General features: G+C 37.6%; 2 protein-coding genes across 2 annotated transcripts; one reads left to right on the top strand and one right to left on the bottom strand.

Annotated features, from left to right (window-relative positions):
* Nucleotides 1-19214: 19214 nt before the first annotated feature.
* LOC132050277 (uncharacterized) lies at nucleotides 19215-52678 on the top strand. The gene is made up of 18 exons (XM_059441456.1): nucleotides 19215-19673; nucleotides 21887-22108; nucleotides 23219-23314; nucleotides 30130-30182; nucleotides 30701-30797; nucleotides 37025-37098; nucleotides 40050-40164; nucleotides 41410-41520; nucleotides 42526-42602; nucleotides 45831-45897; nucleotides 46039-46104; nucleotides 50760-50867; nucleotides 51008-51138; nucleotides 51269-51335; nucleotides 51420-51487; nucleotides 51568-51649; nucleotides 51862-51932; nucleotides 52026-52678. The coding sequence occupies exons 1-18, from the start codon at nucleotides 19533-19535 to the stop codon at nucleotides 52390-52392; spliced, it is 2013 nt and encodes a 670-aa protein (XP_059297439.1). The 5' UTR covers nucleotides 19215-19532; the 3' UTR covers nucleotides 52393-52678.
* Nucleotides 52679-56425: 3747 nt separating this feature from the next.
* Nucleotides 56426-57067, bottom strand: LOC132048916 (uncharacterized). Its single transcript, XM_059439596.1, has 2 exons — nucleotides 56714-57067; nucleotides 56426-56650 (listed from the first exon to the last, which is right to left on the bottom strand). The coding sequence occupies exons 1-2, from the start codon at nucleotides 57065-57067 to the stop codon at nucleotides 56426-56428; spliced, it is 579 nt and encodes a 192-aa protein (XP_059295579.1).
* Nucleotides 57068-72089: the final 15022 nt, after the last annotated feature.

Raw genomic sequence — 72089 nt, 5'->3', positions numbered from 1 at the left:
ATAATACTCCTTTAACATCATTTGTATTATTCACCACAAGATTGTACCCATAACATGTCAAGAACTATAATTCAAGTCAAGTTAATGTTCAAGAATACCACTATTTTCAAATTTGAACTTCATACTCTACTTTCTTCCATAATCCAAGTCTTTCAACTACTCAATATTCTTAGTAATATGAATTAAATGTGAAACTCACCTTTGATCACATAGGAATGGTCTTTAGATGAACATACTCCACTTGGAGAAAAGCTCAACTTCATTTCCAAAGGAATTTCTAGCTTCCATTAACCCTAATGAGCACCCATATACTTAATTTCCCTTGATTATTGCTGAGTAATCCTTGACTTCTCTTGGATATGTACTAACATGATATGGAGAATATTCTAGAGTCTTCAAGACCTGTAGAGAAGGTGAAATCTGAAAATTATGAACAAGGGCCATCTATTTAGAGCTAGGACTAGAATATTCCAGAGAGGAGGTTCGACAAGCGGGTCGACGATCCGTCAACGTGTCGACAGTCCGTCGACTTGGGCCTGCAGATCACCAACTGCAGAAACATATTGACGGTGCACAGTGACGGTCCGTCGACATGTCATCGGCCCGTCGACAGTGACTGATGTCTGCAGAATTTCCTGAATCCGTTCTGATTGCATCGATTTGATTCGTTCAGCTTCTAACCCCATAAATTGCCGGGAACACCTGCTGGTACGTTTGTACACGGGATAAGGCACTTTCAACCTTAACTTTATCTAACGAGCTTTCTTCTCTCGCCTCAAATGCCTTTGAAATCTTAATTAGAATCACTAAGTATCCCTTCTTACTTGTAGGGGCATCATATACACGTTAACTTGCATTAGTCTATTCACCGCACAACAACCTAAAATTCCGAGGTGTAACAATCAATATGTCTTACCTCTACTGAATCAATGATCACAAGTTCAAATCAAGAAGCATCAAAGGTAAGTAGTAACATTATTGAGAATCCGAAGAACATAAGCTTTCTAACATTTTAAGAGTGGAATCATTATGGATAACGTTCGTTCATTCGTTTCGTTCTTTTCATAAGATTCATGCCAAAGAGATAGAAGGGATAGCCTTAAGATACCTTCTCCTTTCACAGTTAGTATCCAATTCTTCGTCGTTCAATGCTCGTCAATCTAAACAAGACAATTGAGAGTAAAGATCAATTCACCATGGTATTCATTGGTCAAGTTCAAGCTAGTAAGTGTCGTATGTAAATTTGGGCAGCATGTCCTTTATAATATCGACTTCCATCAAAACCAAATTCAGCCAACAACAATCTCATAACATCAGCAACAATATACATGTAACCAATCCATTAAGATAGTTCTCAAATGATTCTACAATCTTAACCCAAATGTACCCCCGCAAGTATCGTTCTTAGTTCTACTTTCTCAATTCAAGTTTATGTCTTTCCTTTCAATAATTTATCCATGAATACATGTATATACCTACAACAACATCAAGAATGTCTAAATTATGTCATTAACCATGATTTTCATTCAAAACAATACCCATAATTACTTCAAAACAGGCCATGAATACAACATCAACCATAAATGTAGTCTTTCACTCTAATCTCCAAGATTCATCATCTAAACAATCTATCCAACACTTTTGTTTCATCAAATATGTTAAGAAAGGGTAGAATCTTACCTTTAAAAAGTTAATTCATTCAGAAGTATACTCCAAGATCAGCAACAACAACCACAACTCAAGGTTTCTTCTTCCATCAATATCTCTCTTATACTTCCTATACTTTGGAGGGGTTTAATTTAGTGTTTAATCATGTAGAACTTGTTTCAGGGACTTGGGAGAGGTTTAGGGGTCACTTAGGGAGGGTTATTAGGTCTGGAGATGAGTTAGAAATGAACTGAGCTTCGAAATAAATATACAAAGGTTGGCCACCGCCATAGAAATACGGTCCGTACATCAAATCGTATAATTTTGTAGGGACCGTAACTTTCACCGTACTTCTCCAATTTGTGATCTGTCAGTTGCATTGGAAAGAAAGCTCTCTGAACTTGAATTTACATAGGTTATGCATTCCATAACTCCTCATATTCTAGGAGGTATACCTCCCTCAAGTTGGACTAAAAATCTTGTCCAGAATTCTGCCAAGTTCTCCCAAAGTTTTGACAAACTTAATTTCTTTGATTCGCTTGATCCCGGAACCTTTAGATACTTTCTTAAAACTTGTTAAAAGTCTTTCTTAACCTTATAAGGGTTCCATGGATTATTCCAAGGGTTGTGAATCATTTATGTTGTATTGGGAACATCTCTGCAGGCTGGGCCACTTCCTTCTCTGTGCTTGTCTGCTTGTTTGTATCTGATGGAACATGTTTATGAGCCTAATTTATGTGCATTACTTGTAACTGTCTCTATGATCAGGTCTTTGGACTTGTTCAATATGCACTGCATTCTTGCTCGTTCAGACAAATAATATTTTATGTTTAGAACTTCTGCTTCATTCATCCAGATGTCTAGATTTATTCAAATATCACATACATTTAGACCACTTTGCCTTGTTTATTTTGTCAATCATCAAAACTTCACATATGACTTTAGGCCAACACTTTGGAGCTTAACCATAATCACAATCACAACATTCCAACGAGAGGCAAAGTGAGCGCAATCAATGCTTAGTCTCAAGAAGAGCCAACTATATATCGATGAAGAATCAGAGCGTATCAAGATTTATCACTAAGTTCTTTAGTTGTTATAGTTAGGTTCTGTTGTGGTTCCATTTGCAAGTATTGTGTAATAGGTGCTTCGTTGGTTATTGAGTTATAAATCATCTCTTGACTGGGTAGAGTCTTGAGATAGATTATTGTATAAGTGGTTAGAGGCGGGACTGTTAGTGAACAGTTCCTTAGGTGTTACAAGGAAGTTTGTAAGTCTTAAATTGCTATTGTTTAGTGAAAATTAAGAAAATTCATATAGAGATAGGTCGTGGTTTTTTTCTCTATTGGAAGTTTTCCACGTGAAAATACTTGTGTTAATTTATATTTTTGTTGTATTATCTTCTTGCATAGTTACTCTAAGAACCTGATTCTTAGAGTGCATAGAAATAGCCCGATCCTAATAGTTTGATCAAATCAAAATGCAAGATTTTGAAGAAGATGAAACAACCAATTTTGCTAGGTGGGCGTCTTTCAAGTTTCCTTAACTCTCTTTTGACAAATGGAAATGGAAAAATTAAAGGTTTCGTGTCTGGACGAGACAAGATTTGAAGACATAAATTTTATTGAGAGGAATTCAAAATCAACTTGTTCTTTAGTTTCTTGGGATCTCGACGAGAAGGGATTTGAGTCTGTTCGAATGAGCTAACTGAGGCGAAGGGATTAGGGGTTTGCATAAAAATGTTATAATGTGGTACGGTTAAAATATAAAGGGAACTTGTTAAAATAGATGGAATGGGTTACGTGATGTGGGTGGTGTAATTGGATGTGACATGGCATATCTGGTATTTAAAATCAAGAATTTGACTTATAAAATCGGATGTGTGAGCCGTTAGTGGTTAGTGGCACAAAAGGGTCAAATGTGTCATGGCGGTGACTTTTGTATGCCCAACTATTAATTAATGGCATGAATAAGCCATTTCTGATTGTTTGATACTCCCTCCGTCCCACAATAAGTGTCACCTTAGCCAAAAATACGCATATTTAGAAACCAATAATGCAATATGAAGTTTACCAAATTAGCCATATATAATAAAAATAAATTACTTTTACCTTTTGATTAGAGTTGATGTTAGGCGTATTTATACGTTTATCCACCGTATATTACCCATATTCTACCTTGTTTAGAGGACGAATTAAGCTAAATACACCTAACTAATCATTATTCTTGCATGACGTGCTAATACGTATGTGTTTGATGCAATCAGGAAATTTTGGAGAAAATGCGCGGTGATTCGGACGAAAATGGAAATTGCATGCAAAACTCGTCTAAGTGTCAAAATGAAGAGACTTAGGGTACAAAGCCCTCAAGTTGCCCAAAATCTATGAGGAGCTTTCTGCTATCACTGTGATGAATGACGACACTAGGAGACCCCTCATCACTTTTCATGACCCTTTAGAGAGAGCGCTAGTAAGTGAAGATATTTTTGGAGATACAGAAGCTGTTGAGATGATGCAGATTCTTGACCTGGCAGGCATTTACATTCGAGAGGGGGATTTCGAGCCGCTTGACAGAAAAATTAGGCCACCGCCCAAGTTATCAATAGAGGAGCCCTCGAAATTAGAGTTGAAGCCTATACCCATGCATCTCAAATATGCGTTTTTGGGCGAGGGTGAAACTTCTACCGCTATATTGGCGAACTCCTCAATGAAGAAGTAACGATTTCTCTGGAGGTTCTGAAGAATAGAAAGAAAGCACTGGGTTGGCAGATCTCAGATATTCAGGGAATCAGTGCAGCATTCTGCATGCATAAGATATTTATGGAGGAAGATTACAAGCCGAGTATACAGCACCAGAAACGTTTGAATCCACCGTCGAAGGAAGTAGTTAAGAAAGAGGTGATCAAGTGGTTAGATTCAGGCATCATCTACCCCATTTCTGACAGCAAGTGGGTGAGCCCCGTACAGTGTGTCCCAAATAAAGGTGGGATGACAGTGATAGAGAATGACAAGAACGAGCTCATCCCAACTAGAACTGTAACAGGGTGAAGGATTTGCGTGGATTACAGGAAACTGAATGAAGCTATAAGAAAGGATCACTATCCTATTCCATTTATCGATCAGACGCTTGACAGATTAGTAGGCCAGGAGTACTATTGCTTCCTTGACGGATACTCTGGCTATAAATAAATAGCAATTGCACCAGAAGATCAGGAGAAGACGACGTTTATCTGTCCCTACGGTACATATGCTTTCAAGCGAATGTCGTTTGGACTCTGTAATGCACCAGCAACATTTCAACGGTATATGATGGCTATATTCTTTGAGATAGTGGAGGATTTTGTAGAAGTGTTCATGGATTGGGAATTCATTCGCAACATGTTTACGGAATCTAGATCATGTGCTGGCAAGATGTGAAGAAAGCAACTTGGTACTGAACTGGGAGAAGTGCCACTTTATGGTTCGAGAGGGTATTGTTCTCGGACATAAGGTGTCAAAAAAGGGCTTGGAGGTTGATCGTGCTAAAGTGGATGTTATTGAGAAACTACCACCCCCAGTCTCTGTTAAGGGGGTGCGCAGTTTTCTCAGTCATGCAGGATTTTACAGACGGTTCATTAAGGACTTCTCAAAAATATCGAGCCCTATGTGCAAGTTGCTTGAGAAGGAAGTTAAGTTTTTATTCAGTGATGCATGCGTGCAGGCTTTTGAAGAGTTAAAGCAGAGGTTGGTGACCGCACCAATAATGATTGCTCCTGACTGGAACTTGCCATTTGAATTAATGTGTGATGCTAGCAATACTGCTGTAGGAGCTGTTTTGGGCCAGAGGAAGAACAAGATATTCCACTCTATCTATTATGCCAGCAAGACATTAGATCCTGCTCAGATAAATTATACAGTTACAAAAAAAGAATTGCTAGATGTGGTGTATGCGTTTGATAAATTTCGGTCTTATCTTGTGGGAACTCATGTTATAGTGTTCACGGATCATGATGCACTCCGATACTTATTTAGCAAGAAAAATGCGAAACCCAGGCTTATTCGGTGGATTCTCCTATTACAGGAGTTTGATGTGGAAATCAAAGACCGTAAGGGGACAGAGAATCAAGTGGCTGACCATTTATCGAGACTAGAGAATCATGATCATGTGGCAGAAGACGGTCAAATTCGAGAAGCTTTTCCCGATGAGCAACTTTTTGCTATTCCTGTGGCAGAAGTACCATGGTATGCAGATATTGTGAACTTGATAGTGAGTGGAATCTACCCACCTGAAACTACTACCCAGCAGAGAAGGAAGCTCTATCATGATTCGCGGTTCTACATATGGGATGAGCCGTATTTGTTCAAGCAAGGCCCTGATCAATTGGTAAGAAGATGCATTCCACAAACAGAGGTGAGTCAAGTGTTGGAGAGTTGTCATTCCTCCCCATATGGGGGACATCACAGTGGAGATCGTACTGCTGTAAAAGTGTTGCAATCTGGTTTTTATTGGCCCATATTATTCAAAGATGCGCATGCATTTGTTAGGGGATGTGATAGATGTCAGCGAACTAGAACAATCTCTAAGAGGCATGAGATGCCTTTGACCAATATTATGGAGACCAATATTATGGAGGTAGAGATATTTGACGTATGGGGTACTGATTTTATGGGACCGTTTCCTCCATCTTATGGGAATAAATACATTCTCGTGGCCGTCAATTATGTATCTAAATGGGTGGAGGCAATCGCCTTACCTACGAATGATGCAAAGATGGTGGTGAGCTTTGTGAAAAAGAACATATTCACAAGGTTTGGGACCCCACGGGCGATGATTAGCGATGGACGAGCACACTTTTGCAATCATTTACTGAGGAATCTCTTAAACAATTATGGGGTGAGGCACAAGGTGGCAACTTCCTACCACCCGTAGACCAGTGGACAGGTGGAAGTATCGAATCGAGAAATAAAGCAGATTCTTGAGAAGACTGTTAATGCATAACGGAAAAATTGGGCTGTGAAACTCGATGATGCACTGTGGGCCTATCAAACAACATATAAGACGCCTATTGGGACTTCTTCCTACAGGATGATTTATGGGAAGGCCTGTCACTTGCCCGTTGAATTGGAGCATAAAGCATATTGGGTAATAAAAAAGCTTAACCTTGACATGGACCTTGCGGGAAAGAAGCGGATGTTGCAGTTGCATGAACTTGATGAATTTCGACTGCAAGCCTACGAGAATGTCAAATTGTATAAGGAGAAGATCAAGAGATGGCATGATAGGCATATTCAGTAGCGATCTTTTGAGCCTGGCCAGTTGGTCGTTGTTTAACTCAAGCCTCAAGCTGTTCCCTGGCAAGCTAAGATCGAAATGGTCAGGTCCTTTTGAAGTGATAAGTGTGACAAAGCATGGAGCTGTGGAGTTGCGTAAGCCAAAGACCGAGGAAACTTTCTTGGTTAATGGGCAGAGGGTGAAGCATTATTGGGCTGAGGATATGGATAGACACAAGACTTCAGTGGATCTTTTGAATGAGTAAGCAAAGGACCTGCGTCGGGCCACAACGTTAACTAAGGCGCTCCTCGGAGGCAACCCGAGTTTGTAATGTAATACGTATAAGAAAAACACATAAAAAAGGGGAGTCGTGCCACGACCTAAACTATGGCGCTGGTTGGGAGGCAACCCAACGTTTTATTGCTTTCATAGTTAGGATTTTAATTCATGCTAATGGGCAGTGTTGAAGTGGTGTTTTGCAGGCAAAAAGGTGGAAATGGGCGAAACAGCGAAACGTGAACAAATGGGGCGAAAAAATTTTCTATGGCAAAAGGTAATCAGGTACCTAGCTGAGCGTGGCTCAAAGTGAGGCTCATTCTTGCTTTAGGGATCGCTCGGCGAGCAGGTGAGTCAAAACACAAAAAAAATGTAAAAAAAAAATCCAGGGCAAAAAATGAGAAGAGGCCTCGCCGAGCGCGGGCTAAGGCGTGATCACTTCTCGCCTTCAGCCTCGCTCAGCGAGGTGTACATACCAAAAAAAAAAAAACTAATTTTTTGTGTTGGGTCGACCCGACTCGACCCATCCGAATTTCAAAAAAAAAATAAAAAAATCCTTCGCCCCTTTTATTTCACTCTTTCAACCATACCCCATTCCCCTAAAACCCTTCACCACAACAAACCTTCATCTCCATTCTAGGGTGTTTGCCCTCCAAATTCTAGTAAGTTTCTTTTGCTTTCTTTCTTTCTATTTTCGTTTTATCTTTCTGACTCATGGTATGTGTTCATCCCATTCCCATTCCCCATTACATTAAATGATTACATTGCTTCTAAATTAATGCTTGTGTTCTAAAAGTATGAAAAATAGAAGCTTTTCAGTTTATGTTAATGGTGGAAGTTGATAATGTGAAATTTTGATAATGGAGAATGTGGATTTCGAAAGTGTGATAATGATTGGAGCTTGGGTGTTGCTTATTGCTTGAATTCCATGTCAAAATTTTGGTTGTTCACCACCCTTTGACCATTAAATAGGTTGTTGCACAAACAATGCGTCCCAAGTGTTCGATGAAATGCCCCAAAGTATAGTCATGGGCAGAATGGTCCCAACAACGGATGGATGACGACCGTCTTGAGGGAACATTAGTCGTAGGATGTTAGGTTGTGTGATTTGCCTCACGAATGTGCAAATATTTAAGTGTGGGGTGATTTGTTGGAATTTCAAGCTATGAAAGCTTTGAAATTGGGTATTGCTAGTCGCGTCAATAAAAATGTTGCCAACAAATTTCATGGGAAGTCTAAGTACCATTTCACGTGACTAGTTGACACCCCCGCTAGCGAACTAAGTGTGGGGTTGTTCCGACACCCAATTGGCTTAGTTAGTTAGCCACTTCTGACACCATACTAATGTTTTTGTTTGGTTGACACAGGCGCTTAAAGTATGGGAAAACCAAACCAAAAAGGAGAAGGCCACTGATAATCCAACTAGGAAAAGAGCTCGTACTGGCCAATCTTCTAAGGGCCTTCACATGGCCCTAGCTCTATACCGGTTGCGGATGAAAGTGGCCAACCGCACCAAGCTGACCAACCTCAAGGGAAACAACAAAAGAGAGTGAAAAGAAAATATGGGTTGTACTGGGTGCAGGATTACAAGAGTGAGTGGTACAAAAAGTTCAAATCTATGAAATGCCTACTTGAGACACCTGTTCAGGAAGCCAGCCTCAAAGCACAACATCTCGACATCTAGGCACGAATTTATGAGTTGGGCTTGCAGTTTGTCTTTAAAGACCCAGGTATATGTAACATGCATTTAGTGCGCGAGGTGTATGCTAATTGGGTTATTGATGATGAGGATGAAATTTGTGTTCGAGGTGTGGTAGTGCCTTTTACTGATGACTACATATGTGATTTTTTGGGGACCCCGAAGGGTGTTGACAAGGAGGCTTTTGAGCAGTTGGTTCTTCGGCCTCCTTATTGACAAATGAGGCATACTCTATGTGGACCCCAGTCAAATGCTAGGTGGCTTCGCAGGTCTGATAATAATGCACATAAATCTTTTCCCCTTGCCCACATGACACAAAAGGCAATAGTGTGGCTCCGAATTGTATGTGCGAGGATTATGCCGGTGGGCCACTATTCTGATGTGAGTAGAGAGAGGATCTGCATGGTATATGCTTTGATGACGGGTCAGGGAATTAATATGGGGGCGATACTGAAGAGAAACATGAAAAAAGTTCGCTAACGATATGAAGCCCACAGGTTTTTATTTGGCAGTACCCTCACTCATATCTGTCATAAGGAAGATGTGGATGAGGAGGCTCTAGATGGTAAGGTGCCAGTGATAGGACCAGCTATTGATGTGACGCGGGTGAAAAACTCGGATGATATTCATAGGCAGACTTTGACAGCTCCTCAGTGTCATGCTAGAGATGATTCCATCATGGCCAACATGTATGCACTCCAGCGCCTTCAGTTGACACTTGGCCCACACGCTGCTACAGCTGAGCAGCTAGCCTATGTTGATGAGCGATTTCCGCTCAATGCACACGCCAGGGTGTTATACAAGTTTGGGGAGGAGTATGAGGAGCCCTTAGATGATGATATACCTACTCCCCATCCAGAGCAAGAGGAGCCAGTAGATGCAGTTGTGGATGAGGAGGAGCAGGTGGATAGTGATGTGGGTGATACGGATACGCGCCCCCACGAGCAGTGATGAGGAGTCTGGAGATGATGCTGATGCTGATTATCAGGATGAGAGTGATAACTAGACAGGGAGTTATTTCTTACCCCTATTTTGGCTCTACATTTGTGCACTGAGGACAGTGCTTGATTTTAAGTGTGGGGTGGGAGTAAACTCTTTTATTTTGGGTCTGTAATATTCAGTACTATGTTGACTTGTTTTTCCTTTATGCTTAGGATGTTATAGGTTGTGATACTTCAAAACTATTCATGGCCTGTAATCAGTAGTAATTAATATAGTAGTAGTTATTATTATTTTGTTGTGTCGTGCTAGTAGTTAGCGCACCTCTTGGTTTTTGTTTTCGGTTCTTTTCCGGAGGGGGGGGGGTTATTTTGAACCGTAATTTTTTTTTTTTTTTTTTTTAACGCGTCGAGTGCGAGCCCTAGTGAACCAATTGAATGCTAGGTGCTAAAATTAGGTACACCATTGACAACGCACGAGCAAGCCTCAAAATTTTGTGGACGTGAAATCATGCTTAAAAATTAATAACTGGTGTTGAATAGCCTAAGTCCTTTCAGTTGACTCGTAGATAAATTTTGGCTTAAATTGAATTCGTGTTCTGGTTTGCTAGATAGAGGGTCAATGTGAATCCATCTTAAACCATGAGTGTGCCATGTGTGGTGAGTGTTGCTATATATATTCCATGTCTTGTATTGATGTCTAGAACTTGCCCGGTATGTCTACGAAATGAAACAAAGTGTGTTGCATTAGGAGATGATATAGGCAATTCTTTGTTAGCCATAATTTTAACCGTCTATTTTGCCTACCCATATATAATGATCCTTGTCAGCCCCTTTGAGCCATTAGCCTATTTTCTTTGATAGCCACATCCTAGCCATCCCTTTTGTTGGTTTATCCTATAATATTTGATACCGAACTCCTAAAGTACTTTAGAAATTTAGCGCTTGAAAGTAAATGGGAAGATATAAGGGGAAGTTAAGGCGAAAATTAAAGGAAAATTAGATTGGGGTGCACTTGTTGAATATGTTGAGTGTATGTTGATAGTAGGGAGTCGTAAAAAAAGAAATGAACAATAGAAAAATTGCTCCTTGCTAGTGGCGTATGCGGAAAATAAAGAGAGTGCTTGATTTGCAAAGGAAGCATAAGGTGAAGTGAGAAAGAATGGTTGAAATACTGATGAAACAAGAGGAAGCGCGTAAAAGAGTGATATCGTATATGTCTTAAAGTGCTTAGGGAGGTTAGTCACTATTTACCCAAATAATTCCTACCCGTCCCTTAGCCGACATTACAACCATAAAAGTCCTATTTGATCCTATGCTTGATATGCTTTTGTTAAAAGAGTATGACATTAAAGGCAAGCCTATGGTACGTTGTATGAGCATGTGAATCTTCTTGTGAGAGTGAGCGAAATTCTTTCTAGTCATCGCCCGTATGATGTGTTGATTGAAAATGTACGACAACTTTCTTTGAAGTGAGGGCACATGATTGGTAAGAGATTGGTGTCATTTTTGATTCCTTTGTTAGGCGGCAGGACCGTTTTTGCCAATATTCATACGAACGAGTCAGTTTAGAGGCTAGGACGTTTGACAAAGTTGTTGGCATGTGTGAAATTCGTGTCGTGTTTGAGATGTCCTTGTAAATGTTTAAAATGTCATGGTGGCCTTATTGTGATGCAGACCTGTTCAATATGGTAGTGTTTTGTGAATTGAAAGTGAAATTAGGTGTGTCTAGTGTTTTGTTCGAGGACGAACAAAGGTTTAAGTGTGGGGTGGTGATGTTAGGCGTATTTATACACTTATCCGCCGTATATTACCCATATTCTACCTTGTTTAGAGGACGAATTAAGCTAAATACACCTAACTAATCATTATTCTTGCATTACGAGCTAATACGTATGTCTTTGATGCAATCAGGCAATTTTGGAGAAAATGCGCGGTGATTCGGACGAAAATGAAAATTGCACGCAAAACTCGTTGAAGTGTCAAAATGAAGAGACGCCTCGCCGAGCTCAGGCCTAAGCCAGCAACTGGCGCTCCCTAGACCTCGCTCAGCGAGGAGAAGCATGGAATTTGGCAAAGATGGAAGAAATTGGCTAAGTGCAAAGTTGACATGTGACCTCGCCAAGCGTGGTTCAAGGCTAGGCACAGTCGAGTTTTAAGCCTCGCTCAACGAGGGTGGTGTCCAAAAGTGCAGAAGTTGGAGAAATTTTTGCTAGTGTGAAATTAAAGAGTGACCTCGCCGAGCGTGGCTCAAGGCGAGGCATGAGCAAGTTTTGGACCTCGCTTAGCGAGGTCGGGCTTCAAAAATGCAAGAGTCCAGAATTTTTTTCTAAGTGTAAAATGAGAGGGGGACCTCGCCAAGCGTGGCTCAAAGCGAGGCCCTGGCAAGTTTTAGGGGTCGTTCCGCGACCTCCCTCGCAGAAATGGTACTCATGCAAATTGTTAGACCCGTTTTTGGTGGTCTTTGTAGGGTTATTTCTCAACACTATAAATAGCACCCTTGGTCGTTTTTTTTTAGGGTATCACGTATTATTTCGCGGAGAGAAAGGAGTAAGACTTATCATCGTAGGATTTGAACTTTTATCTTCTTAAATTCATCTTTTCTTCATTTGAACATGAAATTCAATTGATTTAATCCGACTATGAGCGGCTAAGCTCCCTTATTCTAGGGTTATGGCCAAAGTATGATTGTTGTCGTACGAACTTGAGTTGAGATTTATCCTATGTATCATATGAGTTATTTGCTTAATCTTGTGCACGACTATTTCTTGCTTCGCAACCGAGGGGATAAATATTTGATTCTTAGATTGAATTCGAGAGAGGAATACTAAGTTAGAACGAAGAGAGCGAGTAGGATCCTAACCCCGGGCATCGGGAGCGTATTCGCGTCTAGGATAGAGATATACCTAGTTCGCCCTACTTGGTTGATATACAGGAATTATGAATGCGTTTGTATGAATGTTCATGACCATAGAGATATAGGTGTGAAAGTAATACGAATAGGTGACTAGAGAACTCGAGAGATTCATAGTCATAAAATTAACCCTGTCAATCAGTAACTCGATAAAGAATAAGAGTTAACGATAGCGCATGCGTAACATGAATACGATAGTGCCGTAACCCTGGAATGTCTTCTCTCTGTGATAAACTCAATCTATAACCATGGTTATTACAACTTGTTCACATAATTAGTGTTTTATTTCCTTTTTGCTATATTTAGTAACCAAAACAAACATCCTTTTATTTACTTGCATAATTAGTAGGCGATAGTATATTTTTGTAGAATTGTTGATCATAAGTCTCTGTGGATACGATAACCGACTTCAAAAGTTACTATATTACTTGGCGACCATGTATACTTGTGTGTGTGTTGGGAGTCAACAAGAGTATGCACAAGAAGTAAACATTTTAACATCGGGAATCCAACAATACCAAGTTACTATGTGGCTTTTTCAATCATCATTTAGATATTATTTTATTGTCTAAGGGTAGAATTGGAAAAAACTAGTCAATTTATGTCTTGATTTCCTAAGGTGACACTTATTATGAGACCAAAAAATTAGGCTAAGGTGACACTTATTATAAGACGGAGGGAGTAACATATTTGAGCCTTTTGCTGCTTTTTATTATGTCATCACGTCAGGGGTATAAGCTCTAGAGCCCGTTTGGATTGGCTTATAAGTTGCTTATAAGTTGTTTTTCGATTTTTTTTGTACGGGTCGTACAAAGTCATTTTGTGCTTAAAATAAGCTCAAAAAAATAATTGGGCCCGTTTGATTTAGCTTATCTAAAGCAGCTTATAAGTTGAAAACAGCTTATAAGCTGCTTAAAATAAGCCCATCCAAACAGGCTCCTAGACTTCTAGTTCAAACTAGTATACGTACCAGCGCGATGCGCGGTGAGTTGATAAACGTAATCATGAATATACAGATTTATTGAACAATTTGCAGATGCACCTTGTTGTAAAGTGATACTATAAAGCTTATATGAGAGAATGTTAGCATATTTAGCACTTCGACAGGTTATAATAGTTAATACTTATGAAAAACAAACTAATTTATAAGCATAGTTTATTGTTTAAATTTGTTAATAATAACTCTAAACATTATTTAATTATTTACTTTATTTATTTTACAAATTAATCAAAATCATAAATATCTCACACAATCCGTATTATCCTCTTGTATGCATTTGTTTACTATAATATTTTTCATTATTTTCTTATTTAGTGTTTTACCTATAATTAAAATAATGATTTTGAATTACTTATATTTAGTTTTCAATTTGAGATACTGAATTTTAGTTTTAATTATTGATATTACCTACATACGAATTTAAATTGTATTTATTTTTATTCAATATCTATTAAAATTTCAATTGGTGTATCTATAGAGTATGATATTTCTGCTCATAAATCAAAGACCTTCCCTTCTCAAATTCAAATATGCCTTATCCTTCTATATGTATTTCTACAGTATAATTTTTTATACTTTTTATTTTTCTTGTTTCATATTTATTGCGTTTGCATTTTTAAGTACTTTATCATACGATTGTTTATTCGTTTTTCACTTATGCCCTTGCCTATCACTCCTCTTTAAATATAATATAAACAATTAGTATGTACTCCTTAACAATATTTATTACTATTCCTACATTTCACTTTTATAACAGAAGAAGAAGAAAAAAAAAAAAAGAGAATTAACTCAATGTCCATGAAGAAAAGGTAGCCCTACTTGCCTGTTAGACAAAATTACTTTCTCTCTTCTAATCAATAACTCATCAATCTGCATATTGTATAAATTATTAAATGTTTAAAGGTTCAAAAATGCAATCACAAAAGCGGATACAATATATCTAGAGTTTTCAGATTTGATTTTTATTATTTGATTAACTGCGAATGTTAAACTATTCGATACGCAACCTTTGATAAGAAGGCTAACAAGCAAGGAAAAAATTACTTCCTCCATCTAAAATTATAGTAATCTTATGTTATGTGCAATAAAATTTAGCGGTTTAATTTATTGATGAATCGTTATAATTTTTTAAGAGTTGAGTTCATAATTTACTCACAGATTCCAGGTTAAGATTACAAAGCAACACATTATTGTATTAATTTATTTGAATCTAATAATATTTTTTATCATACCGCTTAATATATTTAAAATAATAAATTATGAAATGTGAAAATTAATTATTTATGTAATAAAATTTTAGCGACATCAATGGCGTAAACCTAATTCTAAAATTTATGCTGAAATTCGAATTAATACTCAATTCCCTTATTTTAAAATATATATATGTGTGAAATATGAACAACAAAGGACATAATTTTTTGTTGTAATCGGTTAATATAGCAAAAATAGTTTTTATCCATGAAAACTTATTATCTTTAGTTAAAATGTAAGAAAAACTTATTCTCTCAATTCATGTTCAAAATTTTTTTCTTCTTTCATGTCAAAGTCAAATAGTCTTTTCTTTATATATATTATAGTGAAACATCTATAGGAAAATTGTTTTTTTTATCATAAAATCTATCAATAATTTGTAACAGATCAAAAGTTCCTAAAAGTAGAGATCCCGTAAGCTAGCACTTACTACTTACCAGTATATATTGTCATATAAGTTTTAATAAAATTAAAAAACTTCTGGCAAAGCACATTTATTGTTCAATTCAGTTAGCTCGTTAATAACACTTTCTACTACACAAAATATTGCACACTAAGTTGTAAAAGCTACTTGTAAAGCGACTCGAATAACGTAATTGAGTTATGTAATTTTGAGTTTATGCTTGTGTTTAGATCTTTGCAAAATGGCATCCACATGAACACTTATAATAATCAAATAAACAAACTGAATTTGATATAAGTTCAACACAATTCCACTTATAGAGACATTTTTCAGCAATAGGGCAATACCATAAACTTTGCTACTTGTTTGTTCTAAAATAAAACATAGAGCTCTATCATGTTAATAAAGTCAATAAAACTCCATCTCCATAAACTCATGGTTGTCTCAACAAGATTGGAAGCCTAAAGTCAAACTTCAGAAAGAGGGCCTAATTTTTTTTTAAAAAAGGGAAAGATCGTGATATATATTTTTATCTAAAGTCCACTTTTCTAGTTTTTTAGATGCGATGTCATTACTTACTCTTTTATAATCGTAAAAAACAATGCAAAGTTGTTAGCAATTTTTTCAAATCAATTTATTCTAAAAAAAAATCAACTAACAATATAGCTAATCAATCACGTACTGAAAAAATGTCTTTTTTTTTTTAATATATAAAAATTGTGTACTCCCTCTATCTCAATTTATGTGACATAATTTGGATTTCGAGAGTCAAAACTTTCTTAGTTTTATCGTGAATTCGAACATGTAATCTTTAACTTTTTTTAAAAAATAATTTACATATTTGGAAACTACATAAAAGTACTATAGATCACATTAATTTTTTTTAACAATTATCCATAAAACTTAACAAAAAAATGGGCGCCTAAAGCCATTGCCTTAGCGGCTTTGGCCTTGAGCCGGCAGTGAATAAACCCTCATCCTGAATATGGTTTGCTTATGCAAATCGGCATTTGGGTCCCAAACACAACTAATAATATCAATGGTTACATCTTTAGCATACATATATATTATAAAGCTTTTTGAAAAAAATTAGGATAAATGTGGATTGCTTCATACCAACGTCTACAAAACAAAGTATGCAAGAACCCAAAAATTATATTATGTGAGGAGTAAAAGAGAAAATAAAGAAACGCGAATCCTGAAGTACAAAGATGGTGCCTTTTTGACAAGATTCGGATACGAAAAAAAGGACTCACATCAAAGAAGATAGAATGGAAGCATTAGAGTAGGTAACTGCTTACATATATATTTAAAAAAAAAAAAGCATACATAAACTCTAAAGCTTCTAACACTTCTTACATCAATTTATTAAAGGAAATAAAACATCAATTCAGATAGATATCAAAAATATTGGTAGCGTTACCCGATCATATTACTTCATAGCTTAAGAAATACTACAAACATGGCTCCTTCCATTGTAATATTCTACGCCCATCTACTATTACCATGCAAAATGCACTATTGTGCAAAAGATAAATGTAATATTAATTCAAATACACGGTATTAATTCAAATACACGGACAAACATACATGTATATATATACTAAATCTAATATCACACGGTGGACACATCTAAGAGTCTTATATATACATAATATTCACAATCATTCTTTACACGAATGATCGATCTAGTAAAACTCCTTTATATATTTCAGTTGTCCATTTTGCTTGTTGATTTTTCAAATATTCCTTTCGCTTTTGTGAGATAATTGTATACATCAGATCTATGAAAACTTCAGATTCCTTAATTATATCTGTGACAAAGATAAATGTAATATTAATTGTAAACAGTCTATATATTATTAAAAAGTAATTATAAAAATAAAAATAAAAATTAAGCATGAACAATATACCTTGACAATTATTCTGAGAAATTTGATGTGCATGACATATAATCTTTTCATCCATTGTAAAGATCCTGTATGACCAAAAAGACTATATTGAGATATAAGCATATGAAAACTATAATAATCAGTTTATTTACTTGAACTATAATTAATTTGTCTTTAAATTACTAAAGCCACAAGTCTTTTGTCGGTCTGGATGATTATTTTGACAACCATTTATTCATCAAATAAATCCTCATAAGGCGTAACTCCTGATGAAACTCAATGAGTTGATTAATTATTCAGCTACAGAAATCAAACAATTTAAACAATATAATCTTCTTTTTCTTCAACACTGAAAATAAACCATGTACGTTCTAAAGCTTAACACGTCTGGAACAGTTGTCTTATTGCCAATAAAATAGCAGCATTGATCGAGCCTTTGTCCAACACTAAACAATATGTAGTTTACACACAAAATAAAGTTTGAGATGTTTGATTTCCCTTTTTTTTTTCTTTTTTCTTTTTTTGTCAAATTCGGTTTTCATAAAAATTGGACATTAGAACATATTTTAACTTATTCACATGAAAATAAACTCGGTGAAATTATAATCTATCAACAAAAGTAATTTTATCTGGTTATGTAAATAATTTATATATCAAATAACTTCCAATACTGGTACCAAAGCGTTAATCATGAACCTCGAGCGGCGACCTCGACTTATGGTGTTGTTGGACGAAGCTATGGCGACATGGCGTGAGGGGCTATGTGTGTGCAGGTGAACTTCTTGTGCTTTGTCAAGTGATTCTCTTATATGTGCTTGGTGTGGGTATTTCCATGTCTGTATTTCTCTTTTCCTTGTTCATTGTATTGTATCTTCTTTTTCTTTTTTTGATGAAACAAACGTACTTTATCCTTGAATATATGAATATATATATATATATATATATATATATATATATATATATATATATATATATATATATATATATGGGTGTGTCAAGTGCAGTTGAGAGAATTGGGGAAGTGGGAGTGTAGTTGGTGGTTTCTAAATTTCTGTGTTACAATAATGCCATTACAACTGCTGCTCCAGACGTGTAAAGGTAAACGTGGTTTGTAAGTTATTTCAATTTTTATATCTCAATTCAAATTTAACTAGAAAAAAAATCAAAACGTGCAGACCCAAATTCCTAAATTTGAGGTTATATCTTGAGAATGATAAATTTTAAGAACAATTATAATAAATTTCTAGTTAAAAAATTAAAACTGCTTTGAGTTGATTTTGATTAGTACATATTATTTAAAAAATAAAGAAAAAAGGAAAAACAGTAACTTGTGTTTTAGTTCCTACAAAGAAGGAGCCACAGAACATGCATGTTATTTATTGCCTATATTTTTCTGGAAATACATTTGCTATAAAGAAGGAACCAAAAAAAACATGTTTTTTATAATTTTAAAAATTTTAAAAGCTTAAAAGATGGGATAACTATACGTATATATAGGAGACAAAATGGTGCAATTTTACGGAGCTCTTAACAACGAAACAACTGATTTTTAATTCAAATTCATCGTTGTCTAAATATTCAATGTTAATCTGTTTTCTTTTTAAAATTCTTTTTAACATTGTCTTAATTATTTTTAAATTCAAAAACAATAACTAATAACTAATTATTAACTAATTAACTATTTATTGTCCTAAAACTATCACGTGTCATTATCCTACGCTGCCACTTGTCAAAATTCTAGGGCAAACTATCCTCTTTTTAATAATAATATATAGACAAGAATAGGGAGGTAAAAGTCCGTAAAGTTTAAGCATATAAATAGCTTTTCTAAACAAGTTTATAGGGCAACTTATATATTTTCCCAAAATTTAAATCAAAGAAAATGATAAAAAGATGAACTTAGGTGGTCAGACTGTAATTTGCAGAAAGATTACAACTGCTACGTCAATCGCTCAAGGGGTATTAGTTCCAGTTCAAACAAGGATAGGGAGGTAAAAGTAAAGTTAAATTTAAGTCAAAGAAAATGATCAAAACAAGAAATTAGGTGGTGGGAGTGTAATATGCAGAAAGAAGTAAAATTTTCCATAGTTGGACTCCGAAGAAGTTCCAAGGTCTAGTATTTGGCAAAGCAAAACAAGTTTCCTATCCCAAGCTGCACAGAGAAAAGAACAACGCCTTGCATTGAGTACACGATCTTCATTCCAATCAGATTGGATATCAGCAACACAAAAAAGCCCTAATTGGAATAGCAGAGAGTTGAAAATGTCGTGGTTCAAATCAGCGATGAGTAAAGCGGTGGAGGTTGGGAATAAGAACAACCTGACTCGCACAGTCAAGAACTACGCCGACTCCGTTGTTCAACAAGCCGGTCAAGCTGTTTCCGAAATCCTCCACGATCGTATTGTAATTTCAACACTATCCTATTTTCCCCTATATTTACTACTTTTGTATTACTCCCTCTGTCTCAAATTATCTGTTGTGGTTACTGAAAATAGCTGTCTCGAATTATTTGTCATTTTACAAGTTCAAGGCGCAACTAATTATTCTTTTTTTCTTCCATTTTACCTTAGTAGAATTTTGTCATTAATGGAGATACACATAAATAGAGTAAAACATTTGGTGGAGAGGGATTAAAGCTTAGATATAAATTAGGATAAAGTTAGTCAAATAACCCTTATAATTAATACTCCCTCCGTTCATAATAAGTGGTGTTTTTAGCTTGGGCACACCCCTTAGGAAAATTACTCACTTCTAGAAAGTAACAAGTGTTTTTACAAACTTTCCCTTAATCAAATGCCTTGAAAAAGAAGTAGCTTTTTAATGGTTTCTTGGTTACGTAAAACTTCATTTATTTAAATAAGGGTAAAGGTGGAGGAAAAAAATTAATGCCTTCTTTATTTTGTGACATACCACTTATTTTTGAAACAAATTAAAAGGTAAAAAACACCACTTATTATGAAACGGAGGGAGTATTTCTTAAGGAGCGTGTAAATAAAAAAAAGCGACAAATAATGTGAGATGGAGGGAGTAATGTGTTGAAATTAGACAAGGCAAATTAGGTTCTCCAAACCGACATGCAAATTTCTAAGGTGCTGTTTGGTTGGTCTTTAAATGGAGTTGATCAATTTATGAAAATCAGCATAATGTAGTACATTGTTTGGTTGATGTTTTAAGGAGATTAGTCTTGGTATAAAATCCATTATAGCTAATACAATGTTTGGTTAGCTTTACCCAATTAGGAATGTGAAGGCCTCTCCTTCGAAAGGAGACTGGGAAAGAAAGAACTATGCTATTGACCGGACCCTTTTTTCTCATTTTGTTTGAAGCGGGCCAAATAGAGAATGAAATGCATAAAAAAAATAGGGGAAGAAAGTCAGAGACTCCCCTTTTTTTTTTTTTTTTTTTTTTTTTGTTGGTGTAAGGGCTGCTCGCAGGGGCGAATTTACATTAATTACAGTGCACGTGAACCCATGGCAAATTCGTCAAATGCTCTACTTCACAAAGTGTGGGAAACAAAACAAATCAAGTCCTGGTATTAGGGTGATGGGCCCGCTCACCTGTCGAAAGCAATAAAAGAGAGCTTGATTCTTCATCGGAAGTGTTTTTTCAAATAAAATTATGTTGTGTAGCGGTAAAGATCTGTAAACTTCTATTCCTAGTTGACACTAAATTTAATCCAGGATTTATATGTAATGACCATGGTGTTTTATGCATATCACTCCTAGATGATGTCAACATTACAGGAAGTATAAATAGATAGCGCTCCAACCAGGTTGATTAGTGGTAAAAGGCTGGGCCAGTAACCTGAGTGAACTAAGGTTCAAATTGTAGGAGACCGAGGCACTAGGTTAACTCTTTCAATCTGTCTAGGTCTTGGTGGGTAGCTGGTGGACTAGTTGATTGTGTGCAAGTTGTCCAGGCACTGCTATTATTGAAATGCAGAATCAATCCTAGAAGTTCTTGACTCATGTTAGGATTTTACTTTCTTAGCTTCTTAGTTTTCTTTTTTCTTCTGTAAAGGGGTTTTCAGTACTACCTAAGTACTGGTCTATAATACAAAGTTGTTACCTGTTCAAAAAAAAAAAAAAAAAAAATCTCAACGATACTAATGAAATGATTATCTCCTTTGAAGTAGTTCTACCACAGTGGCACTGAAGTAGAACAAATAAATAAGGAAAGACGGAGCAAAAAAGAGCTTTTCTTTGTACATGGGTATAACAGAAGCAGACTCTAACTTTACCCAAAAAAAAAAAAAAGCAGACTCTAAATAAGTATCTATGAAGATAATGTAACTTTAATGATAAATCAAAGAATAGAGGAACTCCTGATATATGCAGGCTAGAGAGCACTATTGTATTATAGTCCTCAAAAGAAAAGGAGACCAAGTTGTTTCTTGTTAAGCATTGTGATAGCTGAAGTATAACAAAATTTTAAAAATTAAGGTTTGCTTAAGAAAAGTAAGAAATATAAGCAGCAGAGCTCAAATTGGAGTTTAACATAATTATGAACTTCTGGAACACTACAGGAACTGTGAAGTTTATAACTGGGGTCCCTGTTCTTACGCTCCATCTTATGTGTAACTAAGAGTTCACCAGATGATTTATTGTTTATGCCAGGGGAATAGGAACTTCAAAAGTTTCAAACAGACGGTCAAAAGATTGGAAGAAGCTTCTGTTTCTTGTAGGGGACCAGAGAGAGTTCAATTGATGAAAAGATGGTTAGCTGTACTTAAAGAAATTGAAAAGAGGACTGAGGTTTCTGCTGCAGATAAGGAAAAGATCAATGAGCAGCAGTATACTTCTGAAGAAACAAAAGAGACCCCAAGAAAACAATCTCTGGTAAGTAAATTGATCTTCCATGCTCTTTCACTTTTATCTTTTCTGTTTTGTTATGAAGCAGGACTTGGATTTTATCTTATTAGAAAGAATTTCTCCCTTTTGGTCTTCATGGAAGAAAAACGAAATCGTAATATTCTAGAATTATTTTGTTCTTCAGTTTGGGATTTGTATGTACATTAAGTGAAACATTTGTATGTTGAAGTAGTTTGCCGCAGATTCATTGGTGCTGTTTTATCTCATGGAGTAATCTGTTGAGGAATTGGTTCATTTTGTCGAGTAATCTCCCTTTTGATATGGTGTGTCTAGTAGTCCCCTAAAAGGCTTTTTACTGGTTTTGATATCAAGGAGTGTCGAACTCCCTTCAATCCTTTTATTCTGCTTTTGATTGCTAAAGCAGCAACTGGATCCTGGTCTGTTATGTATACTTCTGGGATATGTCTTCATCAGCTGATTTCAAGCTAACCTTGCTGAAGCCTGATTGTGGAACTCATGAAGCTATTGTTATAAGCTATCAATTAAAGCTGCTAGTCCACTGTTATTACTTATTAGCTCAATTCTCTGGAGCATGATTCATATGCCATCTACAGTTCAGTAATATTTATTGCATCAAGTATGCAGACCATGAGAATCCGACCCTTCATAAACTGATGAAGCTGAGCATGTTTGATAAAGCTTCTTTGTCCACATTCCACAAGTTTATTTTGGAAGCAAATCTGAATGGATATCAGATTGTCTTTGGTTGTTTACAATGCATATCATGTTCTGCTGATCCTGATCTGTGGACTGTTTCTGCTTTTTCTTGAACAGTTTTAGAGAAAACTCTTATGTTTTATATATTATGCTACTTATTGTGAAAGCAATCATTCCAATTAAATTTTGACTGTTTTGATTGTGGTCCCCTTGTCTCTCTTATTTAGTTACAGGTGGTTCTTGTACTTATGTTGCTTAGCTGGCGAGTAAACTCAGTCACATTATTACAGTATTCTTTTCTGCTATGGGTATATGTTGTTTATTGGTTGATTGGATTCTCTGATTCAGCCTTCACAAAGGTTTTAACCCCAGTATACTTGTTTCACCCAGTTAGCCTAACCCCTGTCTCCAATTTGGTAGGTTCTCTATTATGATTCAGAGATGGGTGGTGAACCAATGAACTTTCGTGACGTCTTTCTTTACAGTCAAGCTTTGGAGGGCATATCAATATGTATGGTATGTAAATAAATATTTCTAGTTGCTGCCTGATTTTGCTAAAGAAGTTCTTTCATGTTTAGTTTCCTTCACAAATTCTGTATATGTCGTCCTTTTTGCTAAGTGTAAAGTGGACGATAAATAACCTTTCCTTGTAGGAAAGCTCTTGGTTTGGTATGGCATTAGAGAAAACTTGTTATGGTTATGTGGCTATATAGAGAAGGACTTGATTATTCCCACAAACTATTGGGGTTTAAATAGCTATGTTTACATGCTCTAAAAAGGAAAGAAAATCACTACATAATTACAACAGGAGTAAATCAAGCTATCTACTATATGTGCACTTATTCTAGAATATTCGTGGGATCCTAACACTCATCTTCAAGCTAGTGCATACAAATTACTTTTACCAAGCTTGCGAAATATATAACTTGTTCTGTGACTGGCGAGGGACTTGATGAATATATCTGCAACGGATCATTTGACCGCACAAACTTTGTAACAATTTCTCTTGAGAGTACCTTTTTTCTGACAAAATAGCAACCAATCTCTATGTGTTTGGTCCTCTCGTGAAACACTTGCTTGATCCATATGAGTTCCATGTAGCCATTGGTATAGCCGATAGTCTGCTTCTGCACTCGATCGATCAACTGCATTTTGGTTTTTACTTTTCCAAGACTCCAAATTTCCCCCAACTAAAACACAGTATCTAGAGGTAGATCGTCTATCAGAGGGTGACCCTGCCCAATCTGCATATGTATATTCAACAACTTGCTCATGTCCTTGGTCTTGGTAAAGTAGTCCTTTAGTATGTAACAGAGAATGCGAATAATTGCATTCGAATGAATGTCCATAGGAGAATCAAAGAATTGACTTACAATACTAATCGGAAGGAAACGTCACGTCGAGTCGCAGTAAGATAATTTAATTTTCTCACCAACCTCCTATATATTCTAGAATCACTAAGAAGAGGCTCCCCCTAATCTGGTAGGAGCTTAACATTTGGATCCGTCATAGTATCAATAGGCCTACAGTCTACCATCCTCGTTTTTAGAAGAATGTTAAGAGCATAAGTGAATTCCTGAATTGGATTGAGCAGCCTCAAAGCCCAAGAAGTACCTTAGTCAACCAACATCCTTAGTCTGAAAGTGCTGAAAGAGGCGACACTTCAATTTGGTAATTTCCTCTTCATTATTACTTGTGATGACTATGTCATCAACGTAAACCACCAAATACATGCACAAATCTCGAGCAGAGTGATAATAAAACACAAAATGATCAGTTTTACTTTGAACCTTGCCAAATTCCAGAATAACCATGTTCGGGGAGATGCTTAAAATCATGAAGTGATCCCCATTGTTTGCACACCATGTTATTAGACTCCCTCTAAGCCACAAAACTTGGTGGCTGTTCCATATATACCTCATCTTTGAGATCCATGAAGAAAGACATTTTTAATATTGGTACAGGGTCTAATGGCGAACAACCACCATAGATAACAAGGGACTGACGGAAGCAATCTTAGTCCCAGGAGAGAAGGTCAAGTCCAAAAATCTGTGTATAACCTTTGGCAACTACCGGTGCCTTTAGGTGATCTATCTGTTCATCAGGGCCAACCTTCACTTAATGTTCCCAAAAACCACCAATTGTAGACTTACCTGGAGAAAGAAGAACAAGCTCGCAAGTACCACTAGAGTGTAAGACAGACATCTCTTCAATCATAGCTTGTTGCCAGCCTAGATGAGAAATATGATAATGATGATACAAAGGCATAATGAACTGGTGATAAACAATGATAACTAAGACAAGTATGATTAGATTTAGGTTATGAGTAGAATGAATACCTTTTCGACTGGCAATCGGAGAACTCGGTGGAGATAAGTCCGCAGCAAGCAAAGAATCTATTGTCGGGCTTCAATCTCCTAGATCGAATGAAGACTGCGAATGGCGAGATAAGTCAAAAGTGGTAGAGGGGGAGCCGATGAAGATAGAGTTGTAAAGGGGGAAGTGAAAGGATACACGATGATTGAATCCTAAAAAGATGGAACTGTATGCCGATATGTTTCGTGGAAGACGATGTAAAGTAGGGTTGACCTTCAAAGAAAGTACCATCGGCAAACATAAGGTGTCCTTAGAGGTTAGGTGAGTAGCATTGATATTCTTTTGTACCCTCGAATAATCAAGAAATTCACATTTAGGAGCACGAGGAGCTAATTTATCCTGTTCTGGATATAAACAAAACAGGTGCTCCCAAAGACACGTGGTCGAAGAGAGAACAAGGATGGTTGAGAAAACAAGACAGAGTGTGGAACCTAATTTCGAACGGCGGAGGAAGGCATATGGTTAATCAAATAACAAGATGTGAGTACTACATCCCCCAAAGTGCAATGGCACATGTGCATGTGTATTAGTAGCATGCGAGCAGTCTCAATAATGTCTGTTTTTCGTCTTTGCTACCCCATTTTGTTGTGCAACATAAAGACAAGATGTCTGATGAATAATTCCATGGGAAGACATAAATTGTTGAAATTGAGATGATAAACATTCACGTGCATTATCACAAATAAATGCGATTAGAAACCTAAATTGATTTGTATTTCTGCACAAAAAAGCTTGAAATATAGAAAATAATTCAGAAAGATTTGTCATTAAGAAAATCCAAGTACACCTTGAGTAATCATCAAAGAAACTAACAAAATACTTAAAACCCATTGTTGGACTAACTCTACTAGGACCCCAAATATTAAAATGAACGACCCCAAATATTAAAATGAACTAAATGAGAAACTCTGCATGATTATTAAGATTACGTGGAAATGTAGTTCGGGTGTTTTCCCAATTGACACGACTCACATTCTAACGTAGACAGTTTTGACAAGCAAGGTACAATATCTTGAAGTTTAGATCAATTAGGATGTCCCAACCGTCTATGGATAAAATTTGGTGTGTCGGAGATGGAATAGACTACAGTGGAAACAGGAGAATTGAGCTAATAAAGTCGATGTGACTCACGCCCTTCGCCAAACATCCTTCCTGTACTGAGGTTTTGTATAACAAAGAAGTCACTAAAGAATAATATGAAACATTTGAAAGCTCCAGCCAAACAACTGATTGACAGAAGGCTATAAGGACAACCAAAGACAAAAAGAACATTATTTAGAATTAAAGAAGGTAAAGGATTGGCTTGACGAACTCCGATTGCCATGGTCGGACAACCTTGGCTAAGGTAATAGTGAGAAGGGGTCGAGCATATGTAATATCAGTCAAAAAAGGGTTGTTCCTAGAAATGTGGTCGGAAGCGCTTGAGTCCATGACCTAGGGACCAAAGTGTGGTGGACTGTATGATACAAGCGATAGGATTATCGGTCTGGGCAACGAAAGATACTTGTGGAGATGTCTGCTAATTCGCCTGATACTGAAGAAAGTCATTGTATTTTACCATAGATAAGAGAACATCTGATTTGTTGGGTTACCAGTAGATTCAGTCTTAACAACATGGGCATTTCGAGAAGGTTGACCATGTAAATAATAGCATACATCACAAGTGTGAAGCAAAAGAGAAAATGAGAGAGAACTCACTTGATTATTCCCTTAAGCTATTGGGGTTTAAATAACTATGTTACATGCTCTAAAAGGGAAAAGAAATCACTGCCTAATAACAATAGGAGTAAATTAAGAGACCTACTATATTTACATATATTCTTGAATATTCAGGAGGATTCTAACACTCTCCCACAAGCTGGTGCATACAAATTAGATGTACAAGCTTACACCACTAACAGGGAAGGCAATGTCAGGTCGAGGCATAGTGAGATAATTTAATTTTCCTACCAACCTCCTATATCTTCCAAGATCACTAAGAGATTCCCCTTGACCTAGTAGGAGCTTAACATTTAGATCCATTAAAGTGTAAATAGGTCTACAATCTGTCAATCCGTGTCTCCTCACGATATCAAGTGCATACTTCTTTTGTAAAATGACAATTTCTGATTAAAATTGAGCAAACTCTCTTACAAAAAGGCCTTAGTCGACCAAAATCCTTAGTCTGAAAGTGCTGAAAACTGTGATTTTTCAACTTGGTAATTTTCTCTTCATCATTACATGTGATGACTATGTCATCAACGTAAACTACCACGTACATGCACAAACTTGGAGCAGAATGACAAATGACAAAGAATGATCAGCTTCACCCTCAATCATGCCAAATTCCCGAATAACAATGCTAAATTTTTCGAACCATGCTCGAGGAGACTACTTCCGATCATAAAGTGATCGTCGTAGTCTGAACACCTGTTACTAGACTCCCTTGAGCAACGCAACTTGGTGGTTGCTCCATAAATACCCCATATTCGAGATCCCCATAAAGAAAAACATTTTTAATAACCAATGGGTAGAGGCCTATGGTGAATACCAACCATGATAAAAGGAGACAAACAGAAGGAATCTTAGCCATATGATAGAAGGTATTACCGTAGTCAAGACCAAAAATTTGTTTATAACCCTTGGCGGCTAGTCGTGCCTTTAAGCGATCAAATTTGTCCATCAGGGCCAACCTTCCTCCGTATGTACCCAACGACAACCAACTGTAGACTTACTTGAAGATAGATGAACAAGCTCTCAAGTACCACTAGAGTATACTACAGACATGTCAATCATAGCTTGTTGCGAGCCTGGATGAGTAAGAGCTTCACCTATAGTCTTAGGAATAGAAAAAGATGAGAAGATGTTACAATGGTAGAATGAGCTGGCGGCAAACGATGATAGTTCGAACATGTATAGATAGGATGAGAGTTACAAGTTGAACGAATACCTTTCCTAGTGGCAATTGGAGAACACTGATACCATGTGAAGAGGAAGAGAAATAAGAGAGAACACGGCTTGATTATTCCCTCAAGCTATTGGGTTAAATAACTATATGTACATGCTCTAAAAGGAAATGTGAAAAAAACTTGCTAGATGGAAGACTCAGTATCTGTCTATGGGTGGTAGATTGACTTTAATCAATTCAGTTCTTGATGCACTTCCAACATACATGATGTCTCTGTTCCCCCTTCCAACAGTGATCATCAATTGGTTGGATAGCATCAGGAGAAATGTTTTGTGGCATGGGAACAAAGAAAAGAAGGGTTACCACTTGGTTAAGTGGAAAACACTTACTTGTGGCAAGAGATATGGAGGTTTGGGAATCAAGAATTTGAAGATTCAGAGTAGAGCTCTCAGAATGAAATGGTTTTGGAAGTTCACCAATGAGAATCAGCTATTGTGGGGCAATGTTATTAGAGCCAAGTATGAACAAGAAGATAACTGGATGACTAAGGAAGTCACAACGCCATATGGGGTGAGTCTATGGAGATCTATTAGAGTACTGTGGAGTGAGTTGAGGGCCAATTCCAAGATCAGAGTTCTTGATGGAAGAAAAATTAGCTTCTGGAAGGACATTAGCATGAGATGGGCAGTTTGGAATTGGCTTTCCCAGACATCTTCAGTATAGTGCTCTACCTACAAAGGCATATAGCAGAAATGTGGACATCTCAAGGTTGGAGCATCATTTTTAGAAGACAAATCAATGACTGGGAAATACAAAGAGAGGCTGACTTCTTCAGTACAATAGAGCAGTTTGGTGGACTACAGACAGTCAATGATGTGTTATGGTGGCAAGGAAATAGCAGGGGAATATTCAAGGTCAATGCAGCTTACAAAAAGATGAATCACTCTAACCAGCAGATAGCCAACTGGCCTTGGAAACACATCTGGAAAACTAAAATTCCCCACAAAGTTGCATGTTTTGTGTGGTTACTTGCTAAAGAAGCAGCTCTTACACAAGACAATGTGATGAAAAGAGGACTTCCTTTATATTTTCCAGATGCTTTTTGTGTGGAGAAACAGCAGAGACAGTTAACCATCTCTTCCTTCATTGCAAGTTTGCAATTCTACACCTCAAAGGAATCTCTTGGACCATGCCTGGAAAGGTCACAGATGCTCTCAAAAGTTGTGAGGAAACAGGCTTACAGGCAAAGGACATGAGCAGATGGAGAATTGTCCCTTGTCCCTGCCTGCATTTGGTGGACAATTTGGAAGGAGAGAAATTCCAGATGTTTTGAGAATGTGGAGAATGGGTTACAGAAGATTAAGCTAAACTTCATCTTGCCTTTTTGTTTTTGGTGCAATAAGATCTACTCAAATGATACTGTCTCCATAATTGATGTTTTAGATTCAATATAGAAATAGGACAGTAAGATTTAGAGTTTGTTGTAAATATGGTTTCAGTACTATCTAAGTACTGTTTTGCTACATTTGAAATATAAAGATACAACTACCAGTTTTTTTTTTATTTTTTTTTTTAAAAGAAAAAAAGGGGGAGAAATCACTATATAATTACAATAGGAGTAAGTCAAACTATCTACTAAATTTACACTAAAAAAAGGGCAGCCCGGTGTCCTAAGCTCCCGCTATGCGCGGGGTCCGGGGAAGGGCAGAACCACAAGGGTCTATTGTACTAAATCTACTAAATTTACACTATTCTAGAATATTCACGGGATCCTAACACTAAGTTTTGGTTTTCATGATTACTTTGATCTTTCCTAATAAATGCTTCTTAAGAAACATCATCTGTTGGAGTTCTTAGGCTAAATAATGAAAGTTTAGATATAGAGAACTACTTTGTATTTGTTTGAACAAGGACATACATGAAGAGTAGTGGTGTTTTCAGTTTCATCCTTCTAGATTGTATAATGTCCATGGTATTTTCTCTTATGTATGTAATTTGGTCGATATCTAGCTCTCAAAATTGCTGATTACGAAAGTTGACGAAATATTTACTCTCTCCCGTGATTCAGATTCTTGAAGCGCCAAATGAAGAAGAAGTCTCTCTCCTTCTTGAATTGTTGGGGTGAGTTTATTTGGTATCACTGGCCATGAGTTTGTGCTTTACTAAATTTAGTATTCAGTATGTTACGCTTATGTTGTATCTGTTGAGTAGGCATTGATTGTCATGATATTAACTCAGTGTTGTCAAAGGCGCGCTTAAGCCCTGATGCGAGGCTCAAAACATGTTGACTGCTTCGCCTCGCTTTATTTGCGCTTCAGTATCATTATCAAGGCTCTAAGACATACTTTTCCTTGCCAATGAGCCCCTTTTGAAGGGACGACACTAGATAATTGATATTTCACTTTATCGTAATGTTTTTACAATTTCATTGTCCATATATTTGTTATTCATGCTTATTATTTGTATTCTTGGACTAAACATATATATATATATATTTGTATTTTTGCGCCATTGCGCCTTTTTTCAGTAAAGTTCCCGCTTTATTTGCGCTTTGCGCTTAAAGCCCCAGCTGACCAAAGAGGTTTTTTGCGCTTTTCGCTTTTGATAACACTTTATTAACTGCATTTGGTTACTTGCAGGTTGTGTCTCACGGGAGGAAAAGAGGTGCATTATGCAATAGTGAGCAGTATCCAGGATCTGGCAAAAGCTTTCTCAAGCTACCAAGATGAAGTATTGGTAAAGTCAAACTGTCCTTTCTTTCTTTTATAAATAAATAGACAACCGTCTTTTTTTTTTTTTTTTTTAAATGGACAACCGTAATTGAAACTCTATGTACTTTTGTTACTCTGTTTGATTATGTTACTTTGATGTCACAATCATTTGATGAAGTGGTGGGTCTTCATATCCATTCAATAGTTTTCACTACAGGACTATGTTTTGCTGAGGCTGAAAATTGTTGAGAAGTTCAATTGTGAGACATCTTTTATAGAATAATATTAAAATTTTAATTGTTTGTTAACTAAACTATTTTTTCTTTTTCTTTTCTTGATTCAAGTAAAAGATTTCATTGATAATAACTAGGCCAACTTGGCCGTATACAAGAGGTGTACCAGAAAAGGAGAAACCTACAAAAGATGGTTCTCTCCAAAAGCTCCTCTATACAAATAGGAATAATGGGTGCACCAAAAGACAATGAGGGACCTCAATTGAGTAAATCTCAGCTAAACCCCTTCAAAAGCTCTCCTATTTTTCTCTTTCCAAATGACCCACATTAAACCAAAAGGAGTAACATTCCAAGCCTTGTGCCTTCTTCTCCTCGCTCCACTCTTTCAACTGAACATCAACTCCTTCACGGATCTTGGCGTCACCCAAGAAACTTCAAACCATCTAAAAGTATCTCCCCATAACCTTGTGACTAATTTGCAATGTAACAGAATGTGATCCACGTTCTCAGTTGTCTCCATACAAAGGAAACACCAGCTCTAGCAAACAACCTTTCATTTCCTAAGATTCTCCGCTGTCAAAATCACCCCTCTAGTAGCTAATCATGCGAAGAAGCACACCTTCCTCGGCACTGTAGGTATCCAGACCACAATATATGGAAAACTATCCTCCGTCCTAACCAGGAGCTTCTCATAGAAGGACTTAACAGGGAACACTTTGTTATTCCCCAACTCCCAACTCAAAGCATCGGGTCTGTCGACTGGCTCGCACTGCTTTTGAAGTAGGAAGACTAGCAATCTGTGAAGCTCAATCACCTCCCAATCCTGGAAATTTCTCCAAGACCTCAAATCCCAGAAAGTCCCACCCCTCCCACCCCCTTGTGTCCCCCTAACTTGCTAAACATACAATTCCCACCCCCTAGAGTAAACAGGGTGGGGGAATTTGATTTGGACTTTGGAGGAGTATATTATCTCGTGGGGGAGGGGTTGAACACATTTTTTTGGGAAGAGTTGGTGGAGGTTTTGGGGAAGAGGATATTTTGAGCACTCGGAGGGGATTTTTATACCAAAAGAGAGATTCTTGGAGGAAAGGTGTGTTTTTTCACTTGGTTAGCCGTTAGTGGCGTCTTGACGATCGAGAATTTAAGGAAGAGAAAGCTCACTTATGTCAGGTGGTGTTTTATGTGAAAGGGCTTGGGTGAAGATGTTGGCCATATTCTTTTTCATTGCCGGGTTATCTCGAGATTATGGTGGGAAATTCTAATATTGATTGGAGTGCAATGGATGATGCCAAGCAATATTGTCCAGCTGGAATTGTGGCAGATAGAGGAAAAGGCATAAGGCTTGACATGTAGCTCCATTAGCACTTATGTGGGTTGTGTGGAGAAAGAAATAGGAGAGCTTTTGAAGGGGTGGTGATAAATTTAGTAGAATCGAGGAGTAGCCTCTTTTTTCTTGTTACTTTTTGGTGCACTCATGAGATCCCTGTATGTATAGAGGATCAGGTGGCTTCTGTAAAAAATCACGTGTTTTTTAGATTTTCCTACCTTTTGGTATACCTCTTGTGTACGGGCGTTTGGTTTTGCCCAAACATCGATAAAATCTTGTAACATGAAGCTCTCTCTTCTCTGTTCTCCAACGGTAAGTGCAGCCCTTCCCCCCCAACCCCCACCCCACCCACCCCCCAACCAAGCCACCCCAAACGGCCACCGGCGATGACGACCCGGCCGGATCTCTCTCTCTCTCCTCTTTCTTTCTTTCCTTCTTCCTTTTTTTGTTTTTTTCTTTCTCTTTTCCTTTCCCTTCTACACTGCGATCGGAAACCCTCCACCGCAGGGTTTCCCGGAGTTCTGCATGTACTCGAGTTTTCCGACGGTGAACAGTGATTCGGCACCGTGAACGATATTCTCGGCGAGAGAACGAAATTTTCTCTTTTCTCGGTGGTGAACGGTTTTTGTTTACTTGGAGTCGGTACCTCCAATAGCCCATTTCATGTCTTTTAGCCTTATAAATTTTGCCTGCTCCGCCTAATTGAATACCTATTTCACTGCTTATAGAATATTGCTATCTTGTGCTTTATTATTGATCCTTCGTTTGTCTTAGATTAACCTTTCACTAGCGTATATTTGCTTTACTGGCTTTGGTGAGGGATGGTAGACTAGGGTCATGTTCTCGGTTGGGATCGGGGGCTAGGGTTGGGGGGGCTAAGGGGGTTGAGGGAGCTTCTAGGTTGAGAGTAGGGTCTTGGAATATTGGGACTTTATCGGGAAAGTCCATAGTTAGTTAAGATTCTTAAGAAGAGGAGGATTAATATAGCTTGCGTCCCGAGACTAAATGGGTAGGACCTAAAGCTAAGGATGTGGACAGGTACAAGCTTTGGTTCTTGGGCAAGTCGAGGTATAGGAATGGGGTAGGGATCTTAGTAGATAGTGAGCTTAGAGACCAGGTGGTAGAGGTTAGGAGGATCAATGACAGGATGATGGCGATTAAGTTAGTCGATGGAGGGTTCACCTTGAACATTATTAGTGCCTACGCGCCACAAGTGGGTTTGGACGAGGAGGTAAAAAGGCGCTTTTGGGAGGACTTGGACGAAGTGGTGGCAAGTATACCGCCTGCGAGAAGTTATTCATAGGAGGAGATTTCAATGGGCACGTTGGAGTGCATTTCGAGGGGTTATGACGAGGTGCGTGGAGGATTTGGCTTCGAGGACGGGGAATGCGGGAGAGTCTCACTCCGGATTTCGTAAAAGCTTTTGGATTGGTGGTAGCCAACTCGAGTTTTCCGAAGAAGGAGGAGCACTTGGTAACCTTTCGTAGCTCGGTGGTACGTGCAAATAGACTTTTTGCTTAGAAAAGATGATAAAGGCCTCTGTAAGGACTGCAAGGTCATACCGAGTGAGAATCTTACGACCCAACATAAGCTATTGGTGATGGATTTGGAGATAAGAAGGAAGAAGAAGAAGAGGGTCGTGGATGACCGACCGAGGATTAGGTGGGGGAGTTTGACTCCGTCTAGTGCCCTAGAGATGGGGGAGAAGTTGATGGCTATGGGAGCGTGGGATAGTAGGGGGGGATGCGAGCAGTATGTGGGATAGGAAGGCCAGTTGCATTAGGGAAGCAGCTAGAGAGGTATTGGGGGTCTCACGAGGCCGCCGTGGTGGGCACCGAGGGGATTGGTGGTGGAATGGAGAAGTCCCGAGGGAAGGTAGAAGCAAAGAAGCATGCGTATGTGAAGTTGGCGGATAGCGAGGATGATGAAGAGAAGCGGACGAACGAGGGAAAAGTATAAGATGGCGAGAAAGGAGGGCGAAGTTGGCGGTTTCGGCGGCTAAAACGGCGACCTTTGAACGCACTGTATGCGAGACTAGAGGACGAGAGGTGGGGATAAGAAGAGAAGCTATTTAAGCTCGCGAGGCGAGAGAGAGAGAAGGCACGCGACTTGGATCAAGTGAAGTACATCAAGGACGAGGATGGCCAAGTGCTAGTACAGGAAACTCGCATTAGACAGAGATGGCAGTCATACTTTCATGAACTCTTGAACGAAAGAGGGGACAGAGACATTGTGTTGGGAGACTTGGAGCACTCTGATAGGCGTCGTGACTTTGGTTATTGTAGGAGTATTAAGGTCGAGGAGGTGAAGGGAGTAGTTCGTAGGATGCGCGGGGAAGAGCGGCCAGGACTGACCCCGAGATTCAGGGGAATGCAGAAGAATGCGGGCGGGGTGGCTTGGAGTGGCTGATGGGTTGTTTAATGTCATATTCAAGACAAAGATGCCGGGAAGAATGGAGGTGGAGTACAATGATTCCGTGTACAAGAACAAGGGAGACATTCAAAGGCTATGCAACAACTATAGAGGTATCAAGCTGCTAAGTCACACTATGAAAGTGTGGGAAAGGGTGGTGGAAATGAGGGTGAGGAGAGGTGTGTCTCTATTTCGAGAGAACCGGTTTGGATTCGTGCGGGCGCTCGACTACGAAGCCATTCATATTGTAAGGAGATTGGTGGAGCGATATAGGGAGCGGAAGAGGGACTTGCACATGGTATTCATTGACCTAGAAAAGGCTACGACAAAGGTGCCAGAGAGGTCTATGGAGATGCTGGAGGCTAAAGGTGTACTATGGTGTACATTAGAGCGATAAAGGGCATGTATGATGGAGATAAGACCGAGGTAAGGACGGTAGGAGGAGACTCGGAGCACTTCCACTTTGTTCGATGGGGTTGCGTCGGGGATCGGCTCTTGCTTGTTTATTCGCCTTGGTGATGGATGAATTGATGCAACAAATACAAGGTGAGGTGCCTTGGTGTATGTTGTTCGCGGATGACATAGTCACGATTGACGAGACTCGCACGGTGTTAACGATAAGGTTCTTAGGGGGGAGACGGACATTGGAGTCTAAAGGATTTAAATTGAGTAGGACCAAGACAGAATACTTGGAGTGCAGGTTCAGTGGTGTACCGCGTGAGGCTGACGAGGAAGTGAGGCTGGGTACCCAGGCCATTCAAAAGAAAGGAAGTTTCAAGTATCTTGGGTCTATTATACAGGGAGATGGGGATATCGACGACGATGTTTCACATCGTATTGGTGCGGGGTGGATGAAATGGAAGCTCGCCTCGGAGTCTTTGTGATAAGAAAGTGCCACCAAAACTTAAAGGCAAGTTCTACAAAGTGGTGGTTAGACCGACTTTATTGTACGGAGCGGAGTGTTGGCCAGTCAAGAGATGTCACGTTCAGAAGATGAAAGTCGTGGAAATGCGAATGCTGCGGTGGATGTGTGGGCACACTACGAGGGATAGAATTAGGAATGAAGATATTGGGGAGAGGTGATTAGACAAGATGTGGCACAGTTTCAGCTCACCGAGGACATGACCTTAAATAGGAGGCTGTGGAGGACTCAGATTAGGATAGAAGGCTAGGTGGCTTATCCTTTCACCATAGGAGTTGCAGTTTTGCTCATTTGTTTATTGCCATTTGATTTACGCATTTGACTTCGCTTATATTTGTTGGGCGTGTACTTTGTTTATCCTATGTATCTATAGTAGTTAATGCTCCTTTCTTTACCGATCGTTCTTCCATGACTTTCTCGCTTTTGTTATTCCTTGTTTCATATTGTTTTCGGTATGCTTGGCCCTATCTGACCTTTTGTCTTGTTTTCCTTGTTCTCCTCTCTTGAGCCGAGGGTCTTTCGGAAACAGCCGCCCTACCTTTCAAGGTGGGGGTTAGGTCTACGTACACTCTACCCTCCCCAGACCCCACATGGTGGGATTATACTGGGCTTCTTGTTGTTGTTGTTGTTGTATCGATAAAATCTTGTTACTTTATAAAAAGTTAACATATCTATTAACTTTAGGTCCATTTCACCAAATACTCGGCTTGTGGAAAACGAAAATTCCGTCTCCTTGAAACCTCTGTTGTATTTTTTATTGATATAGATACCCCAAAATACTTATAAGGGCTATTTGCAGAAGTCCTTGCTAATGGACCACTTTGTCTGATATGTTGTAGTTTCCCCAGGGGCTTGGTGTCTGAAGTTCATTACTTGGGATGCCTACATTCTTCACATCTTTGTTCATTCTGAATGTTATTATCTGTATTCCATCTAGGCCAGTGAGATTCTTATGCTTTTCCATGTTCATTTGTATATTTCTAGCACACTTTCTGTCTGTTCCATATGTGAATCAAAGTCTACAGGGGTGGGAGCACTAGGAGAATCTTCAGACTTTGTCATACTTGTTGTACAATTTGGTTGTGCTCATGTGCAAATATTTCTTATGTGTTGTTGAGTATTGACCAATCTCAAGTAATTAATGTAGTTCTATTTGCTTCACTCCATTCCATTTCTCAAAAGCAAATTTTGCACTTGTTTCCAGTGTCCGCTTTTGCCTAATCTATTTTGCTGTGAACTTTTTAGGCAAGTCCCCTCTATTATAACACAATATTTACATCTCTACAAAGAAAATGTTATCTAAAAGACCAAACCTTGCTGTCATGACTTGCTATACAAACATAATTTTCTCTTGACAGGTAAAGCGAGATGAGCTGCTCCAGTTTGCAGAAAGTGCTATCACTGGTTTGAAAATTAATGCTGATCTGGGGAGGTAATTTCTTGTTAGGACACTTCATGTTCTTGACATTTTTGTGTATTTGATACTTGGCTGTGAGGAGCCAAATCTTTTTGAGACGAAGCTGCTATGTATTATGAGCTTTGATTCCAATTTGGTATCTTTATCCGATTAGTAAAGGGGAAGACTTGTGCTCACTTTTTTTTTTGTGATTAAATATATCATCAGACAGTTGCCTAATGATGTTTTATTGATAGTAAAGCAAAGAATCAAGGAATACAAAAATGTCTAAAGTTTGAACTAACTAGAATTAGAAAAAATAATCGTAAGCTAGAAACTATCAAATAAGCCATAATGTATCTAAACAGTGTAATTCTAAAGCTGTGATCTGAAAGTTTATCATCTGAAGGACAGCTTCTCATGTTTGTTCACCCAGCTTTCTGCCTGCATCCTCTTTCTTGGATCTCTTGGCAGCTAAATAAGATTAGAAGTATAGAAACCATCTGCATTTTCATCATCTTGCTATCTTCCTTGTTCTGATCCTGAAGTTTGGAATTTGACTCTTGTCCACGTTAACTATTCTGCGAGCTTGTGAAGGCAGCTCCATGAAAGAATGAATCTTTATCATGTCTGGAGTTTCAAAAGCTAAGTTTGCCATGAAATCATCCAGCATATTAAGCCAACATATTAGCTTCTCTGCAAGTATGAATGATGTGAGCTTGAGATCATCTTTGTAGCTTGAATCTCTTATATTATTTTCTGCAATAGTCCATAGAGAAAAAAATAATATAATAAAAAACAACATTCTAAGTTATTGCCTTTTTTTGGTTCCCTTCCTTTTTCCCTTAATGCTGTCATGCAGTGCCTTCCTGAGATGTCTTGGAGGGGGGACATGAGGCTCAGTAATCGATGTCTGTGTGGTTACTATCCGCCAACTGAAGGCCCTCTCCGTACGCCAGATTAGATTGTTAGTGCCGCACGAGAAAGCCAGTGTCAAAATCATAGTGAGCAGTAACAGATCTGAAAAGAGTGGCGAAAGCTTGTTTCTATTAATGAAAACAGCTTTTACAGAAAAGCAACACGACGTCGAGGGGGAAAGACACCAATACAGAGAATTGAGTTTGCTTACTTGAAAACTTCGATTACTTGGTCCCCCCTATTATGCTTTAAAAAGAAAAGCCAAAATTGCAGGAAATGACATCAATAAGCTAGAAAGCCATAATGGAAATACAGGAAGTAAAGCTACTTTATATTTACTTGGAAAAGGACCTAGACTTATATAAAGGAATAGCTGGTCCACTGGGCGACACTTGGAGGGGCCGCATCCTCGTCTTTGGCTTCAGGGCCTTCACGCTGAGCTGGGCTTGGCTGCACAGAGGCTGCCTATGGGGCATCTGTTGCTGGCACCAACAACGTGCGCATTGCAGGATCTTCCTGCTGAGGGGTGTTGTTTCTTTTTTCCTGGTGTAGGTGCGGGGCAACTTAGGCACAGACGTGCTTGTCACTTGGCGCAGCGAAGACCACGAGGCTATCCATGGCACTAGGCGCGGGGAGGCTTGCCAGGGCGCGACCAAGGGGTCATGGGGCTGGAAAGCAACCCACAACATTCTCCCTCACCTGAGTTGGTGACGTCCTCGGCACCTTCCTTGTAAGATAGTCGTGCTTGAAGGATTTGAGGTCTTTCTCCCTTTCCCAAGTGTTCTCCTCTACATCACATTGTTGCCATTCACCGGGAACTCTTGATGGTCCTTCTTTGAGGCATGAATCGTTCAGTCAACAAGGATAGCTTCTACTACTTTCTTTCTGGCTGATCTATTCTCTCGGATGCCGGGTTTGGTGAGTTGGCTTCTTGAAGGATCATCCTTGTCTTCCTAAAAAGGCTTCATCAAACTAACATGATAAATTTTCTACCAAGCTGGGTTATCTACATGGCACGCCACTTCCCAATGCGTTTTTGTGTGGACAAAAGTCCAATGTTTATTTTGAAATAGGCAAGGGTCATGAGTCCCCGCAAACAGGTAGCGCTTTGGTATTTTCGCCTATCACTTTGTCCCCAGCTTGATTTTCCACAAAGCGGTGATTCTGATCATCGTGCTTCATTCATCCGTTTTTGGGCCTTCTCTAGATAGTTCGGCACTATCTCTAGGTTCTGCTTTCATCCGTTTGAGAAGCTGGAAGCTCGAGGAGGTTTTGACACATTTGGGGCATCCACAGTATGCGGGAGGAGTGGTTGCTGCTCGGTAACAATTTCAAAAGAGGGCAGCTCGAGGAGATTTAGGACACTTCACGTTCTTGACATTTTTGTGTATTTGATACTTGGCTATCAGAAGCCAAATATTTTTGAGAGGAAGCTGCCATGTATTATCATCTTTGATTACAATTTGGTATGTTTATGCGATTATTTAAGGGCTCTTACTTAGGTCAGGGGGAGATTTATGCTCATTTGCTCTTTATGATAGAGAAAATGATAATGTTGTTAAAAAACAAATATTCTAAGTCAATGCCTTTTTTCTTTTGTTCCCTACTTTTTCCAGTAATGCAAATGAAGACATAATTGTAGGCCTTCTGAGAGTGGAAAATGAAACACCGAATAATTAAACGTATTCTATTTTGCATTTGTTTTGGGGTAACTGGCCATATCAGTACTTATACCAAAATAAATGGCACTACCATTGTTCAATTCGTGAATTATCCAAAAAGGAAAGGAAGTCTTCAACTTGTGAATGATTTGAATAATTGCTATAGTCAAGTTCTTGAAACATGAGCAAGGAACTGTTTCATATATTTTCTGTTTTTCATTTGTTTGTGGTCTACTTATGTCCTAGAAATAGCGTACTTGAAATTCATAAGTGAAGCTCAGTTAAAAACCAAATTCTTGTTTAAACTTTTTATAAGCATTGAATTGAATACATTGTGAAAAATGTTTAAACCTGTCAGGGAGAGGTTAAAACTGACATTGTTGCCTCATTCGTCTTTCTGCATTGCAGAATTGATGCTGAAGTCTCCTCGTTGAAGAAAAGACTTGGTGAAATAAAAGCAGCGAAGGACCCAAATGATGAGGGTCATGAAGTGATGTCCCAAGAGACCGTTGCTTCAATAGAGGTGAACCTTATGGCTTACTTATCCAATTTTATTTTTAAGAGGTGTACCTTATTGCTGTTCTGTTGTTTCCCTTTTTAAGAGGTGGCATAATCAATTTGAGCATGACACGGAGATGAATTCCAAGTTATTATAGTAGCATCCTTTATAGACAACAATCATCGTACAATTATTTGACATTGAACGGTTAAATGAGTTAACATAATTGAAACTTCTGAATAATGTATTTCAGAAATTTCTGCAAATCTTAAACTGTATTTGAAGAATATAACTGGAACTATATACTAAAATGACATGATTTTGAAGGAGAGGGAAGCACGCGATATTCAGGTATTACTCTCCATTGCAGTAATATACTTTATAAACAAACTAATATTGTATAATTACTTGAAATTGATTTGTTAAATGAGTTTATATTATGAAACTTGTAATGTATTGTTACTTGGAGGATGTATTTCTTAAGTTTAGATAGGTTATCTTATCTTAATATGTATTTGAAAAATGTAAATGGACTATATATGAAAATGACATGTTTTTAAGTAGAGGGAAGTATGCGACATCCAGGTGTTCCCTCCATTGTTGTTCTGTTTCTTGCCAGTCTGTTAACACCCTGTTCATGAATATAGTTCGTCTTTCAGATTTCTAAATATGGTCAAGTGACTTTTTCTAAGGTGGTAAGGTAGATGCTTTACATCCATGAAATGTAAGATACGTGTATTGCATAACTCTATTTGACCTCACTTTCTAGTTTTCAGTTTTAACTCCTTCTCAGGTTTCAGATTTAACTCTTTTTTGCTCACTTTTTTGGGTTTTCAAGGAAAAGATATACCCACTAAAAAGAAGTTTTCATGGTTCTAGTTTACTCATTAAAAAAAGATATTCATGGTTACAGATTAAAAAAAAAAAAAAGTATTCGTGGTTTGTTTTAGTTGTAGACCTTTTGTAAGGTCTCATAATTTTATATGATGTTACTGCAAGAGAGAGCTTTCCCCTTTGCATCAACAATGGATAATTGTACTTAAAACGGTTGGTAAGTTACCATGCCTCAACCCTCAGCATCACCACAAATAGAATTCTCCCAGGGCCTTAATTTAAGGAGTTTTGGGTTTTATGCTACGGACATGATAAGAAACTAAAATTAATAAAAAATTACTTAGTACTTCATAAATTAGGCTAAAACTTCCTTTTTGTTTTGTCATTAGAAATAGAAGACATGATTGAATACAACAGTTCTTATTTTATTGATAGGCTCTGAAAGAAGCACTTGCACATATTCGGGTCTGCTCCAAATTAGAAGGACTTCTACTGAAGAAAAAAGCTCTTAAATATGGGGACTCTCCTGAAGTCCATGTTCAGAAGGTACACCACTCTAAGCTGTTAGTTTAAAATATAATTTTCTGAAAAACAGGAACTATGGTTCCCCATCTTGTGGCAAATCACATTATGCTCATCTTTCCATTTGATATGTTGTTTGTTATTGCTACATCAGGCTGGTAATCAAACACTCAATAATATTTGATGTCCATATTGGTACGGTCTAGATTCCTTTGAAGTCATTACTCCTGACCATATTGTCAAGTTTTCTATCATTGATATGTATGCCTTCTGTTAAATTTGTTTTCTCATGAAATTTTTTAGTTTCATAGAAATCTTAAGCCTTTCTTACTCCTACCCATTCTTTGTTTCCAGTGGTGCTTTGTGTTCTACTTATACAACTATATTTTGTCAACCAGCTGCTTTTATTCTAGCTGCTTTTATTCTATCTTTTTTACTCCTCCGTTTCAAGAAAAATGAAGGGGATCGGAGTTCCGCGGGTCGAACCATTTAATTTGCTGTTTCAATTCGGACATTGATCTCCTAAGTTATATAAAATAATTTAAATTTTTTGGAAGCTACATAAAAAGTACGGCAGCTCATAACTTTTAAAATTCAAAATCTTTAGCAAATGTTTATAAACTTGTAGTCTAATAAAAACTACTTGACTCCCCAAATAATAACGGTATAATATAAAATGAAACATAGGTAGAGTATGTGTTTGGGACTTTTCTCTTTGTGGTGTGTATCAAGCATATCTTTTTAATGTCAACTTATTTTCTTAGGTTGTTTGCTGCCTCTTGTCTTATATTTCCTATTTTGACAGACCATTTTTGTCAGCTTGTCCTAATTCCTCTCAAGTTCTAGAAAGCAAGATGCTTCATGCAATTTGTTTTGGTATAGTTTGTTTATGGGAAAGAACATTGGTGGATCCCCTTATACATTAATGAGTAACGTGGCACAACATTTTCAGCAAAGTTCATTCCTCCTTCTATATCAATTGTTCGTTGCATCTTTCACAAGATTAAAGCAATATTTGACTGTTTGCAGGTTGATAAGTTAAAAGTCTTATCTGAATCTCTTGCTAGCTCCACCTGCAAAGCTGAAAAGAAGATCTCAGACCACAGGTTGGAAGTGCAAATTTCAATTGCGACGTCCTTGTGTTTTGTTAATCCCATTTTTAAGTGGCAAACTTTACCAAAAAAAGAAAGTCCCATTGTATATTGGCAAATTGTTCGCTTCATCACTAAGAGCACCGTTATCTTGGCCTTGTATACGATTCTTGCAATCTTTATTTTTATTTGTGTTTCCATTTGGTAAAGGAAGACCTGTCTCTTTAAAGGAGCTGTCTTCTCTTGCTTCTAAGTTAGCTTAAGGTCATTACTCACATGGAGCTGTCTCCCTAAACCAGATACGCTCTACTCCTGTGTTGCATATCTTGTAAGTTTTATACACCAACAATTTACTTCGTTCGCAAACAAACCCCTTTTTTTTTTTTTTTTGGGGTGTGGGAAGGTTATTAAAATGGAATCTGCTTAAAGGATTTCAACCAAAACGAAAGAAGGAAAATAATAGTGTAGTTGGGGGGAGGGGGTGTTTAAATTTCACTTCCTTACACAAGATGAACTACTGTCGAAATACATAGGACATATAAGTGCAACCTTTTTAATGCTTATGTAAAAGGTTGATCCTATATTTCAAGAAGACAGGTAGATCATTTGTCATCTCTGGTTATTATTAGATAGTGAGCAATTTTGTTGCTCATCTATGCTAAAGTAAATTATCAACATAGCTGTTCTATGAAGTAACGCTTTTTTTTTTTTTGTCGGTTTGTCAATTTATGACAGAAGGGAACTTGTTCCCTCCATTTGCAGCTTGAACTCTTAACAGGTTAATAGTAGAGCCTAGTCGAATTACCATTTTGGCTTGCTGGTGGATCAAATTATGATTGCTGCTTGTTTCAGTGAGACATTCTGGAAGCTATTTATATTAAATCTGTCTATTGAGTAGGTTCTATAAAAAAGTTATCTCATGTTTGAGCAAGTTCTCAAGATAATTAGTTAATTATGTCTTTAGAAGGGCTTATTTTGAATTGTCTTATGGTTCCATTTGGAACAACACCTCATTTTCTATTGTGTATATAATGCTGACAAGGGTATAAAGTGTGGTGCTTTGATACCGAAATTGAAGTAGTACGAAAAAGAAAGTAGGGTAGAAGGACCAGGGAAGATGAGAAAGCAAAGAAAGAGAGCAGAATAAGGGAGAGACAAAACAATGGGGGGAGAGAAGCGTTTCACTGGCGAGCTTTCTCATACTAAATTTTAAATTGGCAGGTTGTCCAAATAATAAACTCCCATGGCTTTGATCTAGTGGTAAGATCGCAACGCATGATGTGTGGGTTAGGTACATGCCATGGGTTCGAGCCCTGCCATAGACAAAAGTCTGGTATTTAAGTTAAGAAGGGTAGAGGGGTGGGTACATTGTCCACCTAATGTCGAACCGTGTACCACAAGCATCGGCGATTTCTCAGTTACAAAAAAGAGAGAAAGAAAAAGAAAAAAAAAACGAAAGCCATTGTTGAATATCTTCTATTTTCGGGATCTTTGACCTAGGTTTTCCAAACCAGTCTTCTACTTCAATTAATGGCTCCTCATTTCTCATGAGTCGTTGCACCTTTGATTTTTGATGTTCCTGATAGTGTTGTTAAAGGCTCGTTTAATCCGTAAAGCTCGGGGAAGCTCATTTTTTGTGTTTCCCCTCACTTAGTTGGCGCTTTAATGTTAGCATCAAGGTGGTAAGTCGTGCACATCTTCACTGATGAGCTCAATCTTTAAGAACAAAGCACTAGACAATATATATTTGACTAAAGTGATACATTATATTTAAAGAAAATGTCATGATTTGTCTTTTAGTGATTAAGAATAGGATATTCAATTTTTTTTTGAAAATTGAATTTCCTATTCTTAATCACTGAAAGACAAATTCAAAAATTTAGTAGGCGTTAGGCCATGAAAATCAAATAATTTTCACTTTATGTGGAATTTTGAAGTTGGAGTTGAAGATGGAGTTGTGTTTGGTTATAGTTTTTGCAAAGAATATTTGGTTGTTTGAATGTACTGAAAGTGAAAAAGGTGAAAGCATGGTTTTAGGTGTTTTTCAAATTCCAAAATACAACTTCAAGTTGTATTTGGAATTTTCATGGGCAAACGCTGATTTTCAAATAAAGTGAAAAAATTTCGGAAGAAAAGTGAAAAATTCTCATGGCCAAACGAATGAGAAAGCTAGCCACTGAAAACCTAAAGCTATATTTTTTTCATCTAAATAAAAAATTTAAGATGGTTCCCGAACTTGATTGACATGATTTAATCACACCTATATAGCTTAATTATTGGACTTCCATTCTCTTGTCCAAATAATTATTGTCTGTCTAGATAGTTACATTTTCTTGCATTACATTTGTATTTTCTGTTTTTTCCTCATTGACGCTTTTCTTCACTAAATCCACGCTCTGATTGAGCTTTTCGCTTAAATCCACAACAGAGTTTGGCGCCTTTTTTTTTTTTTTGTTGCATTTTTCACTTTTGAATACTCTGATCGGCCTCTCTTCCATAGTTTCCACCTGACTGCATCTTCATCTCTCTTCAGGTTTTGTCATCATAGATAAATCTCTTTCTGAATAAACTTCAAGATTTTGTTTGCTATGTCTGTCCAACCTTCATCTTGATTGATTTCAAGAATAATCAGTTAACACCTTTAGTTTCCTGGTGTTGCTTAATACATGTAAATCCACATGTTGAAATTTTGGAAGATTTTGTCTATGTCTAGGCGCTCCTTCTCCTTCCACTTGTGACATATCTACCCAGTTTCCACTGAAACTAAAGTCAGAATGCTACATCTCTGCCTCATAATTTTGAACAACGGATTTCGATTACTTTTCTCTTTGACCTACTATAACTAGGCTTATATCACTACTAAGCTCAGTATATGATTCTCATTCGGGGAAGAATTTGGTTATCTGGAGAAACATGTAAGATGTATATTTAGACTTATGCCGGGATCCTAGGGATTATGGAGACTCTCTAGTTTCGGTTGTTTTCTCATCAATTATGATGTTTTACTTTCGTATTACTAGAACATTATCTCTGACTAAAGGTAAGATCATTTTTTAATAGATGAGATCAGATTTCTGACTAACAGATAAAAGATAAATAACATTAAACATGGGAAACACTGATAGTAATAGTTGAATGATGACATCACTTAATAATGAATTGAGTGAGGTGTTTTTGCTGCTACTTGATTCTTAGTGTGTCTATATAGCTACTTGATTTATTATCATTATTTGCTGTTGACAGAACTCAGAAAGAAGAGGCACTAAAATTTCGTGTGGCCAAGACTAGCGAAGTTGGTGAAGTAGAGGAGGTAACATGCTTGGATGATGTTAAATTATAAACAAAGTGCTTTTGCACCGGTGGTGGTTGAAGAGTATATGCGAAATATAGGTTTCTGGGATTGCTTAGCCTAAAGGGTTTGGGTTTGGGGTTCATTTGCTTGTGTTTTCAGGAATTAGCGGCTGAGATTTCTACACTGGAGAAACAACGAGATGAGATTGAAGCTCAATTGAAACAGGTACTGTGTTGTTGATAGAAGGCATTCCCTTGGTGACGTTGTTACTATATTTTGGATTGAATGAGTTCTTTGCTGGTATATTTCATGTACAGGTTTATCATGGTAGGTGAAGACAACATGATCACCTTTAATTGTCACATTATACCTTTACTCTCTCTTGCATATATCAACTGTACCTAAAATATCTTAATGATATGATTCAGTATGATAAAGATATTATATAAAATAAGCTCCCAGCTCTTTGGAAATCAGAAAATGTTAACCATGCAAGAACTAATCCTCTTTTAGCTGCTTCTGTATCAGTTTCAGTAAGCTAGAGCTCTTCTACTACACACAGCTGATTCTGATGCTGACTCCTTCATTCAATTAAATTTTGGAATTGCTGGAATAACATGATCTTTGAGTTTCTGGGATTAACTCCAATCTCTTCCCTTTTCTATCTTTCATAAGCAACAAAGGATACAAGGACGACATTGATGTTTTTGATCTATTTTTTTTTCTTATGTTCTGTTACATGGCTTTGGGTTAAAGCATTCGATGTATGTATATAATTATATCCAACTACCAGTAGGTTCTTAGTATTTTGAAAGTTTTAGTACATTGATATCGAACCCATTTGATACTGTTGATTGTGTTAATTAATTAGAATGATTTTAGGAGACTTTATTTTTCCTTATCCTAGTGTAATTATAGGAATACATTTTTTCCTTCTATTGTAATTGATTGACTTTCCTCAATTAGTTAGGATTCACTTGTATAAATACCCCTTCTCATGAGATGTAAAAACATACCGAAATACAAAGAAGTCTTCTCTTATTTCTCAAATTCTACATGGTATCACAGCCATTGCTGCCTATTGAGCTGAGTTTTCTTCCTCGCACCATTAGTTTTTTTTTTTTTTTTTTTTTTCCCCTTTAAAAAAAGAGGTCGAGTTTTCTCTCCCCTTGAAGCTGTCCGTAAAGGCTACTTCCGGCAGAACTTTTTCATGATTCTTTCTTACTTTGATTTGCATATCAATTCTGAGCCCACCCACCAAGTTTTAGATTTTTCCGATCACCGGAGCAAGGGTTCCAGTGAGGCAGACTTGGTTTTCTGGCGAGACAGATCTGTCCGGCGAATTTTTCCAGTTTTCTCTTCTCTAAGGGACTGATTAGAAGATAACTTACTTCTATAGCTGTAGGAAATTCTATTTTCTGATTTGGAGTCCTATTAAAAATGAGGCCAGGAAATTTGGCCCTCAGTCTTTCTTCTTGAAAAATAGCTAATGCACGCCCCCGATGAGGTCGCTACACGGGAGACTGGGTGATGTCCCTCGATCTCGCGTGCTAGCCGTGCGATGTGAGCTTATATATCTGTCGCATATGGACTGGCTCCAAAATCTTCTCAATGTCCCCTGCAATAGGCCTACGGCACGAAATCCTTCTATTTTCTACAGGTCTTAAGTTTTCAGTCCAAATTTGTCCTCCATTGACGAAAATAACGAGAATACAATATTTTTTTCATAAGATGGCTGATGCTCATAAGAGGTACGTTAACATTGACATAATGGGCAACAGATGACAAGCTGTTGAATGATACAAAACGAATTAAAAGCCACATTCTTGCATGTTGTTTCAGATAGTGAGAATTGGAGGCCTAAAGGGAAGAATGAAGATTTGAATTTACTGACGGAAACGGAAAATAATTGGCTCCGGAGACACATATTTGAAGAGGAAATTGTTGCTGCTATGAAACAACTCATTGGAGACAGCCCCTAGACTTGATGGACGTAACACGTTCTTGCAGAAATGCTGGCACATCTTAAAGGATATATTAAAGACTAGAGAATTTTTTCATGAGCAGGGCACCTTTAAAAGGAGCTTCAATGCACTCTTTATTGCATTGATCCTTCAGAAAAAACGAACTACTGAGATTAAGGATTTCAGGCCCATTAGCTTGTTGGAAGTATCTATAAAATAATCGGAAAAGGGTCAAATATACCCCTGTACTATGAGAAAAGGGCCAAATATACCCTTTGTTATAGTTTGGGGCAAAATATACCCCTACCGTTATATTTAGGGTTCAAATATACCCCTCATCCGTTAAAGTTATCCAAGATGGACATCCGATCCTACGTGGCTGCCACACATTCGATGAGGTGGATGCCACGTGGCATGCCACCTCAACACCCTTAACCCATTTTACCCCTTCCCTCTATTTGTTCTTCCACCACTAAATTTTTTTTCCCTCCACCATAATTGCCACCATTACCGCCACCACAACCATCTCTATATTATTCAAACAAAACACGTTCTGAATCCAACAGTTATATCCATGAATAACAAAAATTGACCCCTTGCAATTGTTTGATTTCCTTTGTAGTGTTCTTACCGCATAATCTACTCTCTGTTGAACTCAGCTTGAGAGGATTGTTGGTACTGCTGCTTCGAAAAGGATGGTCACGTCGGACAAGGGTGTGTTTGTATTCTGTTAAAAGGGAACTCACAAAAATTTTCAACAGGGAAGTGTTTGGCCAAAGAAATGTCTTGCTCTCAAAAGGTTCTAACTGTCTCTGCAGCTCAAGGAATTGGTTCTTGCCTTCACGTATCTAAAAAGAAATTGATTGGTCTTGCCTTAAATTCAGAAATCTTGTTTAGATATTTTTTGAGCAATGTTTCTTAGTCAATTTTGTTTTCTTTTAAAATTGTGATATTAGTAACATTAAGTGGAAATTTAAGTTTGTTTCCAATTTGGTTGCGGGTAGTGACGATGGGAAGTAGTAAATTGGTGGAAGGAATAATAATCCCAGAGGGCGTGTTTGTAGTGGCAGCAATGGTGGCAATGGTGGTGGAGGGGAAAGAAATTTTAGTGGTGGAAAAACAAATAGAGGGGAGGGGTAAAATGGGTTAGGGGTGTTGAGGTGGCACGCCATGTGGCATCCATCTCACCAAATGTGTAGCAGCCACGTAGGATTGGATGTCCATCTTAGACAACTTTAATGGATGAGGGGTATATTTGACCCCCAATTATAACGGTAGGGGTATATTTGGCCCCAAAGTATAACGAAGGGTATATTTGGCTGTTTTCTCATATTACGGGGGTATATTTGGACCTTTTCCGTAAAATAATTGCCAGGACCTTGACAGAGAGGTTGAAGATGCTTCTTTGATGGCCACCGAGTGCCTAGATCATCATTCAAAGAATAAAAAACCTAGAGTTTATGCAAGCTGGACATAGAAAAAGAAGTGAAGCACATGACCATGTGAGCTGGCAGTTCCTCTTAGATGTTATGAAATGAAGTTTGGGAAATAATGGATAAATTGGATGATTGCTTGTATTTCAAGTCATGTTCTCTATTTTGATTAATGGGAATTCGGAAGGATTGTTGAGATCTTTTAGGGGATTGAGGTAAAATGTTTCCCTTTCTCTATGTTTCATTTGTGATTGTAGTGGAGGTGCTTAGGAAATGCTCAAAAAAGTATTAAGTTTTGGGGTGGATTAAGGGCATTCAGATTGAAGTTGGGGGAAACATTAGCTCGTCTATTTCACAAATCTTATATGTTGATGACACTTTAATACTGTGTGAAGCTGAAACGGGACAAGTTTTACATCTCAGGGTGTTCTGATTGCTTTTGGAGCTGTTTTAGGGTTGAAGATTAACTTATCAATACGACGTGTATGCAGTAAATGCTGAGAGTTGTATCAAAGAACTGGCTAGCATACTAGTTGTAAAGTGGATATATTCCCTTCTGTTTATTTAGGGTTACCCCTTCGAGCTAAAAATAACTACATGGAGATATGACTAGGAGTTATTGATAAATGTGGGAACAAAATAACACCATTGAATAAGATTACCTGTACTTTATCAAAAAATAAAAAATCAAATTATCTTCTAAGAATTTAGAACCTGTTAAAAATCATGTGATTTTATAAAAAGGTGTCATTCTCTCTTTCATGACTCCGAAAATGATGCAATATTATCAACAGTGAAAATCACAAAATCTCTAATGTCCTTTGGGGCTTTAAGCGCAAAGCTCAAATAAAGTGTTGGCTTTAATTAAAATAGGCGCAAATGGAGAAAAAATACAAATATGTATGGGTAGTCCAAGATTAATAATCATAATCATGAATAACAAATATACGGCAAAGAACTTGAATTTTTTTCACAATAAAATGAAATATCAATTGTTTAGTGTTGACTCTTCAGGATTATGCTCATTGGCAAGGAAAAGTATGCCTTAAAACCCTGATAACGACATTGAAGCACCCATAAAGCAAGGTGAAGCGCTCAACATGTTTTATGCCTCGCTTCAGGGCTTAAGCAGCTTTGACAATTCTGAAATGATATAGGTCTATGCTCCGTTTAAGAAACTTGTCAGAACATAGTTTGAATATTAGAGACATTTGTGCTCTGAGTAACCTCTTTAGAAAGTTTTTGAGGTTAAGATGATGTATCCCTTAACCAATTTTATTATTTAATGACTTACATGATTAGTGACTGCACCATCTGTGTTGATGCAATATTTTTGATAATTTATTATTCTCTATCTCTATCAAGTTGAATTGCTTTGAAAGGGGATCAACGTTGGTTTTAATGATCAAATTGTTTGAATTTGCATTTGATTTTTGTGCTAGTGTTCATGTTTTTGGTACTAGCTAATGGGTTCTTCTTTCAGGTTAATATCTCATTGGCTGCTGCTAATGCACGCCTTCAAAATGTCCGAGAAGAGAGGGACCAGTTCTATGAAGCTAATGATCAGATTGTTGCTCATTTGAAAACTAGGGTGTGTCTTTTATTTGAACATCTGTTGTGTCATTAATTCCCTTTTCTTTGCTTCTAGTTCCAGTTCCCGGGGTATACCTGTTATGTGTCTCCTATCCTCATTTCTTGCACTTGCCATGACCTATCTCTTCATCCTCATAGGAAGATGAGCTGACGAAATCCATTGGCTCTTGTAAAGTTGAAGGAAATATCCTTAGTACATGGATTAATTTTTTAGAAGATACTTGGACACTTCAGTCTTCATTCACAGAGAGTAAAGACAAGGAGGTCAAGTATGTTACTGGATATACTGCACAATCAGTCTTCCATATTCCAGATCCGGAAGGATCTTGAAATATAACTTTGTTTTAGTTTGTTAAATGTTAGCCTGAATGAATTCTTGGTTTGCGCTTACTTTTGTAGTGTTGAACTTGAAGAGCATGAGGTTTATTTTGGGAACTTGGTGATGCAACTCCTCTCTTCTTTTGAGGTACTTAATTGGTAAATGATCATTGTTTCTTTTCCTGTGCCTAGCACAGGACATCTTTCTGAACCATATCTGTTGCTTGCACAGAAAGAGTTGAGGCCCTCTATTGATCGCATAGCTAAATATGTTGAAAACTTGAAGACTTTAGGTGAAGGGTAAGGTCCTCTTTTTTCATGTGTTCATTCTCCTATTATGTACTGCAGAGTCTTACGGTTATTTTGCTTTGGTCTGACAGGTCAGTTGTGGGATCTGGTGGGTCAAAATCATTGAGTCCTAAGAAAAATCTGGAGGAGGAATACTTGGACTATGAAACCAAGGTAGAAAAACAGAACCACATATTATCCATTCACTTTTCTGTTGCTGTCTGATATCCTAGTTAAAGGATTTCTTAAAACCAACAAACCCGAAGTATACCTTCTAAAAATCAGTTCAGAAGCATATTTGGGTGAATTGGTCTTTCCTACTTTGTTGCATGTGCCTTGTAAAACCAACCTAGATTTCTCAAGGTATATGTCTCTTCTAAGTGCAGATTGTGACCACCTTTAGTGTAGTTGACAACATGAGGGAGCAGTTCTACACTCAACAAGAGGAAATCTGCAGGTTTGGTTGTGCATTATAGTGTTTTCTTTTTATTATATCTTTTGTTGGATAAAAAGCTCTATAAAAGAAATTACTTTCTGCCGTTTTCTTTAGGAAAGACGATCCAAAAATTAAAAAGCTATTTGAAAACATCGAGAAGCTAAGAAAGGAATTCGAATCGATTGAAAGACCGAATCTGGAAATGGAAATCCCAGTCGAAGAGGAAGAAGAAATGGTAGATGGTAATATTTCGCATCCTTCAGAGCAGGCCATAGAAATTGCTGTATCTGGGGAAAAGAAGAAAAATGAGCCACCATCTGCCAAAACAGAGCAGGTCCTGGACCCTGAAGCAGATTTGGCAAAGCTAGAATCTGAATTTGGTAAGATAAATCGCGATTACTCCGCGGAAGAGATTGGTGACTGGGAATTTGATGAGCTGGAGAAAGAGTTGAAATCCGGTGACTCGGCAACGAGCAAATAGATACAAACACCTATTCAGATATATTTGGTCCTTTTCTAATCATGTATAAGTAGTCATGTATGTACGCAGGTTAAGCAACTCTGAGATTTAAGCTCATATATTGTCCAATTTGTTCTTTGTAGGTTGTATCAGTAAATGCAGTTCCATGCACTAATTCTGTAAATTCTCAAAGTTGTGGTTGTACATCTGCAGTTCACACAAACCTGTAGGTAATTTGTTTAGCTATATAGATTGTAAACATTCAAATGTACCTTCACAATCAAAGACATTGTTCAAGCTTTGGAAATGATACCTTGCCAGCTTAAGTTCTGAAAGAAATTCCTATTTGACTTATGTTTAAGATGCAATCGTGAAAACAGCCATTTATTTGTGGGCAATGCCATCGTAGTTCGCCGTTATCTTGTTCGTCTGTCACGACGCAAATCCCCAAATTTCACCTAAGTCGCGAAACATAAGTAAATAGCGGAAATGTAAACCATAATAAGTCTCATAATAGGTCTAAGGACAATAAGTAACCTAAGTCAATACATCTCCCCAAAACCTGAAAGTCACAATACATGAGCGACTAATCTGAATACAAGTCTGGAAAATACTACATAGAATAGTCTGTACTAAGAAAGACGGGAAATAAATAGGAGAGTGAAGTCCGATGCTGTGGGACCGTTACCAGCTCACCCTGGACTCCAAAACTACCCCAAAGCTCTACAAACCTCGTCCTCCGCTCGTCTCAGGATCTAATCCTACACACAAAGGGTGCAACAAGTGTAGAGTGAGTACGGGAAGCACGTGTGCCCAGCAGCATCGTTGGTCATCCCTAAACTATAGTGATGATAAGGGTTGGTACTTTCGATACTTCTCTTCTTGCTTTGTTAGTCTCAAATTCACAGTATATAAGCATACAATAAGTAGATAAGAGCCTCACATTACAATCAAATCATATGGTCCATTCCTTTCTAGAATAATTGTGAAGGTTCAACCTTTCCATCGTTTTAAATCAAGAGTAAGTGTAAAGATCCCATTAAGTATGAGCATAAAGATCCCATCTTTATACCCTTAACGCACATAGAGCATGAAATCAAGTCAAACAAACATAAGCAGTATGATATGTAAATAATGCATGCAACGCAAGTGAATAACATGCAACGCAATAGCCATATGCACTGGTTAGAGGTGGCAATTTGAGCCCATATTTAGAAAGTTAGCCGATTTTATTCACATGTTAGTGAGTTGGATCACTCATATTTCAGGTGGGTAAATATGGGTTTCATGTCTCTCTTTAACCCGTAAAAATATGGGCAAATATGGGTAAAATACGGGTATCCATATAAGAACACACTAGACCCAATAATAACTCATTTTGAAAATGAGAAATTTCTTTCTTACTTCCTACCCCAACCCTTACCCCACCACCCAACCCGCCATGCCCCCCCACCCCACATTTTTTTTTTATTTCATATATTTTATTTTTCTTTTATAAAAAGCTTATAAAAAGGAGAAATTTTTTTCTTACCTCCCACTCCGATCCCTACCCCCACCCCCACTATACCCCCCCCCCCCCAAATTTCAATTTCAAATATTTTACTTTTATAAAAAATGAAAAAAATTTCTTACCCCCCCCGCACAAAAATCAATTTCAAATATTTTACTTTTTATAAAAGTTTATAAAAAATGGAAATTTTTTTTAACCCCCCCCAACCCAAATTTCAATTTTCATATATATTACTTCTATAAAAAATTTATAAATCATGGAAAAGAATTTCTGGTCCCCCACCCCACTACCTCCCTCCCAAAAAAAAAAAATCAATTTCATATATTTTACTTTTATAAAAAAAAGTATAAAAAATGAAAAAAAAAAAATTCATACCCCTACCCCTCACCCCTGAAATTTATATGAAAAAATTAATTTAACTTGACAAAAGAAAAAAATTATAAACATACACTTGAAATAATAGTACACTTGTATAATATGGGTTAACCCATAACCAATCCAGTCATTTATCACCCAACCCATATTTACCCACATAAAATATGAGCGGTTTGAAACCCAACCCATTTTTGTTCAAAGCATTTTCAACCAAACCAAATCCAACCAAACCCACCCATTTGCCACCCCTTGCATCGGTATACACACGCTCCTGCAGTAGGTTTCAAGTGACCTATGGGGACTCCTGAGGTCCATATATCCGCACGAATACCATATCTCCCACATCATATCCGGTCTCAGCCGTTTGGCTAAATCATCATCATCACTTTGTACATGTACCATATCCAATATCAGGCCTCCCAGTCCCCTGTCGTGTCTTTCATCAATTAAATGCCAATAATACCATGAAAGTATGAATGGATATGCAAATGCACAATGTCAAGTATATATATCCTTTGCATAGTTTAGACGAGATGTGGAGTGATGAATGTAAATCAAGTCAATAATCACAAGTATTCGATAAAGTAGCCAACATAGCCCAAATAAGCATCAATTATACCAACCTAAATAGATTTATCCACCATTCCTCATGGCCTAAAGGCTAAACACATAATCCTCGTCACTTAGCATATTTAATTCATGTTTTAGTTACTCATACAGTTACACTGGTACCCGCATAAGTGCTCGTCACCTCACGAGTACGCGACCCCCAATTCCCCGTTATGCCTCTTAATTACATTAACCAACACATAACACTACATAAAGGGTCTAATAAGTCTCAACTTGCTTGAATCTGAAGTCAAAGAGTCACTCCATAACCTTCCCTTTCCTCTGAGCCCAATCTGTTCAAATATGGTATTTACATTAGAATACAAGTCTAACATACCTATATTACTGTATAAAGGATTTAGGTCCAAAGAGTCAACCCAAAACCCCGATGGTCAAAACAGTAATTTGATTGTGAAATCGAGTTCATCATAGTCAAAACAGTAGTCTACGAGGTCACGAATCCAACAAATACCCATATTGCTATACTTTAGTTCGGAACCCAAAATTGAACAAAAAAGGGAAACCCGAGCCCACAATAGCAAAATTGGAAATTAAGCATAAATTCGTCTAACCCATAGCCTAGATAGTCCATATCCTAAAAATCATGAAGTTCTAACCACACTTGAACCCTTAAATCATAAATCTCATAGAGAACCCATTTCCATGAAAACCCTAATTTCACTACTTAGAAATCAAGAATAGGAACATAAATTTAGGGAAGGAATCATGGATAAAAACTTAGATTAAGGTTTAGAACTTACCCCAATGAAGAAACTTGCAATTAGCTCTTGAAATCACCTTAATCCGAGCTCTATAACTTCTAAAATAGGTGTATGAAGAATGAAACTCGAATTTGGGGTTTTCAATATGCCCAACTATGATTTGGCCTTTGCGATCGTGAGGCCTATCATCGCGATCACGAGGCATTAAACCCGACCCAACCCAGTTTTTCCTCTGCGCGATCGCGACCCGCTTTCTTTTCTTTCATCGCGGTCACATGACCCTCATTGTGATTGCGATGAAGGAAACCAGATGACAGCTGAAGCCAATTTTTTGGTTTTCCTAAAATCTCGATCCAACACCCGAAACTCATTTGCAATCCCCCAGACAAAATATGCATTTCTATCATAAAACACGATTCGAACTCTCTCGCGCACTCAAAATTCCCAAAAGAGGTCGTCTTGACCCAGAATGTCTTGGGACCCGAACCAAAGGCTTGACTAAATAAAAAATCACATTCCGGAACTAATGTAATCGATGAAACTTCTAAAATTAAGCATATACCCCCGATGTTGACTCTGGTCAAACATCTCTATTTCCCTAACTTAGAAAATTCAAATTTCACTTAAACCAAACAAAAACCCGCTCACTTACCTCGGGAACCGCGTCACCCGTCCCCCCAGGTCATAAATACCGAATTGAAACTACGGGAGGGGTATTTTGGGGAAAATAAGGATAAAACCTCAAAATGACTAAGCGAGTCGTTACATCAGATACCAGTAAAAATAGCGTTCGTCCTCGACCGACAAAAGATAAAAAGATACCTGGATCCTCAAAAAGCTAGAGATATGTAGATCGCATATCAGAATTGGTCTCCCCATTAGCCTTCTCAACTGGACGATGTCTCCACTGCACTTTCACCAAAGCTATTTCTTTCAATCTCAACTTCTGAACCTGTCTATCCAAGATGACTATCAGCTCTTCCTCAAAAGCTAAATTATGATCAAGCAACACCGAATCCCACCGAATCATATGAGAACTATCCAGATGGTACTTCTTCAGTATCTAAACATGAAAAATTGGGTGAACACCCGAAAGACCCGGAGGTAAAGCCAAGTCGTAAGCTACCTTCCCAATGCGCTGAACAATCTCAAACGGACCAATAAACCTCAGATTCAGCTTCCATCTCTTCCCAAACCTCATCACACTCTTCAAAGGTGAAACCTTCAGCAGAACACTCTCCCCAACCATGAACTCCATCAACTTCATCTTATCCAAAGTATCCCTCAACAAGTATGCACCCCAAGGCTTAACCTCAAAAGCATCAAACCAACCAATGGGGGAACGACAACTCCTACCATACAATGCCTTAAATGGTGCCATCTCAATACTCGAATGGTAACTGTTGTTACAAGCAAACTCCTCCAACGGTAGAAACTGATCCCAATGACCACTAAAATCAATCACATAGGCTCGTAACATATCCTCGAGAACCTCAATAATCCTCTTAGACTGGCCATTGGTCTGAGGGTGAAAAGCTGTACTAAGCTCCACTCTAGTTCCTAACTCTTTTTGTTCAATCCCGTATGTTAATACGTTAAGTTACGCGTAAGTTAGTCGACGTAAGCTCGGAGAACAAGATTATCTGGGAGGTTATAAGATAAGAAAGTATTGGAAGGGTTAGAGATTAAGCAAATCAAAAAGAATAAGTTTCAGTTTAATTTCCCAACTTATGGAGTGACTTACGACTGTACATTGGAGGTATGGGCCGATGTTATAACCTGTACTATTGGGTAATACTAGGAGTACTTAATATGATAAAAGGTTGAGTTATGAGGTATTTGAATCGTATGATTATATTCGTATGTTATGTTTTGAAGTCAAGCAAGTTGTAAAATAAAAGTCGAAAAAAGTTATCGCAAGTTACGCTCATAATTTTATTGAAATTTGGGTTAGATGTCACTGAGCTTTTCTCCCAATACAGTTAGATTTATGGGGTGAACCACCTATCATATCTAAGGTCTACGAGTCTAGTTTTGCATTAAACTGTTCATTGATACGACATTGGAGTAGAGAGATATTCGCATTTTTGCGGGACTGCGCAGGCAGCCGACCCACTTGAGGCGGTCGAGACATTCAGATCTTATTTAAATGGTTCCACTTTATTTTAACTCGTTTCTCGCCCAAATCATACCAAAAACACGCCTAAATACTCTCTAAAGTTTCCCTTACCACCCCTCCAAGATCTATGAGTTTATAATGTGATTTCACCCCCCGAAAAGTTCATAGAGATTGTGTTACTCCTTTCTCCTCTTTCTTGTGATTTTAAGGATTCTTTAAGGAGAAGTAAGCTTGGCTCAGGTGTTGTTGCTACTGTTTTGAGGTAATATTTATCATCCCTCATTTGTATTTGAGTGAATCCAAGTAATAGCTAAGCTATATGAGCTAGAACATATGAATAGACGGGCGGAAATCATATTTAGTTGTCGTACCATATGAGCTAGAACATACGAATAGACGGGCGAAAATCGTATTTAGTTGTCGTACCATGTTGGACTATTTTGTGGTGTTTATATGATGTTGTTGTGGATGGAGTTTGGAGAATAATATATATATATATATATATATATATATATATATATATATATATATATATATATATATATATATATATATATATATATATGTTGTAGTTAATATGTAACTTGAAGAGAAGAAGAAGTATAAAAGAGTGTTGTGTTGCTAGTTAAGGATCGAGCTTGCCGCCGATGTACTGTATGCTAGCTATTCCTTAGCGGTGATGGATATATGGACTAATGGTGGCATGTTATTGTTGATGTTGTGACCTTGAGGGAGGGGAAAGAAACAGGGGAGATACTGCCTGATTTATTATAGAACAAACTTATTGCTTGATATATTCATGTTGTATCATTCGTAGCTTGGCGTTGGTGTTATTACTGTTCATTGTAGATTAAAGCATAGAGGAGATTGTCCCCGTGACAATAGCAAGAGCTTGGTGCTAAGGTATGTAAAGGCTATTCCTTCCTTTCATTGGCCTGACCTTATAATCTGAAAGAGGCGAACAAACGTATAAGAAAAGAGTATATCATAAGAGTTCTCACGTTCTGTTGTCACCATCCTTCTCATTTTTTTGTTATCCCTTGTGGGGAATCCATATTCTATTCATATTGTTCCACCCTAATAGAAAGAGCAGAGAGTATACATATATACATATATAACTATACAATACTATTATTATATATAGATATGCCTGGCCTTACGGCTGGTGAGATATGCCCAGCTTATTAGCTGGTGAGATATGTTACGGCCTTACGGTTGGTGAGATATGCCCGGGTTATTAGCCGGTGAGATATGCTTGGCCTTAAGGCTGGTGAGATATGCCCAGCTTATTAGCTGATGAGATATACAGTGAGCCATATATGTGGCCGGCTAGCTATACTATTATATTCGTACGAGTTGAGTCAGAGCAGGTAAGTACATCCCTGGATATCTTTAATTCTCAGCTATTTACTTATATCAGTTTTCGTTTTAGTTATTCAGTTGTCTTACATATTCGGTACATTATTTCGTATTGAGTCCCTTTTTTGCCTCAGGCACCGCATTTCATGTCTGCTTGGTCACGATAGACGGATAGAACGAGCACTGTACCATGAAAGGCTGCCTAGTATCAACTAGATTGGTAAGCTCCATTTCATCCGGACTTACCAGGTCTAGAGTTGGAGTTATTTTGCATATATAGATATGATGGATAGGCCAGGGCATTGTCCCGACAACAGTAAAGTTATGTTCTTCTTATAGAGGTTTGTAGACTTGTCTTGTACGTATAGTATTTTAGCATAGTGGCCTTGTCGACCTTGTAAACATTTGTTTTGGGTTTTGTTGTTGGTAGATATACCTGGTGGCCTTGTCGGTCCACTTAGGTTCTTATATATATGTTGGGGAGATCTCATTCTAGTGAGATAGTTTCCATCTACAAATTATTCAGATTACGGCCTTACCAGCCAAAGATAGCATACTTGTGTTATAGATTGGCCTTGTCGACCTATGTTGTTGTGTATGTTCAGGTTATACGAGTTACAATTGGTACACTCGGGGTCAAGTAAGGCACCGGGTGCCGGCCACACCTCCCCAAGCTTGGGGCTTGATAAACTTGGTATTATAGCAAGTCTGTCCTAGGGAGTCTACAAGTCGTGTCTAGTAGAGTCTTGTTTATAAGTGTTTTGTGCACCATATTATATAAATAGGAAGCTACAGAACATTTAGGGGTCAGTTACCCATCTTTCAGGTACTAATCGTGCTGCAGAGCTGAGTCATAGGTATTAAGTTTAAAACTTAAGTTTCATATTTGTATACAGAGATACCTGTGACTAGAAAGATTACATCTAGTTAGAAGGCTAAAACTGCAGCAAATAAGGGTACCAGTAGACATGCACAGTTGATGTGGCCCAGAGCGAGGCCCTATCAGATTATGTGTGTACCAAATGCATAAGTTTTATGTTAAGAGCTTTAAGGCATGAATATCTAATACGGCCATGGGGGTAGAAGGCTACGAGAACTTCAGAAGGTAACAATGTGAGTTCAGAAGTAAAAGAGGTAAGGTGAAAAAGGAGGGAGATACCTAAGTGGAGAAGGTTGTAAAATAGTTAGAGTTTAGATAAAGGAACACAAACGTCGTGATTTCACCTTCAACAGTTATAGAGGTACAGTTAGTAACACCTCTCCCAGTTTACAACTTATGAGTATCAACAGATATAACCGGTAAAAGAACGGACTTTCAAGATTTAATGAGGGTTAGAGCAACCCATGGCTAAGAACAGACTGCTAGAACTAGATGATAATCGCTGAATGGTATTGCGAACATGCAAATAGTTTACCTTTATGAGGCACCTAGGTGGTGTACCCAGAAATAGAGTAGTTAGATACAACTCCTTGAATACTTAGATGATTTGGAGAGTGGGTAATTGAATCCTATAGGGAATAAGTATTTGTCTTAGTGTGGATCATGTTTCTAATAAAGAATAAATACTAAACTACCAGAGAATAAGCCCAGTTGAAGAAATAAAAGCTAGAAGCGACACGACGTCCTACTAGAGTTTACCAATATAAGATAAGCACCGAAGATATTAGTAAGAGATTGAAAGAAAAGAGTAAGAGAAGGCGAGTGTATAGGGTATAAAGAGGAATAAGTTATAGGACTATGTCTCCACTACAAGAAGTGACTAAGCTGAATGTGAGATAGAAACTCAAAGGATTTTTGTAAAAGTTAGTATCGAGATATTTGCGAAGCAAGAGATTTAGTATCGAGATATTTGCGAAGCAAGAGATTTGTGAAGAGAAAAAAAAGATAGGAGAATGACTCTTGAGGGTTATTAAGAGAGAGGTCCCCCTCATATAGGCATCATGAGTACGAGTTAAACTATTAAGATTGAACATGTCAGTTGTGAATACATGCCACTCCATACATGCAAGAGATTCGGTTGCCCTAGTAAGGGAAGATTACCCTAAGGTGAACTATAAGATGACGAAAGTGTGAAAGGTTGTGAAGGGCGAAGAGTTAACAACTTAACCTCTACAGAAGCGGAATCTGAGAACATAAGATGTTAATTGCTCTCCTAATAAGGGGGGAGGGGGGGATGGTGCAGTGAAGTATCAAGACAGAATCACGCGTTTCGTTCAGTGATAGAGTGGAAAGAAGAATTACGATAAAAATGTTGGAAACAAATGGAGTTGTATTTACTCAGACTTTATAGCTGCGTCACGACTCCATCACCATACGTGAGTAAAATGGTAGGGAGAAGCCAATGAAAATCTTCCGGCTAAAGGTGCCAATTGTTGATAAAGGCAACTGGGCATTTAATGTTCAGAAAATTTGTAAGAGGGATAAGTGAAGGCAAAGATGTAGCTCAAGAGGAGTTACTCAGAATCGAGCTGTGAAGATAAATCGATTGGAATAATCAGTAATTGACTTATGGAGGGTCTAGTTGTGGCTAAACAAGAGGACACAAACAAATCAATAGAATATACATAATGGTATAGTGAATCCAGGCATATGAAGTTTCGGTTTGCAGGTGCATTAGTCACAACTTTCTGGGAGTATGACAAACAAAGGCAATGACAAATAAAGTTTAGTACGAGCACTCTAAAGAGTCAAGAGATGATGAAATGAGCTCGCAGCTTAATATGGACAAGAGAATCTTTTCTAAGTGCAATTGACAGAAGACGTTAGCAAAGAGATAAGGAGGGAGAATTTGGTCTAAGTGTAGCGATCTGAATTCGACGTTATAGAAAAGTTGGCCTGTAACGTTAAGTTCTTAAGAATTTGTATGTATCCTATAAGAGAGTAAGTTAGCAACTCATCATCTATCATGTCCATTGGATGAATGGTTAGAATCAAAAGCGATATTGGAGATTATGTATACAAAAAGTTCCAAGATGTGTGGGAACTAAGAAAGTTAGTGTACTTAGGTTGCAAGCATCAGAATGAATAAGGAAAGGTAACTATTTATACATCGAGGTAGTTGAGAAAGCATGAGAGGAACTATCTGACCCATGTCTATAGTTAACAAAAAGAATTGTGCATGCACTTAAGGTCGGAGGCATTATTTATTTGGCATACGTGTTGACATCTTTACAGATTACAAGAGTTATCAGTTCATCCTCATATAGAAAGAGCTAAATTCACATCTAAGGCGATGACTTGAGTATTACAGATTTTGACGTTGATGTTTTATGCCATCCAGAAAGGGCTAATGTGGTAGCCGATGACGTAGGTCCATGGGCACTTTAGTTTACTCGAGGGCTGAGAAGAGAGAGAGATAGCCTGAGAATTACATCAGCTAGCTAATTTAGGATTTTGATTATTGGACTCAGACGATAGTGGAGTTGTGATTCAGAGCACCACAGTAGCAAAAAGGATGGGTCTAAGATGAATGTTATCATGTGATCGATATCCAAGAAATAGTTACGGGATATAGAGTGTAATATAAGATGAACCAATTAATGAAATTCAAATTGCCCCTATTGAGTTATAGAACGTCTTTTAGGATGATTCGAGCTAATACACAGATGCATGAGTTCTCATAAGGGTGTAATAACCCATGGGATTAGATGATATAGTTAAGCATGATCCTCCCTGAGGGTGAAATAGTTCAGAAAGCTACAATATAAGTTTGAAGAGTAGCAAATGAGGATAGTAGAGGAGCAAGAATGTATGTCTAAGTCGTATTCATTTCCTTACATCCCTCTTTCTATGTGAGTTATGTCGGATTGGATAAATATGAGTTCTGCAAAAGTATTGTGTCCTGAAGATTTGCGAACAAGTTTGAGGAATATGAAATGAGAATCATAAAAGAGTAAGAGCGTAGATCTGTACTGTGTTCCTCTGTTACACCTTGTAGTTTTATACATTTGGATTCATCGTACGTTAGTTGTCTTAGTTTTGGACACAGGGATTTGTTTTCGAGGTTATATGAGGTTGGAAATGCTTAACGTATGCTTATAAGGGTTTAAGTTCATATTTGGTAAGTTATGGAAGGATTAGAGAGTAAGTGAATCGAAGCAGAAAGATTCGTCAAAAGTTGTTTTTGGAAAATATAAGCCGTGAACCGTATAATATGAGATATGGTCCGTATTTTGAGATATGGACCGTATTTAATGATCTTAAAAATTTCCAGAGAAGACAATTTTGGAGGTGGTGTTATAAGAACCATTATACGGACCATATTATTTTATACGGCCAGAAAGTTGGCCGTATAATGTTATACGACCAAGAATACGGACCATATTTTTAATGGCGCAAAATATTCTGATTTTATATATCACGACTCCTCTTCATTTTAAGTAATTTTTAACATAACCCCAAGTTCAAGAAAGCTCTAGAAACCTCTCCCAATAGATTCAAACACTTCTCCAAGCATAAATGAAAGATCAAAGTGAGGATCAAAGTACTTAGGGTTTCAAAGTGTGGTTGAAACTTATCTCTTCTTCTTGTAGAAGACTTGGAGAGTATTTCAAGGTGAAGTGATCTTGGAATTGAAGCGCTCTTGAGTTCTTGAGGTAAGATTTCATCTTATTTTCATGTTTATGAGTTTATGTGGTAATTATGCTAAGATTTAAGGGAAAGAAATTGGAGGAAAGGTTCAAACATGAACTTGATGATATTTTGAGTTGTAAGTTAACTTGAGCTATGATTTGTTAGCATGTTTTGAGCATAATTTTGTTATGAGGGATAATAGTAATGTTGAGGAAGTGTTTTATACAAGTGTATATAGGGTTGCTCAATGATATATCTTTAAATGTTGTGAATATGATTCAAAGGAGATCATATGGAGTTGTCATGTAAATTGTCAGTTGTGGATTTTGTGGTGATGATTAAGAAATAGGGGAAAGGCTGTCCATTTCACTTTGGAATCGAGTTATCATTCATATACAAGATATACAAGTGCCATCTAAGTCGGATAGGTATTCTTTGTTATAGGAGTGGCGCTCTAGTGGTGATAAGTGATACGATTCGTCTTGTGGAAGACACGGATTCAAACAACAAATACGCGGAAATAAAGATATCGAAGAAATCAAGGGATGAGAAGTGAAGAATTTGGGATGAGAAGAAGAGGGATAGAAGCAAGACCCAATTAGTAAAGGAATTATAGGAAAATTTGGATATATGAAATCCAAACCCTCCTAATCGATTCCTACTACCGAACCTATACTATTTGAATTCAATTAAGAGTCAATCAAATGAATCCACAAATGAACAACTCTCATATGAAATCAATGGAAAAAAGGATTTAATAGCCAACAATGGAATCCACCATAATTAACTATCACTAAACATTAATCACTAGATTAGCACTACACTAATTCTACTAAACAAACTATCACTCTTTAAGAGTATTCATCTCAACATCATTCAAAGCTAAGTAATGAAATAACTAAGTGTAGTATTTATACTACTAGGCTAAAGAAGACTAACTAGCTTATTAAAAAAATACCCTTAATGAAGTAAGGGCCTTGTTTGGTCTTCTTGGATGATGGCTTGTTTCCAAAAATTAGTCCTTTTGCATAAATAGCCACCTTTCAGTCTTTAACCACCCAAGCTTGAAATTGTAGCCACTTTAGGAGAGCTTTGGGCCTTAGGCTCTTGGTCTCTTGACTTCTTCCTCCATGCTATCTTCCATAGCTTGAAGGCCCTCCAATGACTCTCTTTAAGTGCTTCCGTAGCTTCATTCTCCATGAACATGGCTTCTAAAGCTTGAAAGTCCTTGCCTGCATTCTAGCACAAGTTCTTGGATAAAATTGAGCACTTGAGCCATTCCGGATCGTATCATCCTCCCCTTCTTCAAAAGGATTCGTCCTCGAATCCGAACCTACCAAAACTCAAGGAAAGACATACGAAAACATGGTCCTCAAAGCATGAGGGTTAGCACAAAAGGCAATAATTTTATTCTCATGCCAAGGATTTGCAAACTTGTGGTACAACCACGGGTCAATGATTACTAAGAACAAAATCTCCACACATGAGGCATCAAAAAATTGATTTCTCCAAATATCATGAAACAATTATATAGTAGGGAAACCAGTGGATTCAAAATACAAAGCATGTAAGACTACATTGGTCCTAGCAAGCATGGAGAGCAAGTGATCCTTATTATTCAAACAAAAGTACTCACATAAGTTTAAGACATCATAGGGGTCAGAAGGGAAGAATACACACATATCTCGATCAAGACAACAACAATATACCTCAATAAGACCTCGCTCAACATAAGATGTACCTCCAACACAAGCATAAGTGTCATCATAAGCAAACAAGTAGTAAAGAAAGGTGTCTCCTAAAATAACTTCATCGATTGTGCCTTCACATGTAGTATTACAAGAAGGTTCAAGAACACAATCAAACATACAACTAGAATTTTGAGCACACAAGGAAGAAGTACCAATTTGTATACAAACATCACCTTCCTTTTCAAAGCATTTCTTCCCCACAAATGTAGTATAATTCCTCAAGGAAAAATCTCCATCAAAGGGAAGAGTGTCATTATTCCATAGTGGATTTTCAAACACCTTGCAGTCCCCAAAAGAGGTTACACTTTCATCATTACAATACATTACACTAGGTACATCATTTTCAAAAGTCATGTCAACATCAAATACGACATTATCTTTCAAGAGAGGACAATCACTACATGATAAGGATTCAAAACAAGTGAATTTAGTCTCATAAAGATAAACATCATTTTTCAAAGCACTTTCCATTTCATGATTATCTACATGACACACAAAACTATCATAACCTTGAGTCTTATCAAATGTTAATAAGGTAAGATCAAGGGACTCATCTTCATATGTATAAAATAAGGGTGGTGTGTCATATTCATAATCTTCTACATTATCAACTAGTTCAAGATCATCACTAATTTGAGGTTCATTAATCACAAAGACAAAATTCCTCAAATAGTGGACTAACATTACAAGTAAGTTGATCAACACAAGTACCCACACTAGTTGGACTCAAATTAATCTTGCTAGAAGAATCAATTCGGTCATCTCTAGGATCAACTAGTGTGTGAGCTATCATATCACATGACTTACTAACATTCAATTCACAAGTGTCAACACTAGGTGGACACAAATTGACCTCACAAGAAGATTCAATTCGGTCATCAATAAGATCAACTAGTGTTGGAGCACCCCTATCAACCATATTGTCAATATTCATCAAAGACCAATTAAGCTCAACACATGGTAAAGAGTCATTAAGCTTAATTCATGGTAAACTATCGTTCATACTCAATTCGGCATCAAGATCCCTCAAAGAAGTAGGAGTATTAGGATAAGCTTCTTTACCTCGATGTGCATTCAAAGGATCTTCTTTACCTTGAGCTACCAATGGTAAGCTCACTTGACCCATTGGAGGGATGGTATTGGCCTCTATTCTTTCTTTCAAGCATAGGAGTTCTTCACATGAAGATTTATTTAGTAATTTATCTCCTTTGAGTACCTACAAAAGAGTCTTCATAACAGGATGAAGAAGTAAAAAGGTTAGAATGATGTTGTGACAACTCCCTCACGTCACTCCACACAACCTCTCCTTTTTCCGCTCTAGAGTTGTCACATAGCTCTCCCTTACTCCTCCCAATTTTGTATCTCTCATGTTCCTTGGAAAGGGAATGAGCTCCCAAAATGCCCTTCGAAGGGTTAGGAATGTGCTTGGTGTCTTTTTTCTTTCCATATGAATTGACAAAGTGACACCTCCAAAATTCCCTTAAGGCACTCCAAGTCTCAATTGGGTTCCCCCTTCCTTTCTCATGCTCCCAATGCTTTATAAGAATCCTTTTGAGGGTGCTAGAAGCTAGCTCCACTTTCTCTTTTTCCAAGTAGTGGTAACATTCAAAAATCTCATCCAACTTGTGTTCCCATTCGAAGTAACCTTCTTCATTAAATTTTGGACACAAGGTTGGCCACTCCACGTTGGAATTTTGCACATTTGCAATGAATAGGTTCTCTCTTTCTTGCACAAGTTGAGCCATGCATGCCTCGATACAACAAGGAGGCAATGCCAAATTCCCTAACTTAAACATTGTACCTGCAAAACTAGCAAACACATTAGTAGCAAAAATTCCTCTCGTCACTCGTATTTGCACTCACCTTACCTCTCAACCTAGTGCTTCTTCCAAAGTTGGTAAAGAACCTCTTATCCCAAATCAATTCACAAGGTTGCTAAGCTTTGTGAAAGAATAGATTCTTGTTAATTGAAAGACGGATGACTCAAAAACTAATGGAAAGAGCCAAAGAAATTTCAACGAGGTTAAAACGAAAAAAGCTTGAAAGAATTGGTATGAAAAGAATTTGGACTCAAGAACTAGTTAACAACAAGTAAGGACAATTAACAGTCATTAATTATCTTGGAGAATCAAAGAAATGAGAAGAAGAAGTGAAAAAACCTTGGCCAAACACTTAGACAAATTTGGGAAGTTTTTGGCCAACACTTAGAAAATTCGGAGCTGCTTGCAGCATGTTTTTAAAACGCATATATTTTTTTCTACAGACCTCCGATTGATGAACGGGTTGTTGATTAAACTCTTAATGAGTAGGAGAACAAAGCTCAATAGGAATTAAGACCATTTAAACCTTCAATTAACAAACCCACTTTGAATTTTTCAAGCTTTGAAGGTCCTTCAATGGTGAAACTTCAAAACCCTTCCAAATAAGTTCAAATTTCGTATTCAAGGGGTTTTCACATCAACAAACTCATATCTAACATCAAAATCAACAAACAACAACAAATTTTCAATTTTTTTTTGGACTTTTTTTTTATTTTCTTGTAGATTAAGGATGAAGAATCAATGGAATGATGCCTCTACCTTGCTCTGATATCAAATGATACGATCCAGCTTGTGAAAGACACGGATTCAAACAATAAATACGCGGAAATGAGTCGAAGAAATCAAGGGATGAGAAATGAAGAATTTGGGATGAGAATAAGAGGGATAGAAGCAAGACCCAATTAGCAAAGGAATTATAGGCAAATTTGGATATATGAAATCCAAACCCTCCTCCTAATCGATTCCTACTACTGAACCTATACTATTTGAATTCAATTAAGAGTCAATCAAATAAATCCACAAATGAACAACTCTCATATGAAATCAATGGAAAAAAGAGTTTAATAGCCAACAATGGAATCCACCATAATCAACTATCACTAAACACTAATCACTAGATTAGCACTACACTAATTCTACTAAACAAACTATCACTCTTTAAGAGTATTCATCTCAACATCATTCAAAGCTAAGTAATGAAATAACTACTAAGTAATGAAATAACTAAGTGTAGTATTTATACTACTAGGCTAAAGAAGACTAACTAGCTTATTACAAAAATACCCTTAATGAAGTAAGGGTCTTGTTTGGTCTTCTTGGATGATGGCTTGTTTCCAAAAATTAGTCCTTTTGCATAAATAGCCACCTTCCGATCTTTAACCACCCAAGCTTGAAATTGTAGCCACTTTAGGAGAGATTTGGGCCTTGGGCTCTTGGTCTCTTGATTTCTTCCTCCATGCTATCTTCCATAGCTTGAAGGCCCTCCATTGACTCTCTTTAAGTGCTTCCATAGCTTCATTCTCCATGAACATAGCTTCTAAAGCATGAAAATCCTTGTCTCCACTTCTAGCACAAGTTCTTGGATAAATTGAGCACTTGAGCCATTCCGGATCGTATCAATAAGCTTGTTGTTGGATTACTTGGATGACTTGAGGTATGTTAAGGCTGTCCCTTCCTCTCTTATGGAATGATCTTATTGATGCAAACCCATACAAATGATATCCATAATGAATGCACTTTTAGAAATATTAGGAGACTATGTTCTTGATCTTTTTATCATGTTTATTGATCTTGTCTCATGATTATTGATCTTTTTGATAGTTCTTGATCTCACCTGATGGTTATTCATGCTTCGAGGTGAGATTTGTTGACGATGATAGTTCCATAATGGTAATCAGAGGTATACTGACCTTACGTCACTCTGATAGAGTCATAACATTTCTTTGAGCTCTCATGCATGCTTTATATATATATAGCTACTTTTTGACACCGAGCGGCACTATAGTCGGCCGGGTACGACACCTATTGTGCACACTACTATAGTTGGGTACGGTAACATCGAGCCTATTATGGCCGGGTATGATAACGCCAAGCCTTATTATGGCCGGGTATGGTATTATGATAATATATATGTATGAAAATGGTTTTTTTAAAAGGAAAGCATGCATGTCATCCGCCTTCAGAGGCATTTAAATGTATAAGTTGTTTCTCTTTCATCTTAGGTTATTTTCATGACTTTATTATGTTGTTTTCCATACCTTACATACTCGGTATATTATTCGTATTGACGTCTTTTTATTTATGGACGTTGCATTCATGCCCGCAGGTAGACGGTTCAGACCCTTAGGCTGCCTTTTCAGCACTTGTATTGGAGCACTCCACTTGTTTTAGAGTTGCAGTTTAGCTTGGTATGATTCTCTTGTGTACATATGGGTATGGCGAGGTCCTGTCCCGTCCTTATTATGTTACACACTCTAGTAGAGGCTCGTAGACAGATATGCACAGTTAGATTTTCTATGGCCATCTCAGTCTTCATTTTGTTGTATCTAGATAGCCTTATCGATTCATATACTTGGTCTTAGTTTGATTACGTATGTATAGAGCTTGTGTCCCTCTCAATTTATGATATCTATTAGTTAGCATCATGGTCTAAACTTAGGTATGATTATGTAATACACGTATGTTCTGTGGTGCTCGATAAGATGGATCCGAGTGCCCATCACGACCCTCCGATTGGGTCGTGACATCCTCGACATAAAGTCGAGCCATATGTCCTCTGCTCTCTATAAATTTCACAGAATAATAAAATAAGGAACAACAGCAAAGCTAGTGAGAAAAGATCCCTAGAATGCTCATCGTATATGTGTTTATAGGAGTCATTGCATTTACATCACGTTCATTGCATGATCAGAGAGTATATACCCTATGGACGGACTATGAAACACATAGGCGCAAAGTTATGGTCGACTATGGATGGTCTAAAGAAGAAAATATATTGGGCCTTATAGAATCATTAGGGGGTTAGGCCAAGTGGCCTACGAGCTAGAGTTGCCCTCTGAATTAGAGCTTGTTCACCCAGTCTTTCATGAGTCTATACCACTAGAATGTATTGGATACCCTTCTCAAGTTGTTCCGATAGATGATGTTCAGATTACAGAGGACTTTCCCTACGAAAAAGTTCCAGTTGCCATTCTAGATCGACAGATCCGCAAGTTAAGGTCCAAAGAGGAGGCTACAGTGAAAGTATTATGGAGGAATAAGACGTCGACGATATGACGTGGGAAGCTAAGGAAGAGATTAAATCCAAGTATCCTCATTTGTTCCAGATAGAAGGTGACCCTTGTAGTTGAGGCGTTATAGCAATGACAGAGACGGAGTTACTTGCACATGAGGTGAGTTACAGCATATGATGATTTCATTTGATATTTGATGGCCGTGTGAAGACAATGAGATATTATTACTTATTTATAGCCCTGTGTGGCATGTAGTATGTTTTTGGCTATGTGGCAGGATTGGTATAGTCCAGTTTACAGGGAAGACTCTGTCAAAATTTTTGTAGAATTCTAAGAGTTAATTTCTCCCCTGTAAGCCACTACATTCGTCATAAGGGGTGAGGATGTTAAATCACGTATTTTTATATGTTAAGTTGAGTCATAAGCTCGGAGAACAAGATTATTTGTGAGTTTATAAGTGTGTAAACCTTGTTTAACAAGTGATAAGAAAGTATTGAAAGGGTTAGAGGTTAAGCGAATCAAAAAGAGTAAGTTTCAGCGGAATTTCCCAACTTATGGAGTGACGTGCGGACCGTACATTGGAGGTATGTGCCGATGTTACAACCCGTACTTTTGGGGTAATAATAGGAGTGATTAATATGATAAGAAGGTCGTGTTATGAGGTAATTGAATCGTAATGATATTTGTATGTTATGTTTTGAAGTCAAGCAAGTTGTAAAACAAAAGTCGAAAAAAGTTATTGCAAGTTACGTTCATAATTTTACTGAAATTTGGGTAGGATGTCACAGAGCTTTTCTCCCAATATACTTGTATTTACAGGGTGATCACCCACCATATCAAAGGTATATGAGTGTAGTTTCCAACTCATTAAACCGTTCATTTATGCGACGTTGGAGTAGAGAGATATTCACGTTTTTACGAGACTGCATAGGCAGCCTATTTGGGACCCACTTGAGATGGTGGAGACATTCAGATCTTATTTAAGTGGTTCCACTTCATTTTAATTGATTTTCTCAGCCAAATCAGACCCAAAACACTCCTAAATACTCTCTACAGGTTGCCCTACCATCCCCGCCAAGATCTACAAGTTTATAACGTGATTTCACCCTGAAATGTTCATAGAGATGGTGTTACTCCTTTCCTTCTCTTTGCTTGTGATTTGAAGGATTCTTCAAGGAGAAGTAAGCTTGGTTCAGGTGTTGCTTCCGTTTTGAGGTACTATTTTCATCCCTCATTTGTATTTGACTGAATTCAAGTAATAGCTAAGCTATATGAGCTAGAACATACGAATAGACGGGCAAAAATTGTATGTGAGTTGTTGTACCATGTTGGACTGCTTTGTGGTGTTTATATGATGTTGTTATATGAGCTAGAACATCATATAAACACCATAAAGCAGTCCAACATGGCACAACAACTCACAATAACTATATATATATATATATATATATATATATATATATATATATATATATATCTGTTAATATGTAACTTAAAGAGAAGAAAAAGTATAGAAGAATGTTGTGTTTCTTGTTAAGGATCGAGCTTGTCGCTCCATGTATCGTATGCTAGCTATTCCTTAGCTTGAACTTGGCCCTATTGTTGTTTTTATATTGTATGTGGGCTGTTTTTGTGTTTCTGAGGTGC

Source organism: Lycium ferocissimum, chromosome 3 (genome assembly GCF_029784015.1).
Source record: "Lycium ferocissimum isolate CSIRO_LF1 chromosome 3, AGI_CSIRO_Lferr_CH_V1, whole genome shotgun sequence".
Lineage (NCBI taxonomy): Eukaryota > Viridiplantae > Streptophyta > Magnoliopsida > Solanales > Solanaceae > Lycium > Lycium ferocissimum.
This window is presented reverse-complemented; position numbering and strand designations above follow the sequence as displayed.

Excerpts from the sequence above, each read along its gene's own strand:
- LOC132050277 (XM_059441456.1), top strand. The coding sequence starts at position 19,533 with ATGTCGTGGTTCAAATCAGCGATGAGTAAAGCGGTGGAGGTTGGGAAT. Across the intron at positions 22,109-23,218 it reads CCCCAAGAAAACAATCTCTG|GTTCTCTATTATGATTCAGA; the intron begins GTAAGTAAATTG and ends CCAATTTGGTAG. Across the intron at positions 51,336-51,419 it reads AACTCCTCTCTTCTTTTGAG|AAAGAGTTGAGGCCCTCTAT; the intron begins GTACTTAATTGG and ends TTGCTTGCACAG.
- LOC132048916 (XM_059439596.1), bottom strand. The coding sequence starts at position 57,067 with ATGTTACGAGCCTATGTGATTGATTTTAGTGGTCATTGGGATCAGTTT. Across the intron at positions 56,651-56,713 it reads TTGTTCAGCGCATTGGGAAG|ATACTGAAGAAGTACCATCT; the intron begins GTAGCTTACGAC and ends TTTCATGTTTAG.